Raw genomic sequence first — 68,139 nt, 5'->3', positions numbered from 1 at the left:
TCTCCTGCCTCAGCCACCCGAGTAGCTGGAATTACAGGCGCCCACCACCACGCCCTGCTAATTTTTGTTGGTCAGGTTGGTCTCAAACTTCTGACCTCAAATGATTCACCCACCTTGGACTCCCAAAGTGCTGGGATTACAGGCATGTACTACTGTGCCCGGCTTCTGTGATGCTCCTGCATGTCTAAAATAACAAGTGGGTATTGACCTACTATGTGTATTCATTATAACATTGCTAGCCATATCACTATCCCTCAGCATTTTAATTTTACTTTTATAGAGATGGGGTCTTGCTGTGTTGCCCAGGCTGGTCTCAAAACTGAGCTCAAGCAATCTCCCACCTCTGCCTCCTGAGTAGCTAGGACTACAGACGCATGCCACCATGTCCGGATACTTTTTAAAAGCATTTTAATACTTTTAAAAATTGTTATTTTCACTCTTTTTTTTTTTTTTTTTTTTGAGACGGAGTCTCGCTCTGTCACCCAGCCTGGAGTGCAGTGGCGCGATCTCCGCTGACTGCAAGCTCCACCTCCCGGGTTCACGCCATTCTCCTGCCTCAGCCTCCCGAGTAGCTGGGACTACAGGCGCCCGCCACCACGCCCGGCTAATTTTTTTTGTATTTTTAGTAGAGACGGGGTTTCACCATGTTAGCCAGGATGGTCTCGATCTCCTGACCTCGTGATCCGCCCGCCTCGGCCTCCCAAAGTGCTGGGATTACAGGCGTGAGCCACCGCGCCCGGCCTCTTTTCACCCTTTTGACAATTTTTAAATTTTTTAAAATAGAGACGGGGGTCTTGTTATGTTGCCCAGGCTGGTCTCAAACTCCTGGCCTCAAGCGATCCTCCCTTCTCGGTCTCCCAAATCGCTGGAATTACAGGAGAGAGCCACCGCGCCCGGCCAGCAAGTCAGCGCTCACCATCTCCAACCCCATTTTACACTAGAGAAAACGGAGGCTTGGGGAGGGCTGCAAGGCAGGAGCCCTCGGCGCCCGGCCAAAGTCAGAAATTTGTTGTTGCCATCCGAGGGGAAAACGTGCACGGGCTCTGCAAATTGTAACCGCCCGGGGTGGGAGAGTCCGTGCCTGGGGGCGTGGTGAGCCAGGGCCGGTGCTGGGGCGCAGAGCAGGGTGGCTCAGATTCCGGGAGGGGCGGGGAGATCGGGTTGCTGGGCGATCCTGGGGTGCTGGAGGCGGCGCGGCGCGGCTGGGGCGGGGAGGGGTGCGGCCAGCCCCCTCCCTGCCCCACCCCCAGCCCCGGCGCCGCGGCTCCTTTAAGAGCGGGAGGGGCGCCCCCTGGCGGCGGAGCGGTGCGTGCGGCCGGAGCCGGAGCGGATCCTGGAGCCGGAGCGGAGCGGAGCGGAGCGGAGCCGGGGCGGAGCGGGCCGAGCGGGCCGAGCCAGCAGCCGAGCTGGGGGCGCGGGCGGGCGGCATGTACCGGGCCCGGGCGGCGCGGGCGGGGCCGGAGCCCGGCAGCCCGGGGCGCTTTGGGATCCTCAGCACCGGGCAGCTCCGGGACCTGCTTCAGGATGAGCCCAAGCTGGACCGGATCGTGCGGCTCAGCAGGAAGGTAGCGCGGGGGGCTCGGGCGGGGGGCGCGGGGGACGGGCAGCGGCCTGCGGGACCTGCCGCCCGAGCGAAGGGCCGCGCGGGCCGGGCCGCGGGGCCGCCCGTGGGCGCGGAGCCTGGCACGTACGAGTGGGCCCCGCGGAGCCACCCCCGGGGGAGGGGGCGCTTGGAGCTGGCCTGGGGCGGGTGGGGCGCCGGGGACCCGAGGGGGGCGCCTGTGCACCCCCAGGATGGCCGCGAGGCGTGTCCTACAGCGGATGCTCCGGGGAGGTGTGTTCCGGGGGGCTGTGTTGTGGGGGGCCCTGGCTCGCACACCCACGTTCTGTAAGGGCCAGAAAGAGGAGGCGCCTTCCACTGGGAGAACTAGGGGCCTGTCTGACACCTGGAGGGGCCGTTGGGGGTTCACGCATTCTGGGGGCGCAAGAGGGGGCTTTGTGCCTGGCGTTGGGGAGGGGTGCTGGAAGCTGCCGTGTGTATTGCATAGGCCACCGTAAGAGAAAGTTGTATATTTCACGGGAGATAGGCCCGGGCTGGTTGTCTGTGGGGGGCAGAAAGGGAAAGTGTGTGTTGAAAGCAGGCAGGCGAGGAGGGGCTTGTGCATCCCACAAGGGACAGATGGAGGGGAGTGCGTTCTCCAGGGGCAGGGAGGGGAGGCTGGGCCCTGCTAGAGACAAGGAAAAAGCCTTCTCCAGGGCCGGGGCTGCTGTAAGCCCGGAGCAGGGAGGAAAAGGGGGTGTGTATTCCTTGGGGTGTGAGGATTCCACTGGAGGCAGAGGAAGGGGTGGGAAGGGAAGAGAGGGTGACCCGAGGGGGTGCTGTGAGGGGACGGGGTGCAGACACCCCTCTGGAGAGGATGAGCAGGGGGTGGGAGTGTTTTCGGTGCAAACACCTGAGGAGGAAACAGACAAAGGCCTAGAGTGAGAGGGAAGCTGTCCATGCATGGAAAATGGGGCAGAGGAGGGAGGGGCACTCCTCCGGGACCTGAGCAGACATATTAATTGAAAAATTAAAAATTAACTAACATTTGTAGAGGCCTTTATAGTTTTCCTCACTTAAGTCTCTCAACAACCCCGTAAGGTGGATGTTTTTAACTCGATTTGTAAAAGAGGAAACTGAGGCCAGAGAGGGAGCTCAGGGCAGAGCCAGGTCTGGTCCCGGCCTGTCGTCGTCCCTTCACCTGTTGGGTTCGCCACCCTGAAGGCTGGTGCCTGACAGGTGCCTTTGGCCTGGCCCTCAGGCACGGTCGCCCAGTAGGGTGGACGGGGCAGTAGGGTGGACAGGGCAGATCCCCTGAGCGGGCCTCTTAGCTCCTCTCTGCCCGCAGTTCCAGGGCCTGCAGCTTGAGCGTGAGGCCTGCCTGGCCTCCAACTACGCGCTGGCCAAGGAGAACCTGGCCCTGCGGCCCCGCCTGGAGATGGGCCGGGCTGCCCTGGCCATCAAATACCAGGAGCTTCGTGAGGTGGCCGAGAACTGCGCGGACAAGCTGCAGCGACTGGGTGAGGGCACGTCTGGGAGAACCCCCTGGGGCTGGTGGGGGCAGTTGGCCATCCATCCGGTGGGTTGGCCTTGGGAAGTGCCAGGCTCTGATGGATGGGAGTTGGGCGGACCTGCTCCTGGCTTGCTGGGCAGTAGAGTTGAGGAAGTGAGAGGAAGTGGGGAGGGTTGGGTGGGAGAAAGGGGACCCAATACGCAGGGTCCCCCTGAGATGCTGAGGGGGACAAAGCCTCCCCTGTCTCTTTTGTACTAGGACGAGGGGCAGAAACTTGGTAGGGGCCGGATCCACAAAGCGGTCACATGGGCACGGTACAGATGAGGAAACTGAGGCTCTAGACCAGGGGAAATGGAAATATAGAATCACATGGGGTCAGCGGGAGAGTGCAAGCCCGGGGCCCTGGCCTGTCTGTCACTCTGTCCCTCTGTGGCCCTCAGAGGAGAGCATGCATCGCTGGAGTCCCCACTGCGCGCTGGGCTGGCTGCAGGCTGAGCTAGAAGAGGCGGAGCAGGAGGCAGAGGTGAGGGGAGGGGTGGCTGGGGCTGGGGGCCAGGAGGGAGACCCATTCTCTGCCACCCCCTGGCTCATTCTTACACCTCAGGCTGGGGAGCCCCTCCTCTGGGAAGTCCACCCTGAATGCCTGGCGCATGCGAGAGCCTAGCATTGCTGTCCACCAGCACTGGACAGCCAGCAGGGCTCACTTTCCTACCTGTGAATTTTTTTCGGGCTCCCCTGTGACTGGGCCAGGGCAGCGTGGATCTGGGGCTACAGAGGAGCTGGGGCAGACTTTGTGCTGGGTTGGGAGTGCAGCGATCAGTGAGCTGAAGGTGGTGGGCTCCCGAAGGACATGTTAAGTCTATACTTCACATGTGTCCCTGCCTCTGCTCCTGCCTCATCTCTGATCCAGCAGGTCTGGTGATGGCATCCTTATTTTAGAAGTTAGGGCCGGGCACAGTGGCTCACGCCTTTAATCCCAGCACTTTGGGCGTCTGAGGCTGGTGGATCACCTGAGGTCAGGAGTTCGAGACCAGCCTGACCAACATGGTGAAACCCCGTCTCTACAAAATACAAAAAAAAATTAGCCGGGCGTGGTGGTGCATGTCTGTCATCTCAGCTACTTGGGAGGCTGAGGCAGGAGAATTGCTTGAACCTGGGAGGTGGAGGTTGCAGTGAGCCGAGATCGCGCCACTGCACTCCAGCCTGGGCCACAGTGAGACTCTGTCTCAGAAAAAAAAAAAAAAAAGTGGGAGGACATTTGTCTGCAGTTCACTTAGCAAGTAATCGGAGGCAGGCCCAGGCTGGAACACAGGTCCCCTGTCCCCCAGCTGAGGGGTGATCACCATGGGGAGGGCCTCAAGGTGGGAAGGAGTGAGGACCAGTCCCCAGTCTGTGGTCGTGCCCCTCCCAAGCCTTCCCTTCCCTCCCGGCCCAGGAGCAGATGGAGCAGCTGCTGCTCGGGGAGCAAAGCCTGGAGGCCTTCCTGCCTGCCTTCCAGCGTGGCCGCGCCCTGGCCCACCTGAGGCGGACGCAGGCAGAGAAGCTGCAGGAGCTGCTGCGGCGTCGGGAGCGTTCTGCCCAGCCGGCCCCGACCTCGGCTGCTGATCCCCCCAAATCCTTCCCGGCTGCAGCTGTCCTGCCCACTGGGGCCGCCCGGGGGCCACCAGCAGTGCCCCGGAGCCTGCCCCCCTTGGACTCCCGCCCAGTGCCCCCACTGAAGGGCTCCCCTGGGTGCCCCCTCGGCCCGGCCCCCCTGCTGAGCCCTCGGCCCTCGCAGCCAGAGCCCCCCCACCGGTAGGATCCACGGTGCGGCCCCCCAGTTGGGGGGCCTAGACAAACTTGATGCGTGGCTCCTCCTCCTCCCCCACTGTCTGGGTGGGGGGAGGGGCAGGCCCCTCCCCCTGGCCTCAGGCAGGCCCTGGCCCTGGAGGCTGAGCTGGGGAGGAGGGTCCCCTGGAAGAGGCCCGAGATGGGGCTGGGGGTGGGTGGGCAGGGCTTTATGCATCTGGCGCTGAAGACACCCTGCCTTTTTTGTTTCCGTGCCCCGGGGCCTCTAGGGTGATGGACCAGCCCCATTAAAGAACTTGACTCACCTACAGGGGCCTGGGAAGATGCCTGGGTCCCCTAGGGGCCTTGCCAAGGGGACCTGTCGCACCCCACCACTCCACTGGGCTCGCACAACGCCAAGGCCGCCAGGAGTGTTTTACATCATATCCTGAGCCTACCTTTCCCCCAAATTCTGGGGCCCACGGCCTAGGAGCCAGGTGATCAGGCCTCGGCTGTGGGGCCAGGGACACCATGGCCCTGGGGCTACTACGTGTCCACACATGCTCCAGACCCTGGGGCTACTACGTGTCCACACATGCTCCAGACCCTGGGGCAAGGTAGGCCAGGGGCTTCTGACCTGCGCAGGTGAGAGTGGGCCATCCCCAGGAAAGACCATTCTGTATTTTTCTGTCCCTGTCTCCTTAGAATGGAAGCTTTTTGAGGGCAGGTCCTTGTCTTTGTACGTTCTGTCCCCAGCCCCGCCTCTTAGGGGCCGTCAATAAATGTGATGATGAGGATGACGATGCTGCCCGACTCCTCTCTGCTGTTGCAGCCTCCACAGCTCAGCTCCTGTGCTTCCACTTCCTACTTTTGAGATGCTCTCCCCTCCTTTCTGCCCATGCAAAGCCCAGCTGTCCGGGTCCAACACCACCGCTGCCTCTTCCATGAAGCCTTCTCTGATTACCAACCCGTGAGAGCCTTTCCTAAATCTTAACTTCCCGGCACTTCCGGTCAGAAGCGCTCACTGCTCCATCTTGGTTCTCCAATTGCCTCACCTGTACACATCTTTTCCTGGGTTGCCCATAAGCCCAATCGGGATGGTACCTGGTCTTCTCTGGCCTGCCAAATGACGGTCCCCACGGAGTGATGGAGGGCATTTTGCAGGACTGATGGCATCTGTCCTCAGCCAGGGGGAACGCTAGATGCCAGTTTGGCTGATGATTGTGGAACAAGGAGGTGGGATATACCCTGGGTCAGCTTAGGTCAAGTCCAATGAGATGCAGTTTGGCAGGGAGGCGTGGAAGTTCTTGCAAACAAAAGGGGACAGTCACAGTGTTGTGGAAGCCTACAAAGCTAATATGGTGTTGGTCCATGTTAATAAGGACATAACTATCTGGAAAGAGGGAGGTGTTGGGGTAGCTTTGCTTTTCACTTAAGTTTTTTACTGGAAGAGGGGCCCCTCCCCCCACCCGCCCCAAATGGCACCTTTGGAGAAACAAGGATGAGAAAGAACAGTCAGTGAGGAACAGTTGAGGGATCTGTTTGAAATGTGTGTTTCTGTGTGATGTTGAGCCTTTGAATCTCTAAAGGGTTGGGTCACCTAGAACCAGAGGTTAAAGCCAAGACCAGTGGGTGGGAACCACAGGTCAAAGCTAAGACCAATCGGTGGAAACCGTAAGGGGCCGGATTTTGGCTCCGTTTGAGGCTCTTAAATTAGGGATGAGGCCAGGAGCGGTGGCTCATGCCTGTAATCCCAGCACTTTGGGAGGCCAAGGTGGGTGGATCACCTGAGGTCAGTAGTTCAAGACCAGCCTGGCCAACATGGCGAAAACTCATCTCTACTAAAAATACAAAAATTGGCCAGGCATGGTGGTAGGGACTTGTAATCCCAGCTACTCAGGAGGCTGAGGCAGGAGAATTGCTTGAACCCGGGAGGCAGAGGTTGCAGTGGGCCGAGATCACGCCACTGCACTCCAGCCTGGGCGACAAAAGTGAAACTCCGTCCCCCCATCCAAAAAAAAAGTTAGGGGTGTTCTGTGAGGTGGATGGTCCCCATCCCTGACGATGTGGGGGCAGCAACTGCTTGATGGGCTTTTTAGAGATGTCGGCTGTAGCTAGAGGGATTGGGCTGTGGGAGCTTTAGAGCCTCAGGCCTAGACAGTCAGAGTGCCCCCCTAGTACAGGCACAGTTTAAGCACTAAGAGTGCCCACTTTAGAACCTCCATCCCACCTTGGTCTTGGTTCTACTGTCTTCACTGCTGGCACTTCAGCTGCTGGAGGCCAAGGGACACCAGAACCGCTGAGTTCCTGCTGATATGACCAAAGACTGAGCAGCCTTGGAAGACCTCTCCCCCATGCTCTCCTTCTCAGCACAGTCTGGGGCAGGATGGGCCCCTCCTGCTCTGGCTTCCCGTTCCTGGTCCAAGCTTCCAGGGTGCAAAGCAGTCCATTCCCACGAAAAAGTACCTTTGTCCCATTTTTCTGAAAATGCATGGTTCCCTGCTGTTTTTTCTGTTTTTTTTTTTTTTTTTTTTTTGCTTTTTGTTTTTTTTTGAGATGGAGTTTCGCTCTTCTCACCCAGGCTGGAGTGCAATGGAGCGATCTCGGCTCACTGGAACCTCCGCCTCCCACGTTTAAGCCATTCTCCTGCCTCAGACTCCCGAGTAGCTGGTATTACAGGCATGTGTCACCAAGCCCGGCTAATTTTGTATTTTTAGTAGAGACGGGGTTTCTCCATGTTGGTCAGGCTGGTCTGAAACTCCTGACCTCAGGTGATCTGCCCGCCTTGGCCTCCCAAAGTGCTGGGATTACAGGCGTGAGCCACCGCACCTGGCTTTTTTTTTTTTTTTTTTTTTTGAGACGGAGTCTCGCTCTGTCGCCCAGGCTGGAGTACAGTGGCGCGATCTCGGCTCACTGCAAGCTCCGCCTCCCGGGTTCACGCCATTCTCCTGCCTCAGCCTCCCGAGTAGCTGGGACTACAGGCGCCCGCTACCACGCCCGGCTAATTTTTTGTATTTTTAGTAGAGACGGGGTTTCACCGTGTTAGCCAGGATGGTCTCGATCTCCTGACCTCGTGATCCGCCCGCCTCGGCCTCCCAAAGTGCTGGGATTACAGGCGTGAGCCACCGCGCCCGGCCCTTTTTTTTTTTTGAGACGGAGTCTCGCTGTTTCGCCCAGGCTGGAGTGCAGTGGCGCGATCTCGGCTCACTGCAGGCTCCACCTCCTGGGTCCATGCCATTCTCCTGCCTCAGCCTCCTGAGTAGCTGGGACTACAGGCGCCTGCCACCATGCCTGGCTAATTATAATTATTTTTGTATTTTTAGTAGAGACGGGGTTTCACCATGTTAGCCAGGATGGTCTCGATCTCCTGACCTCGTGATCCGCCCGCCTCAGCCTCCCAAAGTGCTGGGATCACAGGTGTAAGCCACAGTGCCCGGTCCCCACTTTTTTTTTTTTTTTTTTTTGGCTCTCCTTCATGATTGACTTGGTGTAGAGTTTGCAACCAAAAAGTAAAAAGGGGCAAAGGTTGGGCAGGTCTGGACCTTTCTCCACTATCATGAATTGGGGAGCAGCCTTTAGAAGGCAGCAGCTACCAGGTTGAGCCTCCCCTCCTCAGGGTAGGTAAGAAGCAGAGAAAGTTGAGACATGGACAAGAGAGGGACTAGGAAGAAGTGTTACCATGGGAACCAGATGGGGTCCTTCAGAAGGCCTCCCACACACCTTGTCTTGCACAGAGCTGATTCTGCTTTAGAGGGGCAGGGAGTGAGACCCCTCTGTGTTCAGCTCCAGCCTGAAAATGATCGGAGGCAGGTGAGGATGGACACCACCAGAGTGGAGTGGGCCCAGTTCTGGGTGGGCCATGGAAAGGCTTACAGTTGGATAGTTTGAAAAATCATTAACCCCTTTTGCTTGAAGGTACATGGAATGTTCAGGAAGGTTCTGGAATGTTCTGGAAGGTGCAGCACTCTGGGCCCTTCCTTTTGCCTAAAACCTTCTTGAACTTGCTGCTTCTAGATTCAGGGGGCCCCAGGAATGTTCCTGGCTGTGATCTGTGAGAGAAAACAAACTTGAGGGTCTGCATCAGGGGGCTCATGAGAAAGGTCCTACCTATTAGATACCATTTTGCTTTTACAAAACAAAACCAAAGAAGTCTCCAAATAAAACTCCCACCCCTTTTAATAAAAACAGAGCTCCCTGTTCCTCAAGAAAGTCTATTATGTACACCTCCTTGTTTGTGAATCACTAGCTTCTGCATTTTTCTAACCTTCCCCATCTTGGTTTCCAAATATGAAACATAGTAACATTAAATGTGCTTTTTCTTTTTTCTAACCAATCAAGGCTCACTGAGCTAAGCAGGCTCCAACCAGTGTGGGCTCAAACCTTCACCACTGAATCGTGTAGTCCCTGCAAAGCCATGGCTAAGAGCTTGCCCCTGACCTCCAAGGCTAGAGAATCGAATGGTTTCTAAGAGACCCAGTTGGACTTGCTGCAGGTTTATCCCAGTGTATACGGGGATTTTACACAAAAGACTGAGTGAAGGAACTGGTGTTACTGTACCAAAGGGCCTCTGGTTGTGTCTAAGCTTATCATTGCTGTAGACCTCTGGAGAGATTCCCCTTGTCCCACAATGAAAATAAGATTTCACTCAACCTCCCTACATAAAGTGCAGGCTCTTGCAGCAACATACAATATAAGAATTTGCAAACTCAAATGCCTACAGGGGCCAGGAAGGTGACACAGAGGTGCAAAGTAGTCCCTTTCCAGGAAGAAATTCTCCTGCCCCTATTTTTCTGAAAATGCATGGTACCTTTTTACTTTTTTGCTTTCCCTCTTGATGGACATGGGGTACAGAAATGTTTTTCTGCTATGGGAAAAACGGTGCAAGTGTGTAGATAAAAGGCCTTTTACACTTCACCCCTGTTGGTGGAAGTGCAGCAAATTGGGGAGTGATGTCTCATCTAAATGGACGAAAATTTTTTTTGTTGTCTTTTTCTGAGACAGGGTCTTGGTCTGTCACCTAGGCTGGAGTGCAGTTATGTGATCATAGCTTACTTGAAATCTCAACCTCCCAGGCTCAAGCCATCCTCCCACCTCAGCTTCCCAAGTAGCTGAGACTACAGGTGTGCGCCACCACGCTTGGCTAATTTTTGTATTTTTTGTAGAGATGGGGTTTTGCCATGCTGCCCAGGCTGGTCCCGAACTCCTGGGCTCAAGGGATCCGCCTACCTTGGCCTCCCAAAGTGCTGGGATTACAGGCGTGCACTACCGCACCTGGCCTCAAAGGGGAAATGCTACTGAGCTTCTCCCACAGCGCTAATGCAGGTACGTGAACTGAATGGTGGCAGATTTTCTTTTTTTTTTTTTTTTTCAAATGGAGTTTCACTCTTGTTGCCCAGGCTGGAGTGCAATGGCGCTATCTCGGCTCACTGTAACCTCTCCCTCCCGGCTTCAAGTGATTCTCCTGCCTCAGCCTCCTGAGTAGCTGGGATTACCGGCGTGCACCACCACATCCGGCTGATTTTTTTGTATTTTTAGTAGCGATGGGGTTTCTCCATGTTGGTCAGGCTAGGCTTGAACTCCTGATCTCAGGTGATCCACCCGCCTCGGCCTCCCAAAGTGCTGGGATTACAGGCATGAGCCACTGCGCCCGGCAGATTTTCTCATTTTTTGAGAGATTAGAAATCTGTTTTTATGGGGGCGGTGGCTCATGCCTATAATCTCAGCAGTTTCAGAGGCTGAGGAGGGTGGATCACTTGAGGTCAGGAGTTTGAGACCAGCCTGGCCAACACGGCGAAACCCTGTCTCTACTAAAAATACAAAAATTAACCAGGCGTAGTGGCATGTGCCTGTAATCCCAGCTACTTGGGAGGCTGAGGCAGGAGAATCACTTGAACCTAGGAGGTGGAGGTTGCAGTGAGCTGAGATTGCACCACTGCACTCCAGCCTGGGGGGACAGAGCAAGACTCTGCCTCAAAAAAAAAAATCGGTTTTTATGCCCAAATTTTGAATGTTGGGTAAAGTTGTTTTAGGACACTGTGCCAGCCAAATACTGTCTGCAAGGTGACTGTGGCCTGTGAACCCCAAATCCCAGTCTGCTCTTTATACTCCTCAAACAGGCCTTCCCCGCCATTTTTTTTTTTCTGAGATGGAGTCTCACTCTGTCACCCAGGCTGGAGTGCAGTGTCATGATCTTGGCTCACTGCAACCTCCGCCTCCTGGGTTCAAGCTATCCTCCCACCTTGGCCTCCTGAGTAGCTAGGATTACAGGTGTGCGCCACCATGCCTAGCTAATTTTTTTTTTTTTTGAGATGGAGTCTCGCTCTGTCACCAGGCTGGACTGCAGTGGCACAATCTCGGCTCACTGCAACCTCTGTCTCCTGGGTTCAAACGATTCTCCTGCCTCAGCCTCCCGAGTAGCTGGGACTACAGACGCGCGCCACCACGCCCAGCTAATTTTTTGTATTTTTAGTAGAGATGGGGTTTCACCATGTTGGCCAGGATGGTCTTGATCTCTTGACCTCGTGATCCGCACACCTCGGCCTCCCAAAGTGCTGGGATAACAGGCCTGAGCCACCGCGCCCAGCCAATGTTTTTTTTTTTTTTTGAGATGGAGTCTTGCTTTGTCGCCCAGGCTGGAGTGCAGTGGTGCGATCTTGGCTCACTACAACCTCCGCCTCCCAGGTTCAAGCGATTCTCCTGCCTCAGCTCCTGAGTAGCTGGGATTACAGGCACCCACCATCATGCCCGGCTAATTTTTATATTTTTGTAGAGACGGGGTTTCACCATGTTGGCCAGACTGGTCTTGAACTCCTGACCTCAAGTGATCCGCCCACTTCAGCCTCCCGAAGTGCTGAGATTACAGGTGCGAGCCACCACGCCTGGCCATTTTTGTGTGTGTGTGTTTATAGTAGAGACAGGGTTTCACTATGTTGGCCAAGCTGGTCTTGAACTTCTGACCTCAAGTGATCTGCCTGCCTCGGCCTCCGAAAGTGCTGGGATTACAGGCATGAGCCACTGCGCCCGGCAGATTTTCTCATTTTTTGAGAGATTAGAAATCTGTTTTTATGGGGGCGGTGGCTCATGCCTATAATCTCAGCAGTTTCAGAGGCTGAGGAGGGTGGATCACTTGAGGTCAGGAGTTTGAGACCAGCCTGGCCAACACGGCGAAACCCTGTCTCTACTAAAAATACAAAAATTAACCAGGCATAGTGGCATGTGCCTGTAATCCCAGCTACTTGGGAGGCTGAGGCAGGAGAATCACTTGAACCTAGGAGGTGGAGGTTGCAGTGAGCTGAGATTGCACCACTGCACTCCAGCCTGGGGGGACAGAGCAAGACTCTGCCTCAAAAAAAAAAAATTGGTTTTTATGCCCAAATTTTGAATGTTGGGTAAAGTTGTTTTAGGACACTGTGCCAGCCAAATACTGTCTGCAAGGTGACTGTGGCCTGTGAACCCCAAATCCCAGTCTGCTCTTTATACTCCTCAAACAGGCCTTCCCCGCCATTTTTTTTTTTTCTGAGATGGAGTCTCACTCTGTCACCCAGGCTGGAGTGCAGTGTCATGATCTTGGCTCACTGCAACCTCCGCCTCCTGGGTTCAAGCTATCCTCCCACCTTGGCCTCCTGAGTAGCTAGGATTACAGGTGTGCGCCACCATGCCTAGCTAATTTTTTTTTTTTTTGAGATGGAGTCTCGCTCTGTCACCAGGCTGGACTGCAGTGGCACAATCTCGGCTCACTGCAACCTCTGTCTCCTGGGTTCAAACGATTCTCCTGCCTCAGCCTCCCGAGTAGCTGGGACTACAGACGCGCGCCACCACGCCCAGCTAATTTTTTGTATTTTTAGTAGAGATGGGGTTTCACCATGTTGGCCAGGATGGTCTTGATCTCTTGACCTCGTGATCCGCACACCTCGGCCTCCCAAAGTGCTGGGATAACAGGCGTGAGCCACCGCGCCCAGCCAATGTTTTTTTTTTTTTTTTTTGAGATGGAGTCTTGCTTTGTCACCCAGGCTGGAGTGCAGTGGTGCGATCTTGGCTCACTACAACCTCCGCCTCCCAGGTTCAAGCGATTCTCCTGCCTCAGCTCCTGAGTAGCTGGGATTACAGGCACCCACCATCATGCCCGGCTAATTTTTATATTTTTGTAGAGACGGGGTTTCACCATGTTGGCCAGACTGGTCTTGAACTCCTGACCTCAAGTGATCCGCCCACCTCAGCCTCCCGAAGTGCTGAGATTACAGGTGCGAGCCACCACGCCTGGCCATTTTTGTGTGTGTGTGTTTATAGTAGAGACAGGGTTTCACTATGTTGGCCAAGCTGGTCTTGAACTTCTGACCTCAAGTGATCTGCCTGCCTCGGCCTCCGAAAGTGCTGGGATTACAGGCAAGAGCCACCGTGCCAGGCCCTGAAACATGCCTTCTTTTGTCTAAAGTGGCTGTCCCCTCTCAGGGCTGAGGATGTGAATTTTGAAGGGACAAGGGTAGGATGGGAGAGCCAACCAACCACAAGACTAGTGACAGGACCCTAGCCTTAAGAGACACTGGTGAGGTGGCTAGATCCATAGCGATGCTGTGACTTCAGGACAGATAGTGAGAGATAGCTCTCTGCATGCGTTGAGCATGTTTGGCCTTCGCAAGGTCTTGAGATCCAGGCTCAGCTCTCACCATGGTTTGCACACATTAACAGAGGGACACTCAGCTGCTTTGCACAAAACCACGACGGCTGCAAGCTGGACCTCGGAGCTGAGCTGCTGAGGGCAGGCTAAGGTAGGTCTTCTCCCATGATGTTGTTTTTCCTTTTTTTTTTTGAGACGGAGTTTCACTCTTTTTGCCCAGGCTGGAGTGCAACGGCGTGATCTCGGCTCACTGCAACCTCTGCTTCCCAGGTTCAAGTGATTCTCCTGCCTCAGCCTCCCAAGTAGCTGGGATTACAGGCATGCACCACCACACCCAGGTAATTTTGTATTTTTTAAAAGTAGAGACGGGGTTTCTGCATGTTCGTCAGGCTGGTCTCGAACTCCTGACCTCAGGTGATCCACCCGCCTTGGCCTCCCAAAGTGCTGGGATTACAGAGGTGAGCCACCGTGCCTGGCCTGTTTTTCTTTTCAGAGATGAGGTCTTGCTGTGTTGCCCAGCTGAAGTGCAGTAGCTATTCGTAGGCGAGATCTTTGTACACTAGTCTTGGACTCCTGGGCTCAAGCGATCCTCCTGCCTCAGCCTCCCAAGTAACTGGGACCACAGGTGTGTGCCATTGTGCTGGGCTTTCCCTCATGATCTTCCCCATGGGCAGGTGGCAGCGTGTGACTTCATCATGGCGCTGAGGAACTGAGAGTAGGCAAAGGCCAGGACAGGGCCCGCTTTTCTAGTGCACTGAATTCCAGAGTGTGGACTGAGGTAGCACCATCACTTATCAGCCGTCCCTCTCTCAGCCTGTTTGCACGGGGTCTGGCGACCTTCCAGGAAGCCCAACAGTTTGAAACACAGACCTCTTCCATTTCCAAAAAAGGGTGTGTTGGTGGCCACTCCAAGTCAATCGTGACCCAGTAGGACAGCTCTGTGGCCTAAGGTAAGCTATTCCTAATCAATTTGGCTCATACAGAGGTGCACTCAATGAATGAAATGCCAGAACCTCAGAAGGAAGAGGGAGAAAGCCTACCTCCTCAACACTGGGATCTGTAAAGGGTCATCTCACCCAGCAATAAATAAAGGGCAACAGAAGGGAAAAAGCAGTTTGGCTCAGGAGAAATAAAGTCCCATTCAAGCCCAAAGACACCACCACAATTACCTAGACCTGTGCGCCTTTGGTTCCTGTCTTGTGGCCTCTGTCTCCCCATTTAGGAACCATGCCTGCTGCTCACTCGGCCTCGTGCTATACCAGTAACCCCCTCCCCACCCCACTGAGCACAGCCTGGGCCAGGCTGGGCCCCTTTACCCTATTCTCCCATCCTAGGTCCAAACTTCTAGGGAGTTTTGTTTCAGTTTGTGAAAAAGAAAAAGGATTAAGGCTGGGCATGTCTGAGCCATCCTCCACAACCAGGAATTATGGAATAGCCCCTAGAAGGCAGGGGCTAAGGTCATGGCCGAGTTCAGCCTCCACTTGCCAGGTAGCAGCAGAGAAAGAAAAGACTCAAGCCAATCTGAGTGGGTGGGGGGAAAATGTGACCATGGGAACCTTTTGGGGGTCCTTCAAAAAGCCTCCCACACATTTTCCTTTCCATGAAGAGCACAGGCTCAGTTTCAGGGCAGGCAGGGAGTGGGGTCCCTCAGGCATTAGCTCTGGCCTACAAAACCCTGAGGCATAAAGGGATGACATTACGGAGTAGGCCTTGTGCTGAGTCAGGGGAGAGGCTTAGGATTGGATGATGGTTAGTAAACCTTATAGAATACTTTGCTTAGAGTTTCATGGAATGTCCCAGAAGTTTACCTTAGTCTGGACCCACCCCCAGTCTGAACCTTCTGGAATTTTCTATGTACCCCAGATTCCGGGGCTCACAGGGAACGTTCCTGGCTGGGATCTTGACTGAGAAAACAAACTTCAGAGGTCTATCTCAAGGAGCCCATGCTATTAGACCACTAGTGCTTTACAAACCCACATTGAAAGGAGGCCACCTGTTTCGCTAGAACAAAAAGCCCTTACCCCACTGTTTCTGTCGTGCCTGCTTTACTGGTTGAGAAGCACTAGTTTCAGAACATTTTGCTAAACTCCACTTCGTGCAGTTTGTTTTTCCAGAAAAAAGAAACTCCACTTCCTGCAGTTTTGTTTTTCCAGAAAAAAGTCTCTGTCCTGTTTTCTAAATATGAAACATAGTAACAATAAATGTTCTTTTAAAAAGTACATATCCCCTTCCCCCAAGTCCAGGCTCACTGAGCCAAACAGGTCTGAACCAGATTGGGCTCAAATCTTTTTTTTTCTTTTTCTTTTTCTTTTTTTTTTTGAGATAGGGTCTAGCTTTGTAGCCCAGGCTGGAATGCAGTGGCAGGATCGCAGCTCACTGCAACCACGACCTCTCAGGCTCAAGCGATTCTCCCACCTTAGCCTCCTGAGTAGCTGGAACTACAGGCACTTGCCACACCCGGCTAATTTTTGTGATTTTTGTAGAGATGGGGTTTTGCCGTGTTGCCCAGGCTGGTCTCCAACTCCCGAGGTCAAGTGATCCACCCGCCTTGGGTGGATCCCAAAGTGTTGTGCCAGGCCCCAGATCTTCATTACTGCATCATATGATCACTGCAAAGCCTTGAGTAGGGGCATACCCCCAACCTCCGAGGCAAGAGACAATCAATGGTTTCCCTTTTTTTTTTCCCCCCTTTTCAGGCTAGATTGGCACAATGATGGAATAGTTTTCAAGAGGCCAAGTAGGACCAGCTGTGGGTTTATCCCATTTTACCTAAGGATTTTACACAATACATTGAGTGCAGGAATGGCACGCAATGATTGCACTCAGTAATATACCAAACCACTCCTGGCTTTGTTTAGACCCTAGACTTGGGCCCTCATCCTTCTCGTAGACCTCTTGCGAGGATTTTCGCCTTTTACAGATTCACACTCAGTCCCGAACATAAACACTTGAGCACCTACAATCTCACAGCCAACTCCCTGCCGACGTCCAGTGACTCACAGTTAAGAGAGCTTCAGCAGCAGCTCTGACCAAAGTGATGACCAACTACTTAACATGAATTAGAAACAGAGCAGAAAAAACACGCCTTTAGCCTGCTCTGCGTAAAGAACCAAGTCCCCACCATGAACACCAAGCCACCAACTCCCCGTCCCTCAGTAGTCCTGTGTACTCCCAAAGCCCCAAAATTTACCCCAGCCTCAAGCAGCCTTGTTTAAAAAATTAAGGAAGGGCCTGTGATAAGCACTGTAAGTTAAACAGAAACAGGGGACTTAAGTGCAGAGTTTGTCACTCTATTTGTGGGAGGGGATGGGCTGCACAGTGTGCAATGGGGCTGGCTGGTAAAGGGAGGACCAGGTGACAGCCAGCCACACTGTCTCAAGGATGAACCTGGCCCTGCTAGCATTATGCTGTAATCCCTGTGGATTAGAACTATGGATAATAGGGCCGGGAGCAGTGGCTCATGCCTGCAATCCCAGCACTTTGGGAGGCTGGGCGGGCAGACAGCCTGAGGTCGGCAGTTCGAGACCTCAGTCTGGCCAGCACGGTGAAACCCCGTATCTACTAAAAATACAAAACACTAGCCAGGTGTGGTGGGAGCCTGTAATCCCAGTTACACAGGAGGCTGAGGCAGGAGAATCGCTTGAACCCGGGAGGTGGAGGTTGCAGTGAGCTAAGATCGCACCACTGCACTCCAGCCTGGGCAACAGAGCGCAAGACTCCATCTCAAAAACAAAACAAAACAAAAAACCCCCCAAAAACTATGGATAATAAAGCATGACAGACCTCAAGATGCCAAATGATTTTCTCCTCTGCTGTCATGCCTACAGAGTAACTTCTCCAAGGTCACACATTAAATATGGGCACAGGAACACTCATTCCTTATGCTCAATGACTTTTTCTCACTCCCACATGCTATCAACAGAAGGAGGAGTGCCCCAGGGGGCTGACCTTAGCGGGAGGAACGACAGGCTCTCCACCGATCCCATTCTTACCCTGGACCAGGTCTCACCTGCGGCTTGGGGAAGTCACAGAAAGACAAGTTTCGTACAACCCCAGACCTTTTCTTTTGGTAGTCAACAATTGGTCACATTGCACATTTCAAGGTTACAGAGGCCCACCGTACACATGCGGGGCAGGAGCAGATAAATCTTGCTTGGGGCTAAACAATAAAGCTACAGCGAGTGTTCCAGAAGTTGACCACATCTGGAAGCAAGAAGACAGACACTGGAAGAAGCACCCTAGAAACTCCAGAAACCCCCTTCACTCCTGGGCTTTCGGGACTCTACAGCGTGGGGCCTCTTTCTCAGACATCGAAAGGCCTCCTTTTCTGGACCACAGTGGAGCGATGTGCAGGTCATCGGCTAAGCTGGGCGGGTCGGGGAGGGCAGGGGGAGTACAGTTCCTTCGGATCCCAGCAAAGGTAGACTATCAATGGCCAAGGGTTCAGAGGCAGGAAAAAAGGCCGTTTCTGGGGGGTTGGCTGGGGACACTCCCCTTCCCTTCTCTCTCCGATTAAATATAAAAGCCGATGATGATGAAGATTGAAAAGATGAGGAAAATGGCAGCCGTGTCTCGGGTCTCCTCCCAGCGGAGGCCTTTCATGGACCGATACTCCTGCCGTTTGCGAAGGGCCTCCCGCCGGGCCCTCAGGCGCCGTTCCCGCTCCAGTTGTTCCCCGTAGTGGGCCTGGTAGAAGGCGTCAAAGTTGAACATCGTGCGGTTGGCGCCGGGGGAGGCCCGAGAACCGTCGTGGGTCCGAGAGGTGGGCGGCGGGGTACGCGGCGAGCCGGGGTCGGGTGCGGGCGTCCTGGAGGGCCGGACGCCAGGTCCGCGCAGGTCCTCGTCGCTGAGTAGGCCGCGATCATACTTGCGACGGAGGGTGGCACTGCCCAGCACCACGTAGGCCTGGGAGATGCGCGTGAAGCGCTCGGCGGCCTCCGCGCTCCCGGAGTTGCGGTCCGGGTGGTAGAGAAAGCACTGACGGTAGTAAGCCGCCTTGATTTGGGCCTGCGTGGCTGTGGAGGGGACGCCGAGCAGATCATACAGCGCCGTGCGCGAATACGAGCAGTCGCCCTGGGAATAAGTCCTCGCTCCTAGGCCCAGGCTGGGTGCAGAATTCTGTGGAAAGCCACGGGTCTGCAGCAACCTCCAAGGTAACAGCCGCTGCCACCATCGCCAGCGCATGGCTGCCATGTTGAATTGATTCGGCAGGCGGTGCAAGAGAAACCGGCCAATGAGAGGAGTCGGTTGGTCGCCCTGTGGCCAGTCACGTAAAGGGGGGACGGGGCGGTCGTGGGGGTGGAGCATGCGTATTACTAAGCGGTCGCCGGGCTGATGACATAAAAACCGGGTGCCGGCAGACGCCAGTCGCAGGTGTGCTGCTGAGGCGTGAGAATGGCGTCTCGCGGCCGGCGTCCGGAGCATGGCGGACCCCCAGAGCTGGTAAGTCCCGGGGCCCGCGGACACCCCTCTCCCCACTTCTGCGGCCACCGCGTCTGAATTATTCCTCTACATGCCATTTATTTTTCTCTTTTTCGCAGTTTTATGACGAGACAGAAGCCCGGAAATACGTTCGCAAGTGAGGGGAGCCTGAATACTGCGGGGCGTCCGGGGGTCGGGAAGCGGCAAGTTGCCCCTGTTGCCGGCGTTGCCCGGAAAGGCCGTAGAATTTGGGGGTGCGGGAAGGGAAGGACCCGGGTGGGTGCCGATTTCTGTCTCTGGTAAATCAACTTTAAGTTGCAGACCTCTCTGGGCCTCGGTACCTCAGCGTTGAGGTAGGGGTGATCGCGCTTGCTTTCCGTGGGTGGTTTTCAAAGTCGAATGTGACAATTTGTCCTAAGCATGTGGTAAAAGAGGCGCTGGGCGGTGGGTACGGGCGAGGGGTCAGTCCTGGTGGGGGGAAGGAAGTAATGGCCGTAGGATGCTTATCGTGGCGCCTTGTTGCCAATAAATCTCCAAGACAGCAGTTGGTGTGTTATTGTCTGAATTTCATAGAGGGTAGTTTGTATAACTACTGAGTTGTAGTCAGGTGGGGGTGGCTCACGCGTGTAATCTCAGCAATCGCAGCACTTTGGGAGGCTGAGGCGGGAGGATCGCTTGAGCTCAGGGGTTCGAGACCAGCCTGGGCAACGTAGCGAGCCCCCGTCTCCGCAAGTAATAAAAAAATTAGCCGGGTGTGGTGGCTCTCCTCTGCCTCTCCAGTAGCTGGGACCACAGGCGCGCGCCACTACGCCTGGCTTTTTAAAAAAAATTTTTGTAGCGATGGGGTCTCGCTGTGTTGCCCAAGGTGGCCCAAGCTCAGGGCTCAAGCGATCCTCCCGCCTTCGTCTCCCGAACTGTTGGGATTGCAGGCGTGAGCCAGCGCACCTCGAGTCGTTAAAAAAAAAAAAAGGGGGGGGGGATGGGGGCGGGGGGAAGCTGGCGCGGTGTCTCACGCCTGTAATCCCAACACTTTGGGAGGCCGAGGCAGGCGGATCACCTGAGGTCAGGAGTTCGAGACCAGCCTGGCCAACATGGCGAAACTCCAGCTCTACTAAAAATGGAAAAAATTAGCCGGGCGCGATGGCGGGTTTCTGTAACCCCAGCTACTCGGGAGGCTGAGTCAGGAGAATAGCTTGAACCCGGGAGGGGGAGGTTGCAGTGAGCCGACATCACGGCACTGCACTCCAGCCTGGGCGACAGAGCAAGACTTTGTTTCAAAAAAAAAAAAAAAAAAAAGATACTTTGTGGTTTTTCCATGCTCTCTCACTGAGAGACTAGCCCTATTTCAGTAAATGGTTACTGGCCGGGCGCTATGGCTCATGCCAGTAATCCCAGCCTTTTGGGAGGCGGAGGTGGACGGATCACCTGAGGTCAGGAATTCCGAGACCAACCTGGCCAGCATGGTGAAATCCCGTCTCTACTGAAAATACAGATATTAGCCGGGCCTACGGGAGGCTGAGGCAGGAGAATCACTTGAACCTGAGAGGCAGAGGTTGCAGTGAGCTGCGATCGCACCACTGCACTCCAGCCTTGGCGACAGAGTGAGACCCTGACTCAATAAATAAATAAATAGCTATTGGATACTGTTTCTTTTTTTTAGGGACAGAGTCTCTCTATTGCCCAGGCTGGAGTGCCATGGCATGATCCCTGCCGACTGCAGCCTCAAGCCATCCTCCCCAGCAGCCGGAACTAGAGGCACTCGCCACCACACCGGCTGAAATAGCTTGATAATTTTTTGTGCGTGTGAGACAGGCTCTCATTCTATCGCCCAGGCCGAAGTGCTGCAGTGGCTGCAACCTCGCCTCACGGGTAGTTGGAACTACAGGCGCGCCTCCTCGCGCCCGGCTAGTTTGTGTAATTTTTTTGTGGAGAGGGAGTTTTGCTATGTTGCCCAGGGATCTGGTAAGTTGCTCACGGGATCCACCCGCCTTGGCCTCCCAAAGTACTGGGATTATAGGCGTGAGCCACCAGGCCCGGTCCTTGCTGATGACTTTTTATGTCGATTATATGTTGAAGTGATATTTTGAACATATTGAGTTAATGGAAATACGTTATTAAATATATGGGGTTAAAAATATGACTCCAGAGGCCGGGCGCGGTGGCTCACGCCTGTAATCCCAGCACTTTGGGAGACCGAGGCTGGCGGATCACAAGGTCAGGAGATAGAGAAATCCTGGCTAACATGGTGAAACCCCGTCTCTACTAAAAATGCAAAAAAAAAATTAGCCGGGCGTGGCGGCGGGCGCCTGTAGTCCCAGCTGCTGGGGAAGCTGAGGCAGGAGAATGGCATTAACCCGGGAGGCGGAGCTTGCAGTGAGCCGAGATCGCGCCACTGCACTCCAGCCTGGGCGACAACAGAGCAAGACTCAGTCTCAAAAAAAAAAAATATATATATGACTCCAGTTTCTTTTACCTGTTTCTTTAAGTTTCTTCTTGACTGGCTATTGGGAAGCCATGCGTGGCTCACATTCTGTTTCTCACGGACAGTGCTGCTGTAGGTTTTTGTGCATTGTTGATCCTTCTAGATGAGAGAAACTATGGAGAATAATTTTTGGAGAAAATGTTTTCAACAAGTGCTAGAGCAGCCCAGCCTAATAGAGTTGCAGATCCCAGTGGTTGTTTATTACTAGCTAAGTGATTTGCTTTTACACATCTGCTTGGCAGCTGGTGCAGTGATAAGTTGTTACCACAAAATAACATGGTCCTGAATTACATGGAATTTTTGGGGTCACTTTCAAATGGTTGAATTTGTTGATCCGAACTTAGAAGGGGTCAGAAAAGAGTACCTCGGGATGATTGATCCGTTTTTTGTTTGTTTTTAACTTGGCTTTTTTTTGTTTTTTGTTTTTTGGTCTGGGGGAAGTATTCACCCAGAACTCCTTTACCATGTCCACTTGTGTTTCTGCCTTCCCAGCTCACGGATGATTGATATCCAGACCAGGATGGCTGGGCGAGCATTGGAGCTTCTTTGTCTGCCAGAGAATAAGCCCTGTTACCTGCTGGATATTGGGTGAGATTCTGGGGCCTGGTTCAGATTGTCTAAGGTGGTGAAGTGTCTTTGTAAACTGACCCTGAGTGTCTGGTCGTGTCTTCCAGCTGTGGCACTGGGCTGAGTGGAAGTTATCTGTCAGATGAAGGGCACTATTGGGTGGGCCTGGATATCAGCCCTGCCATGCTGGGTAAGTATGTCCTGTCTGGCACCAGGGTGGATTACCCTGATGGGTGTGGAGAAGCCACAGGTATTGTCTCTTTCTCTGACTGCCTTTTCTCTAATGTAGATGAGGCTGTGGACCGAGAGATAGAGGGAGACCTGCTGCTGGGGGATATGGGCCAGGGCATCCCATTCAAGCCAGGCACATTTGATGGTTGCATCAGGTGAGGGTCTTTAATTCCTGCTTTTATTTATTTAGAGACAGGGTCTCACTCTGTCACTTAGGCTCTAGTGCAGTGTCTGTGATTATGGCTCACACTGCAGCCTCCACCTCCTGGGTTCAGGTGATCTGCCCACCTCAGTCTCCTGAGTAGCTGGGACTACAGGCCCACACCACCGTACGTAGCTAATTTTTTGTTTTTTTGAGATGGAGTCTTGCTCTGTCACCAGGCTGGAGTGCAGTGGTGTGATCTTGGCTCACTGCAGCCTCTGCCTCCCAGGCTCAAACGATTCTCCTGCCTCAGCCTCCCAAGTAGCTGAGATTACAGGAGCACGCCACCACACCCAACTAATTTTTGTATTTTTAGTGGAGGTGAGGTTTCACCATGTTGGCCGGGATGGTTTCAATCTCTTGCGGGATGGTTTCAATCTCTTGACCTTGTGATCCACCCTCCTTGGCCTCCCAAAGTGCTGGGATTACAGGTGTGAGCCACCGTGCACAGCCTAACTTTTTTTGTATTTGTTGTAGAGATGGGTTTTTGCCATGTTGCTCAGGCGATCCACATACCTGGGCCTCCCAAAATGCTGGGATTACAGGTGTGAGCCACCCTGGCCTCTTTCTTCCTGCTTTTAGTCCTGCAGGCCAGTGCCTCCCAAACCTGGCTGTGCAGCAGACTCATGCAGATATTTACAAATACACATCCCATGGGATTTTCAGATTTACAAGGTTAGAGCAAGGCCCAAGAGTGTATTTTTTTGGATTCTAAAACTTTGCAGTCTGGCCAACACGGTGAAACCCAGCCTCTACTAAAAAGCCAGACGTGGTTTTTTTTTTTTTTTTTTTTTTTTTTTTGAGATGGAGGCTCTCTCTGTCGCCCAGGCTGGAGTGCAGTGGCGGGATCTCGGCTCACTGCAAGCTCCGCCTCCCGGGTTCAAGCCATTCACCTGCCTCAGCCTCCCAAGTACTTGGGACTGCAGGCGCCCACCACCACGCCCAGCTAATTTTTTTATATTTTTAGTAGAGACGGGGTTTCACCATGTTAGCCAGGATGGTCTCTATCTCCTGACCTCATGATCCGCCCTCTTTGGCCTCCCAAAGTGCTGGGATTACAGGCGTGAGCCACCGCGCCCAGCCTAAAAAGCTAGACATGGTGGTGGCCACCTGTAGTCCCAGCTAGCTACTCAGGAAGCTGAGGTAGGAGAATTGCTTGAACCCGAGAGGCGGAGGTTGCAGTGAGCCGAGTCCACGCCATTGCACTTCCAGCCTGGGTGACAGAGCAACACTTCATCTCAAAAATAAAACTTGTCTACTATTGCGATTATTTTGCATTGCCGGGTTCGGGCACCACTGGTACAGATTCTGTGTCAGCTTTGTGTGTCTGGTGGGGCAGAGGAGGTGGTCTTTTAGCCTCTAGCGGCCATTTTATGGGCCCCAGCCATCTTGTGGGCCCCAGCAGCCATCTTACTTTATTTGCCAACAGATAACTGGTAGAGAGCGTCTGGACTTGGCTCTGATCTCTTAAGTGCTTCACAGTCCTTTCTCTGTAATCAGAGTCGGGTTAAACATCCGCATAGCACTTCAATAACAGATCTTAGAACGTTAAAATTGATTAAGTTTTTCTTAGGCTGCTGTGATCAGTTCTGTTTAGTTTTTGGTGTGGTGTGGGAGTGAAGGTGAGAAAATAGGGGAGGAAGTTACAAATCATTACTTGCAGGGGAGACTTCCTTTGGTTACCCTAAGTTGAGTGGTGGGGATGTGAAGTGGGGAGCCAGGTGAGAGGTAAAAATTCAGATTAGAAGATTTTCCTTTTACATCTGGGAACAAGACCCAGGGGGGTTGGGGAATAATTTCAAGGGTAGCAGATGCTTTTTGGTAATGGTCAGATGAGGTGTTTTAAGCTGTGAAAAACCGAAGGCCAGCAGTATGGTCTGTATGTTTCGGAAGGGGATGGTCAGTTTTTGTTTGTCTTCGGGGAGAGGTGAGATGGTATAGCAAACTGTTTTTTTGGAGACGGAGTCTCACTGTATTGTCCAGACTGGAGTGCAGTGGCACGATCTCGGCTCACTGCAACCTCCGCCTCCTGGGTTCAAGCGATTCTCCTGCCTTAGCCTCCCGAGTAGCTGGGATTACAGGTGCTCACCACCATGCTTGGCTAATTTTTGTATTTTAGTAGAGATGGGGTTTCACCATGTTGGCCAGGCTGGTCTTGAACTCCTGACTTCGTGAACTGCCCGCCTCAGCCTTCCAAAGTGTTGGGATTACAGGCGTGAGCCACTGCACCCGGCCCAGACTTTTTTTTTTTTTTTTTTTTAAACATTTGCTACATGTAAGGCGTACAAGGTGCTGTGGAGTACAGGGAAATGAAACAGTTTCTGCGTGTAAGACTCTCCACGGTTTATTAGGTGCTTTAGGACATGGACCAGGCAACTGAATATAAGGGCATGAGTGGTGTGTGCCCTAGGGAGTCATGGGGCTGCCAGAGCACAGGAAAGCCTTGGGTGGAGGGGCTGCACCTTGAAGGCTGGAGGAATTTGGATAGTCAAGGAGAGGGTTTCTGAGTGAGGGAACAGTGGGCAGAGGCACAGATGCCGGTGGGAAAGGGGTCTGAGATGAGAGGGATGAACGAGAGATTCCACGGAAGATGGGGTTGAGTGTGGTTGCTTCCTAGAAGGCGCTTAAGTGTGTCCTAAGAAGTTTGGGCTTGATGGAGTAGATGATGGGGAGTTGGCAGGTGACGGGATCAGATGTGTGTTTAAGGAAGGTGATTTTCTGGTGGAAGAGGAGAGAGAGTTAGGTGGAAACATTTGAGCTGGTAGCACTGAGCATTGGTGGGGGGAAGTGAAAGTTGGGAGAGGCTGTGGGACAAGCCAGTGGGGTGGAGGTAGGGCTCTGTGTGTGTACAGCAGGGCGGAGGGGAAGGGCAGGAAGGAAGACATAGTGACTGGTTGAGGTTTTATTTATTTATTTTTTGAGATGGAGTCTTGCTCTGTTGTCCAGGCTGGAGTACAGTGGCACAAGGCTCACTGCAACCTCTGCCTCCCAGGTTCAAGTGATTCTTCTGCCTCAGCCACCTGAGCAGCTGGTATTAAAGGCACATGCCACCAAGCCCAGCTAATTTTTGTATTTTTAGTAGAGACAGGGTTTCACCGTGTTGGTCAGGCTGGTCTCGAACTCCTGACCTCAAGTTATCCACCCATCTCAGCCTCCCAAAATGCTGGGATTACGGGTATGAGCCAATGCACCTGGCTGCTTGAGGTTTTAAATCTGGGAGTTGTAAAGACACTTAACAGGTAGAGTGGAAGGGAGTGATTTAGGAGGAAGGGTGATGGGATGGCTGTGTGTATGTGAGTAGTCTAAAGCCTGTTTCCTTGGATTGGAGGAAGGGAACAAGGAGGGGTGTGTGGGCAGACAGCCTTGACACGGAGGACTTTTCAACTCAAGATGCAGATGGAAACAAGGTGGAGGAAAGGTTTCTTGGGACTAAGGGACATAAATGCTGTCCTTCTGTATGTCCTATTTTTCCAGTGTTGTAGAGTCATGACCTGCAGTGGACCTGCACTTTTTTTTGTCTTTAAATTTTTAAATTTAAAAATACTTTAAGTAGAGATGGGGTCTTGCTATGTTGTCCAGGCTGGTTTGAAGTCCTGGCCTCAGGCAATTCTGTCTTGGCCTCAGAAAGTGCTGGGATTACAGGGCGTTGAACCACTGTACGTGGCCTCAACCTGCACTTTCTAAGAAGAGAAGCTGTGGGAGGAGGGGTTTCTCTTGGAGAGCCAGGACGGATGATGTCAAGAGGCTTGAAGTGGTTGGGGGAACAACGTGGATTGCTCCGTTGCCTGACTAGGTCCCTTCCTTTTTAGCATTTCTGCTGTGCAGTGGCTCTGTAATGCTAACAAGAAGTCTGAAAACCCTGCCAAGCGCCTGTACTGCTTTTTTGCTTCTCTTTTTTCTGTTCTCGTGAGTATAAGATCTTCTCCCCATCTGGGTTAGCTGCCTGTCCCTCCCTAGCCCTGCAGGTAGAGTGAGGAAATTGAGGTGTCCCATGATGGGTAAGCTACTCATATGGGACCGCATGGGGTGGCAGGACCTTACTGTGGTTACTGCTGTCCAGGTCCTCAGCCTAAATGGAAGTTCAAACTCAGTGGACTGATATACTCTAATCAAACCCAGAAGTCACTGAAACCAAAATCGGAGACCAATTTATTAACTTGTAATAGGGCGTCCTTCTGTTGATTGGTATTCCTATGTCTATTGCGCTGAGTTTTAATCAGAAGTTGGTTTGGGGACATGGACTGAGCAGAGTGAGGACAGAGATGTCGTGTCCGGACCATCCAGAGGGGTACCTTCCAAAGTGCCCACATCCTTCTGACTCCTCACTTATCCCTCCTCCTAGTGCTGATCCTTTTCTTCGGATGAGGAACAGGATAGTTATTTACTGCAAAGAGAGCCTTTATTAGCTTTGTCTTCAAATTAATGATGTTAATTTCAGTTATTCACTAGGATTAGCTGATAGTCTGAGATTTTAAGTCCTAAAAATGAGTTCTTTTTAAATTTTGTTTTTTGAGACAGACTTTTGCTTTGTTGCCTGGGATGGAGTGCAATGGTGTGATCGTAGCTCACTGCGCCCTCGAACTCCTGGGCTCAAGTGATCCTCCTGCTTCAGCTTCTCAAGTAGTTTGGACTACAGGCACACACCACCATGCCAGGCTAATTTTTTACTTTTTTTTTTTTAAGAGATGGGGTCTACCTATGTTGCCCAGGCTGGTGTTAAACTCCTGGCTTCAAGCAATCGTCCTGCATCAGGCTCCCAAAGTGATGGGATTATAGGCGTAAGCCACTGTGCCCAGCTTAAAAATGAGTCCGTTTTGAAGGATCTGAATGGTTTTTGCCTCCTTAGCCTGGTCTAGCCCACCCCTAGTTTTCCTGGGGTGGACTGCACCTGCCGATCTGGCCACTGGTCTTTCTTGGGGTGAACTGCCCCTGCTGATGTGGCTGCTGGTCTTTCCTGGGGTGAACTGCCCCTGCTGATGTGGCCGCTGGCCTTTCCTGGGGTGGACTGCGCCTGCCTATCTGGCCGCTGGTCTTGTGTGTCACATGAGTTCTTCTCCTGGCACACTGGGTTAATATTTTAGTTCCGAGGTCCTTTGTGTTTCCTCTTCTCCCTGCTGGAAGGCTCTTCCCCTATACGTTTAAATAGCCAGCTCCTCACTCCATTCAAATCTCTGCTCAAGTATCCATCTGAAACAGGCCTTTTTGGAACCAAAAGTAAACTGAACTGAAAGGAAACTCTGTCACTTTGTCTAATTCCTCTTTTTGGAACAAAGAAAAAATTTGCTACTGTGAATTAGTTGCCTCCCCTACTAAAATGTGAGCTCCAAAGTTCAGGGTGATCTCTTTTGTTCATACTATCCCCAGCCCTAACAATGCCTCACACATAATGGAAATTCAGGAAATACTTGGTGAATGAAGGAAGAGAGGGGTGTCCAGGCCCTAAGCTCATGCAGTCATTTGTAAGACAGTGATGTTCCTGTTTCTTTCAGGTCCGGGGATCCCGAGCTGTCCTGCAGCTGTACCCTGAGAACTCAGAGCAGGTGAGTCCCTCGGCTACTGGGTGTGCAGGGGAGTTGGGGGACTCAACAGGTAAGCTGTCCTGGGAAAGCGACAAAGAATCTTATGCAGATTGGCGGGAAAAGGAGGAAACATGCACCCTAGTGTGGCCCCTGATGGCACATTTGACGACCTGATATCCTAAGGGGGTGGCATCTGCAGAGGTGGGGTGGGATGCCTTCTCTTGGCAGATGACATGGTATTACAGATAAGGTGATGCGACTGATTTCCATAACCAAATAAGTAAATGCCATTTAGGAAGGGTGAGAGGGCACCGACAGTTCTCCGTTGTGTGATGTATAAATTAAGGAATGGCGGAGTAGGATGTAGATGTTGAAAGATAAGTGAAGAGCTGTTCCTGACTAATAACATGAATGACTCTGGATTCCAATTGGTGGCCATCTCCCTAAACTTGAGTGGGGAGCTGGGTCCCTGCACTGGAAAGTGAGAATGAGGGGAGTTGCTTTGTTCTGTAATTCTCCTGAGGGAGGTGTGGGCCATGCCAGATTCTAGCCTGTACTTTTCTCTACGTGGCTTACAGCGACCTTAAGTTCTCCCAGGAAGGATTTGTCCTGGAGCAGACTGGCTTCTGAAGGAGGGGAGGGAGGTGAAGCTGTCTGCTCCTCTCAACCTCCGCTGCCTGACCCGCTGCCTTTCTTTCCTCAGTTGGAGCTGATCACAACCCAGGCCACAAAGGCGGGCTTCTCTGGTGGCATGGTGGTAGACTACCCTAACAGTGCCAAAGCAAAGAAGTGAGCGCTGGGGGCCGGTGTGCTGCCTGGGCTGCAGGAGGGAGGGTAGTGGCATAGCCCTTTCAGGCCACTCAGTGGTGCAGAGGAGTGCTGGGTATGGATCACCAGGATCCAGGCAGGCGGAGGGGGGTGCGGGTGGGGGAGCTGAGGGCTTGTCTCCCTGTGGGGCTTTCTCCACCCAACCCTCACTTTGCACTTTCTCCTTTCAGATTCTACCTCTGCTTGTTTTCTGGGCCTTCGACCTTTATACCAGAGGTGAGGGACACTGGGTTTGCAGGCAGGCCTGTGTCTTTTGACTTCCAGGCAGTGGGGCTCAGGCTGCAGAGCCTGCTGGGAGAACACTGGTGGGGAAGCAGGGCCCAGCCCCAGAGTGTAGACCCTGGAGTGCTCACATCCTCTGGAATCTGGAGGCAGAGACCTCTGCTCTTCAGGTCCCAGAAAGGCATGTCAGTTCCTTCTCGTGGGACTGGACCTCGTCCCTGTCGGAAGGGTCAGGCCTGGGTGCCTGGGCTTCTGGAGTGGGGCAGATGGTTTGAGAACTCTCCAGGGTGACCTGAGTGCACTTTGGTTCCTGCAGGGGCTGAGTGAAAATCAGGATGAAGTTGAACCCAGGGAGTCTGTGTTCACCAATGAGAGGTAAAGCAACTGCTGAAGCCTGCCCCGGCTGCAGCGGGGGCTGCCACATTTGTTAGACATGGACTTTCTCTCTGCCCTCACCCAAGCCTCTCAGGTCACATGCAGCAGGGACACCGAGGTGACGGTAGAAACATCAGGCCCCATTTGGACTGTGCCTGTTTGGGGCTAGGGGTTTGGGGTCCTGGATGTCTGGGTGCAGCCATGCAGCCTGGACTCCCTTTGTGAGCCCACACATGCCCCTTCCCCTTGCCACGCCTGGCAGGTTGTCTCCTTCTTTTCTGATGCTGCCCTCCACCTGCATCCGGGACCCTCTCCCTTGGGTGCTGTGGCTCTCCCTTCCTTCCTGCATCCTCATCTTGACTCTCCTGGGTCACTGCTGTCGGCACACAGACATGCTGCACAATTTCTCCTTTTCTAGAAAAGTTCCTTCCTTAACCCCATAACAACCACTAACCACCCCGTTGTTGCTTCCCTTCATAGCAGAACTCAGACCTGCCTCTTCTTCCCCTCCCACCATTCTCTCAATCCACTTCTCAGGCTGACAATTCTGTCTCATCACAAATTGTTCTTGTCAACTCCACCACCAATTTCCGTCAAGCCACATCTGGTCACTTGTGACTTTTTTTCATGTCCTTAATGTGCCTGCTCGGTAGGGTCAAAGACAGCAGTGCGCTCCCTCCTTGACGCTTCCTTCACTTGGCCTTCCACCCACCATCGTGGTTTCCTCAGCCTTCCTGGCTGCTCCTCACTCCACTGCTGCTTCCTCTTCGAGTGCTGGGCCCAGCCTGGATTGGATCCCTTCTCTACCTGTGGTGCTGTAAATGCCAGCCGGAAGGTCCTAATTCCCAAATGTGTATCTTCAGTCTCTTGCCACCTGGGGTTTCCCAATGCCTCCTCAGTGTCTATACCTGGAGTTTCCACGGGTAGTCTCTCTCTGTTACCCAGGCTAGAGTGCAGTGGTGGAATCTTAGCTCACTGCATCCTCGAACTCCTGGGCTCAAATGATCCTCCTGCCTCAGCCTCCCAAGTAGCTGAGACTACAGGTGCATGCCACCATACCTGGTTAATTTTTAAAGTTTTTGGTAGAGATGAGGTCTTGCCATGTTGTTCAGGCTGATCTTGAACTCCTGGCCTCAAGCAATCCCCCTGTCTCGGCCTCCCAAAGTTCTGGGATGACTGATGTGAGCCACCATGCCTGGCCATCCTCCATTCTTTTTTTTTTTTTGACATGGAGTCTCACTCTTTCCCCCCGGGCTGGAGTGCGGTGGCTTGATCTCGGCTCACTGCAACCTCTGCCTCCCAAGTTCCAGCGATTCTTTTGCCTCAGCCTCCTGAGTAGCTGGGATTGCAGGCGCCCGCCCAACTAATTTTTTGTGTTTTTAGTAGAGACAGGGTTTCACCATGTTGGCCAGGCTGTTCTCAAACTCCTGACCTCGTGATTCGCCCGCCTCGGCCTCCCAAAGTGCTGGGATTACAGGTGTGAGCCACTGCGCCCGGCCTCATCCTCCATTCTTTACCATTCTTGATCATTCCTGTCTTTCCCTACATTTCACATCTTGTCAGCCTGTCATTGAGCCCTGCTGTCCGTCCCTCAGTGTGTATCCCCGTGCTGACCCTCCCTGCTTCCAACGAGCCTAATCCAGCACTGCCCCTAGCCTGGATTGCTGAACAGCTGCCTGTGTTGTCTCCCTGCCTTTGCAGTCTTTGCCTCTTTCAGATTATTTTCTGCATAGCAGCAAGACTGGTCTTTTTCTTTTTTTCTAAAATGTAAGTTGTATCTTGTCATTGCTCTTTCAGTGTCTTCATTGCAGTTGCGCTCCCCGCTCATGTTGATTTTCCTTAACACCCTTCATTGCTCTAAGTCATACACATACCAGTTGACTTGGTTATTATTTGTATCTCCAGCTAGAGTGAAGACCTGGTGAGGACTGGTATTATATCCCTGACATTAAAAATAGTGTCTTGTTAGTAAAAAGTGCTCAGTATTTTTCTGAATGAATAATTGATTATAAGGTAGTGAAGAGGGAGGTTATATCTGAGTTCCAGTTGACATGAGGGAAAGGTCTTAAGACCTTTAAGACATTTAAGAGGAAAAATGAGCCCAAAATGCATGTGTTTGGAAGGCCCACAGCTGGGCACAGCCATGCATGTTCCTCACGTCCACCATAGGTTTATGCTGCCTGACCCCTTGGGTCTTTGCTCATTTCCCTTAGTTTCCCTAGTCCATTCCCCATGGGGAGCTGGGACCCTTCTGGATGACCTCTTCTCTGAGGCGCCCATCTCATGCTCCCAGGGAGCACTCCCATCTCCTCCCTCCCAGGGGAAGTACACATTGCCTTATCTCCATGTGTCTTAGGATCCTTCTTGTCCTTACACTGGTGTCTTCAAACGACATGTCCTAAAAGTAAATGTGGGTAAGTTGAATGACCTGAGCATCCATTCCTCAGCTATTTAAAAAGCAGGGGTAGTGCCACCTATCTTGGCAGTGTGTTGAGGGTGCCCAGCACGTACCTTGCCATCCCTCGTTCTGTAGGCTCTCACTTCCAGTTCCTCAGATGAGGTACAGGGCAGGGAGGAGCTTCTCCCGTTACTGTCATCTCAGTCTAACCACATTCAGGACACTTGTTTATTTTAAATAAACAGGTGAATTAAGAAAAAGTTTTTTAAGCCTTTACCTAATCAGTCTCCAGGCTCTCTTTTTGGCCTGTTCCTCCCTTCCTCCTGGCCGCCTCCCTCCCATGCCTCTCATGTGCCTCCTGCCGGGCTGGGCCCCCACTTCTCTTGGGACCTGTGCTTTGGGGCACTCCCCGTCTTCACCTCCTTCCTTTAGCTCCATTGATGACTTTCCCCCTTGCTGCTTCTCCCATGGCTCACCTCTTGCCCCCTGGTTCGCCACTCTGCCCTCACTTTGTACTCCTTGTAGAATCTTGAGATGACTCCTCCTGTGTCCCCAGCCCTGCTCTGCAGGTGCTCCTGCTTTGTGCTGGCTCATCAGGCTCAGGCATCCGAATGGCAGCTCCTTGGCTTGCCCTGTCTCTGGTTTCTACGGATGGTCACAGGGGTCTTCGGGGTTACCCTGCCCTCTTTCCTTCTTCCCTCATACCCCTCAGTCCTTCCTTTTCAGCCTCTCCTTTCCATCCCTGTCTTCCTGCCCCCAAGCTGTGGGACCCTAAGCTCCTGCTGTGAACTGTCGACTGTGCTCTTGAAGTCTAGGTGATGATGTGTCATTGCATTGGTAGAAAGCGGCCTGCTTACTGCTGCTTAGCTGCTTCCCGAAGAGGGAACAGACTGCTCGCTGGTGTTTAGGTCTCCATGCCCGGCCCAGCTCTCTCCTCCTCTGCCCACCCAACAACCTCTGTGGCCCGGGTGGATGTTATCAGGAAGGAGGGTGTCCAGAGTGGGGACTTGTGTTATAGGGAAGGTGGAGCATTTGAGAGAAGGGGCATCCAAGGCCACCAGACTCGGAGGTAAGCTTGCCATGGATTCACATGGGGGCCAGTCGGGCAGCCCCATCCATCAGCTGTCCATCAGCTCATAGCTGTGTCTCCGCCACAGGTTCCCATTAAGGATGTCGAGGCGGGGAATGGTGAGGAAGAGTCGGGCATGGGTGCTGGAGAAGAAGGAGCGGCACAGGCGCCAGGGCAGGTGAGTGCCAGCCTGGGAGCTGGCAGGGTGGGTGGGGGGTGGATGACTATTGCCATGAAGAGCTTCCCTTCATTTGAAGGGTCCAGGGCTGCTTTGATCTTTTTTTCTGAGACTGTCCTATTCCTTTTCTGCACAGGGAAGTCAGACCTGACACCCAGTACACCGGCCGCAAGCGCAAGCCCCGCTTCTAAGTCACCACGCGGTTCTGGAAAGGCACTTGCCTCTGCACTTTTCTATATTGTTCAGCTGACAAAGTAGTATTTTAGAAAAGTTCTAAAGTTATAAAAATGTTTTCTGCAGTAAAAAAAAAAGTTCTCTGGGCCAGGCGTGGTGGCTCACACCTGTAATCCCAGCACCTTGGGAGGCTGAGGTGGGAGGATCATTTGAGGCCAGGAGTTTGAGACCTGCCTGGGCAACATAATGAAACTTCCTTTCCAGGGAGAAAAAAAAAAAAAAAAAAAAAGCTCTGAGAGCATCTTATTTTGTTTAAAGGCAAGAAATAAAATTTCCTTTTGTGGAGCTCTGGCATCTCCCAGCTCTGTGATTCTCACCAAACTCCAGTTCCTCCTGGTGGGCTACTGCTCGACTCCCCAGGCAGGAATCAGATTTAAAAACACTTAGATGAAAGCATTCTTTCCATTTGCAAGGAACACAGAGTCCTTTAATTTAGGGCTTATATATAATTGTATCATAATCACACCAAGCAAAGTTGGGAAGAGGGCCCACATGAAATGTGTTCGTGGTGCCTGCTGGCCAGTCCGTTTTCCCTTCCTGTGAAGGCCTTGCCAGTCCAGCGGCCCCAGCCTGAACTGTGGCACTGAGCTGCACGGTCAGCTGCCCACCAGCCCAGTGCTTGGATGTCTTGGGCTGATCTCTTGTCCTGTCACTAGTGGTTGGAAAGGGAAGGTCCTGCTCTGGGGTAGTGTGGGACTGTCCAGCTGGCTGTGATAGGAGAGGAGGTGTAATGGTTGCTTGAGCCTTTTGGTCCATGTGGGAAGAGGGGCAAGATCCTGGGCATTGCAGTACAGAGCTGGATTAGGTGTTCAGCAGCTTAAGACATTAGGGAATGGGTGCCGGGGCCCGAGGGGCTGGGTGTCTGGGAGTGGGGTGAGGCTTGGGGCCTGAGGATCTAAGCCCTGCAGTGGGGTTTCCTGCAGGTGTCAGATTCCAGGCCTTGAGAGTGGCCTCTGGGCCTGTTCTCAGGGAATAAGGCCTGGATGTTTTCCACTGCACGGCCAGAGACAGGTCTGAGGAAGTTGAAGGCCCAGGGTGGGGTTGAGGCTGAGTTGGGATCCTCGCCTCTGAGCCCTTCCTCTTAGTGCCACATTCATTCATCCTCAGGTTCTAAGACTGTGACACTGCAGATGGCAAGAAGTCTAGAGCAGCCAGGCCAGGCACAACCTGTGGTCCCAGCTCTGTGGGAGGCTGAGGTGGGAGGCCAGCTTGGGCAATAGTGAGAACCCTCCTAAGGTTTTCCCCCAGGAGACCTGGGGAGGAAATCTACAACAGAGGCCTGGTACAGATACAAATGTTTATTCTACATAAAAATTTCACAAAATGGGCAGCTGGTTGTACCAAGACCTTTGGTGAAGGGGTTGGGGGGAATCGCTGTTCAAGAAGGCAACACGGACAGTGGTCACAGTCACTGGGCAGGAGTAAAGCCGAGGGAGGGTGGGGCACACGGACACGGCCCCATCCCCTGCTGCATGCACTCGCATGCATCTCCCTGCCTGTCCACGAGGGAGAGGGTCCTGGGGCGGGGGCACATTTCCCATGAGAAGCCCCAAGGTGGTGAGGAGGAGGAGGTAGCCCTCCCCGGCTGGCTGCCGAATACTGCATCTGGGACACCTGACACCCACGTGGCACATCGATGGGAGGATGGCAAGGGCAGGATGAGACTGCAGGCCTGAAATGACATCTGACTTCCCAGAGCGCAAGACAACAGGAGCCACCATCCCAAACATGCAACGCTGGCTCGAGGGACTGACTGCAGCCTGCTTTGCCTCCCTAGCTGCTGGGGTGGCTGGAAATAGGGCACCAGCCAGCCCCTTCCAGAGGGACACCTGGGGTCAGACCTAGCCCAAGGGGTTGCTCCTGGGGCTGGAGGAATGTGGGAAGGGAAGCTGAGGCCCAGGACCCGATGGACTTTGCCCCTAGGCAGGGGAGGGAGCCTGGAGCCATGGCAGCCTGAGCCTCCCTGGCAGTGATCAGCGACTGAGACTCAGAGCTGGGCTGTCCCTCAGGGCCACCTCTCCCCTAACCTGAAAAGCAGCACCATGTGGCCAGCTGGTCCCCACCCCTCAGGGCTCTGCTTGTGGGGACAGCTGGAGAGGCCAGAGGACAGGGCAGGTCAGCTGGAGGCGAGGTTAGGGTCCCCAGGGAAGAGCAGAAACCGGGCCCACCGAGTTACTGAAGGCAAGGAAGGGTGGCCTGTGTCACCCTGGCGGCCCTGCCTGGGTCTGCTCCTCGCTGTGCACACTGCATCACGCCCCGCTGGCTGCCTCCCTCTGCCTCTTCCCGTACAGACGCACACTCACAGAGATCATGCACACGACACGGGGCGGGGACGGAGGGCCCATGGCAGAGAAGGGAGCATGGGGGCCGGGAGGGAGGGTGCTCTGAGCCAGAGGCGGGGGTTGGGAGGGCAGCCCAGCCAGGTGGCAGCAGCCAGGGCCTCCTTGGAGTGGCCCACCTGGAGTGGAGTGGCAGTTTGGGTGGCTTCTAGGCGAAGATGCCTCCAACAGTGGAGGCGATGACGATGCCCAGGATCACACAGCAGATGATGATCATGATTTTCTTCTGCATGGGAAGCGGGCAGGAGAGGCCTCAGACAGTGGTGGCGGCAGGTGGGGTGGGACTATGGCAAAGGCTGAGGACTGGACAGTCGGGGGGGATCCAAGCAGGGGAAGGTGACGGCCTGGGAGGGGGCTGTCATGGGGAGCTCCTGAGAGAAGGGAGAGAGGTGGGATGGGGAGGGATGTGGGATGGTTGGGGGTCCCTAATGGGTGCTGGGGCATGGCCTTGGGCAGGGCTGGGCTACTGACCCGGCGCGCCTTGCTCTGGTACTTGACGGCCTTCTTGGTGTCAGACACGGCCCTCTCCACATAGTCTACCGCGTGTTCCACATTGTACTCGATCCTGTCAATCATCTCTCCCTGCGGGGCCGGGGGCACCCGAGCTCCAGAGGGCCCCCTCCTCAGGGTTGGGTTGGGGCTCGGGGCAGGACTTCAGGAAAGCACCCTGAGGCTAGAGACAAAAAGGGGGCGTGAGGAGGTTAGAGTACAGCTTCTCACCTGGGCCAGGTACCCTGGGTGGGGTGTAGAGGGCCAGGCAGGCTCCCCAAGGCAGCTCCCACATTTCCCTGCAGAGCAGCAATCCTGGGGGTGGAGCTGGCCATGCAGTCTCAGCTGAGGGTTGGGGACCATGCAGAGAACACTGTCAGAGACGTGGCAGTGCCAGGCAGAGGAAGGTGGGAGCAGGAGTGGGTATGCTGGAGTCTGGTCCTGCCCTGGCCATAGCTCCTGAGGTGGCCACAGGTGAGCCTGCCCACACCCCCATCCTCAGGCATGACAGCTCCATCCAGCTCTGTCTGCTGTCTGGGGTCTTCAGTCTTTAAGAACTTGAAGTCAGGAGTTCGAGACCATCCTGGCCAACATGGTGAAACCCCATCTCTACTAAAAATACAAAAATTAGCTGGGCGTGGTGGCGAGCACCTGTAGTCTCAGCTACTCAGGAGGCTGAGGCAGGAGAACTGGTTGAACCTGGGAGGCAGAGGTTGCAGTGAACTGAAATCCTGCCACTGCACTCCAGCCTGGTGACAGAGTGAGACTCCGTCTCAAAAAAAGAAAAAGAAAAAAAAATAGAACCCCCTGCCCAGCCCACAGCCCTTTTGAGCCCTGTGATCTGGTCCCATGCTGCCCCCAGAGGCCAATCTGACCATGACACTGCCCCACAAGACTCCTAGGGCGTGTCTCCCTCTCCAAGTCCATCGGTTGCCTTCACTGGCGTCCACGTCACCATGGTCTGTTTCTCACCAGATGGCGGCAGCGGCAGCCTCCTGACGGCCTCCGTACTTCCTAACCAAGGCCACATCACTCCCATACTTAACACATTCCAACCTGGCTGGGTGCTGTGGCTCACATCTATGATCCCAGCACTTTGGGAGGCTGAGGTGAGAGGATCACTTGAGCCCAGGAGTTCCGAGACCAGCCTGGGCAACACAGCAAGATCCCATCTTTTGCTAAAACAAAACAAACAACCCAAACCCCCTCCAATCTAGAAGAGACCGCAAATTCCCCAGCACACTGCCTGCCAAGGCCCCGTCCACCTCATCTCCAGCTTCATCTCAGCTCCGACCACTCCTTGTGCCCCAGCAGCAAGGACCTCCTTTTTCTGTTCCTGAAATAAGTCTGGGTCTTGCTGGGCTTGGGACCTTAGTGTTGCTGGGGCCAGCTCTTCATCTCCGCTGCGAAGTCTTCACAGCTGGCTCCTTTTCCCCCTTTTTTGGCATCAGCTCAAATGCCCCCTCCTGAGAGGCCTTCCTTGACCACTCACTCCAACAAAGGCAGCCGCCCCATCGTGGTCACGGTGTTACTCTGTGTAACTTTGGAACCACAGTGGTGGTGGCACCACCTTTGAGCTTGTCAGAGAGGCACCTTCCTGGACCTTCACCTCAGCTGCCAGTCTCTGGGACGGGGACCTGGAAACTTACAAGTCCTCCAGGTGACTCATTCAAGTTTGAGCCCCACTGGAGAACCTTCGATTTGTTCTTAGGCAACTCTTTTGCCCAACAGCCATTCACTCCAGGAAGCAGGTCCCTGAGCTGTCCTGGTCACTGCTATGCCTTCAGTCTCTGGCGAAATGCGTGGCCCACAGTGGCCCCATGAGGAAACAGTAGTAGGGGAATGAGAGACGGCGGGGTATAGGGGGTGGGGCCATGCAGGGCCTGGGGTCCTTGAAGCTCAAGCAGAGCCATGCAGAGGACAGGGACCTTCGGGTGGGCAGGGCCCTGGCGGCAGTTTCAACAGCGGGTGATTGGTTACCTGAGAACTTGGTCCCTCCCCGGCAGGGCAGCGTGTCGGGCAGAAAGGGCGAGGTTAGTGCAGCCCTGGGTGCTGGTGTGGGCTGGAGTGGAGGGCAGGGGGGCCCGGCACTCACCTGGCTCTCCACGAGCATGGCCATGTCCATGAACATGTCGTGTAGCTCACGGATGCTGTTCTCCAGCTTGATGATCTCACTGTGCCGCGTCTCAATCTCGCTCAGAGCCTGCTTCGAGATGCTGGAGTCCATGATGATCTGGGGGTGGGAGCAGGGGGCTGGGACCCAGAGGCTTGCTGAGGGGCAGGGCAGAGGGCCGAGGGGGAGGGCGTTTGGGGTGGGCAGAGCTGCTCCGGAAGGGGGCCCGAGGCTTCCTCCCAAGCCGCAGCCTTCCCCGCCTTGCTACCTGGCTCTGCCACATGCTAGCTGTTACCTAATTTCTCTGCAAGCCAATCTCCTACCTGTAACCTGGGGCTAGTGACACTTTCCACCTGTGCTGGCCACAGAGCGAGTGCTCAGTGACAGTCCTTATCACCAGCATTTTGCAGAGCCGAAGTTGACTGCCCCGTGGACCCAAGCCTGGAACTGCCTTTCTCCCGTCCCTTCCCCCACATTGAATGTGACTGCTCCTCCCCTCTCTCCTGGAACTCACAGCCCCAAGCCTGCCTCGAACACCTGTGTGCCACGTCCTTCAGGGAGCACCCCTGCCCGGCTTCACGTGAACACAGAAATGGCCAAATGTCCTCCAGGAGAGGAAAAGGGCCCACGGATAAGAGGAGGAGCCGCTGGCCGCCGGCGAAAGTGGGTCCAACTGGGAGGCATCAGGAGACAGGGGTCTTGAGTCCACCTTTGCCGCTGACATTTATGTGACCTCAGCCTGGTGTTTTCCCCTCTCTGGGACTCTTCCTTCCCTAAAACCTGCCTTACAAGGGGTCTGTGTCCAAATACTGTCCAGACCCAGCACTAGGGGTCATGGACGTGGGGAACATGGTGAGGGGGTCATGGCAGGAGGGATGAGGCCTACACTCACCCCAGAGGCAAAGATGGCGGGGTTCCCACTCTCCAGCATGTCCTCCAGCTCCTCACTGGTTGTGGTCCTGCCGGCTGCAAGCGAGTGGGGTCACACTGAGCCCAGCCCTCTCCGGGGAGTTCAGCAGCAGCATTGGGCCCCGCCCCCTCCAGTCCCAGGCCCGGGCTCCCCCCAGCCCCGAGCTCAGCGGCAGCCTCAGGCCCCGCCCCCCCGGCCCTTAACACAGCAGCTGCCTCAGGCCCCCGCCCCTCCAGCCCCTAACTCAGCAGCTGCCTCGGGCCACCCGCCTCCGGCCCCTAACTAAGCAGCAGCCTCGAGCCACGCACTCAGCAGCAGCCTCGGGCCCCGCCCCTCCAGGCTCCAGGCCCCGCCCCCCGCCCCAGGCCCCACCCCCAGCTCACTGATCTCCAGCTGCCTCTGGATGCGGCCTTTGCAGCGCTCGCGGTAGTCGGACTGCGTGGCGTTGTACTCCGACATGACCTCCACAAACTTTCTGGACAGCGTGGAGTGCTGGGGGCCCGAGATGGAGGTGCAGGGGTCAGGCCCTGCGGGGACCGACCCAGAGACTCAGGTGCCCGCCCATCCTAGACTCCGTGGCCGCACCTGTGTCTTCCGGATCCTCAGGTCAGCGGAGGAGCGGTTCAGGCCTTCCTCTTGCTCGATGGACTGCTCGATGCCTGGGGGCACAGGTGGCTGCTGAGTCATAACCAGGCCCCTTCAACCCCGTCCCCTACCCGCACACCCAGCATCTATCCACCTCCCCACATCCCCTAGGGTATGTGTGTGGCCTGTGGCTGGTGGGATCAGTGCCAGGCACCGATGGAGGAGGGGCCTACAGAGGCCCTTCCAGCTGTGACGCTGTGTGGTGTGTGCACGTGTGTAAATGCACACCCACTCCAAGCTCTGCGTGTGTGTGAGGTCTGGTAGCTCCGGCCACCCTATGCCTGGGTACCACTCCTTTTCTGCTCAGAAAGGCTGTGTACGAGGGACCATGCCCACAGCGGGGAGAGCCAGGTGGCCCCTCCTGCAGGGCATGTGGCCCCGAGGCCTTGGCACTCATGGGGTGCACGTGTCTGTTCACCCAGAATACCGGGCTTCTGCACGAGACCAGGAAGTACTGGCCACTTCTTCAACCCTCTTTAGCAGAGGTGAGGGGCAGTGCCCATCCAGAGTGGAGCCCTCCCTCGCCAAAGCCTTGGGTGGGTGTGTCCCTGGGCCCAGCCTAGAGTCTGGCACCAACGGGCCTTGCCAAGTAGCTGTTGAGTGAATGGGCACATGACGCCACCCTCAGAAAGGAAAGCAAGATCCGGCGCACCCCCTCAGGGCGAGCAAAACCCCATGGGCTCCGCAGAGGAAGCAGGCCTAGAATGCCCCCCACCCACCCCCAGACAAGCCTGACTCACTCTTTAACTTGGAACGAACTTTGTTTGCTGTCTTCTTTATGTCGGACATGAGTTCTTCCAGCTCCTCCTTCGTCTCTGGGGAGGTAGAAAGGGTGGGGGTAGGCCTCCTAGGCTCCGGGGACTGACGTGCAGGCTCAGCCTCCAGCCCAGGGGGCCCAGTGGGAGGCTCTGGGAAGATCCCGGTTCTCCGCTGTTCCCCTGGCTAAGGCTCTGCCTGCCCGCCCCCCTCCCCCAATTCTGGGCCAGGGCTGCACCAGCTGCAGCTTCACCCCCTCTTGTTCTGTCTTCGGAGGAGCCTCCCTTCCTCCTTTGCTGGCGCCCCCACCCCCTGGAGATAACAGATGGGTCTAAATTTAAGGCAGAAGTAATTGTGGAGCAGCTGGCGATGCTGGAGTTGGCGCCGGGAACAGTGACTTGATGCTTGCTGGAGTTGAAGGGGTGGGGGGGCGGTGTGGGCTCACCTGGTGTTACCTGGTGGCTCAGGAGGGTACGCAGCCAGCCAGGGGGTTGACAGGGGACCACCCCACACTCCCTGAGTCATATGCGCAAACACTCTGGGTGGGGCAGACCTTGCTGTTCCCACAAAGCTACGCCTCCCTGGGTGCTAAGTACCTGGCGGGCGGAAGGGGGCAAGGGGTGGATGGCCTGGGTGGGCGCTGATGTGGGCCCTCAGGTCCAAAGAGGTGGGCACAGTTGGCCCTGGCCGTGGCAGGTAGCTGGGGCCCTGGTGAAATTGGACGAGGGTGGTGACATAGTGTTTTGTGGCCCTTGTTTCAACTAGAACCATCTCCCTAAAGCTGGCAGAGGCCATGGGGGTGCCCAGCTTGCCCCCCTGCCTGAGAGGAGCTGGATGGAAAAGTGGGACAAGACAGCTGCCTCCCCTGGGGGTGCTCCTGGCAACACCCCAGTCTCAGGACACCCCCAGGACTCTGCCCCGAGAGAAGCCGGGACTGAGCTCTGGCTATCACCTTCCCACCCGCCCCTCTGCTTGCCCCTGGGGCTGGGGTTTGTCCTGGAGGGGTGTTGAGAGTGGTCTATCAGGAAGGCCCCGGATGGGGTCACCTCCCAAGTGGAATGCAGTGAGGTGGAGCGGGGAAGGGGGGGTTCCGAGGCGCGGAGGAGGGCGCCTCATCCGTAGGAACAAAGGAAAAGTCGGTTACCAGCTGCTCTGACGTCTCAGCCTCTTTTGCTCAGACCCAAAATAGCCCAGGCCGGATGGCAGCCCCCAGAGGAGGCAGAGCCTGCCTTGCCCGGGAGAGCCCCCCACTCATTGCCATCTTTCCTTGAGACTTCTCCTTAACTCTGTGCCGCCTGTGCCCTAGAACCCCCAACATGAGCCCCCTCCTCTTAGCGAGAGCCTGGGACTCCGCCAGGTCTCAACTGCTCAGCTCACGGGTGGTGACTCAGAACCGGTCCCTATGACTGTGCATGACACCGCAGCAGGAGACGGTGCAGGAGGTGGCCTGCAGGAGCCCAAGGTGTGGAGCAGACAGCTCTGCTGCCCCATGCCCGCCCCACCTGCCAGCAGTGAGAGACCCACTCCCCTGCTCTTTAGAGCCCTCCGTCCCCACCCCACAATCAGCCACCTCCTGACCCTGAGCAGGAACAGCCCACAGAGGGACACACAGTGACCCAGATACCTCTGGGCGCACAGACATCCGTCTCATGCTGCCATCCAACAAATCTCTCAGGCAAGGAGCACAGCGTGGTGAGCCCTGGACGTCCCTCTCTCCCTCCTGCCCTTCCTGAGGCAGTCCACCCTGCTCCCACCTGACCCATTTTGCCTTCTGAGGGCGGGGCACTGGCTTAGTTGGTGTGGCACTGACCTGGGTTCATGCACACTTTGGGGCTGTGAAAAGATTTACTCTGGGTTCTTGAAGATGCCAGTGGGCTTGGGGGTGAGGGGTCATAGACCAGGAGGCCGTGCTGGAGGTGAGAAGAAAATCTGACCCCGGGCACCTGGGTGGCCAGCGCTTGCCTCCCTCAAACACCTGATGGCTGCATCCCTGGGGCTCACGGTGAGCCCCCCTCCAGGGAAGGGCACCTATGCCATCAGCCTGGCATCTCTCAGTGTAGTAACCAACATCTCAACAGGAACGTGAGGACCGGGTCAGGGGGACCTGTCTGGGGACAGAGTGCGAGCCTGACACACAGGCTCCCAGTGTGGAGGGAGAGGGGTGACTTCCTGGAGCCCTGAGAATGCCCGCCCCGGGGTGCCACATGGCCAGGTGCCAGGGCTGCCAGCTCCTTCCGGAAGCTCTGCCTGCTTGGCCAGCTTGCCCTCCCACAGCGCTGACGACTTAGAGCTGCCATCTGCTCCCCTGGGAGGCGAGGGGAGGGGCGGGGCTGGACCGAGAGGCCTTCCTATTGATCACAGACAGCTTCCTCCTTCCCTCCTTCCTTCCCTCGCTCCCAGAAGCCCAGGGCTGCAGCCAGCCCAGTTGCCTTAGAAAAAAGCCAGTTCGAAATGAAAAAAAACACCTTCTTGGTGCTGGGCGTGGGGGCTCATGCCTGTAATCCCAGCACTTTGGGAGGCCGAGGCGGGCGGATCACCTGAGGTCGGGAGTTCGAGACCAGCCTGACCAATATGGAGAAACCCCATCTTTACTAAAAATACCAAAAATTAGCCGGGCATGGTGGCGCATGCCTGTAATCCCAGCTACTCGGGAGGCTGACGTAGGAGAATTGCTTGAACCTGGGAGGCGGAGGTTGCAGTGAGCCGAGATGGCACCACTGCACTCCAGCCTGGGTGACAGAGCAAGACTCCGTCTTGAAAAAAAGAAAAAAGAAAAAAGAAAAGAAAAAAGGAAAAAAGCCAGTTTGGCCGGGCGCGGTGGCTCATGCCTGTAATCCCAGCACTTTGGGAGGCTGAAGCAGGTGGATCACGAGGTCAGGAGATCAAGACCGTCTTGGCCAACATGGTGAAACCCCATCTCTACTAAAATACAAAAAATTAGCCGGGCATGGTGGCGCGTGCCTGTAATCCCAGCTACTTGGGAGGCTGAGGCAGGGGAATCGCTTGAACCCGGAAGGCAGAGGTGGCAGTGAGCTGAGATTGTGCCACTGCACTCCAGCCTGGCGACAGAGCAAGACTCCATCTCAAAAAAAGAAAAAAAGAAAAAAAAGGCCAGTTCACCTGGGAAGGGCGGGGCCGATCGCCTCTCCCATCACCCAAGTCTTTCATGGAGACCTGGTCTGGCCGGCCTGGGATGCTCGGTACTGACCCCCCAGTTCCAAGCCGGGGACAGCTGCATTTCCCAAGGCTTCTCGTGAAACCCTCCTGACCCTGGCCCGCCCAGATACTCCTAAGCCCACCAGCCATGAAGGCTGCAGAGGTCCCGTGAGGCCTCCCTGGCAGCAGCCCCTTCCCGAGGCTTGTGGGGCCTGAAACCCGTCCCCCGCCCCACACACTCACTCTCATCGGGGTTGGGGGATGCCAGGATGGCACTGTGCTTCCGCTTCACCTCCTCCACGTTCTCTGCGATCTTGTCAATGAAGCCTCGAATCTCCTCCACCTGCGGACCAAGGCCAGGTGGTCAGGAGAAGGAAATCAGGGGAGGAGGCTTCTGGGGCCCAGAGATGGCCCAGAGTAGGGCTGCGGTCAGGGCTCAGGGGGAGGACGGGCCAGGCTCCGGGTGCTGGGGTGCAGTGGGGGTGCGTCCTTCCAGACCCAGATGGGGAGGAGTGTGATCCCAGATTTAGCTCCACTCTGAGCTTCCATCTATTCACCCTCAAAATGGTTCATTCGTTGGCGCCCCGGAGCTGCTGAGCCAGGTGCAGGTATGAAAGAGCACTGAACCTGGCTCAGAGGCGAGAGTGGCCCCCCAAGTTCTGCCAGTGTGCGGGAAGGGTGGGGTGTGCTGGCTCCCACCTGCTCAAAGAACTCATCCATGAAGCGGTCTCGGTCCACGGTGACAGCGACATCATCATCATCATCGCTGTCCTTGGCCTGTGCGGGGTTGTGCACACATGAGCGGACGTATGTTCAGGACCCACCTGTACACACGCAGGTGCCCAGGGTACAGCGCCAGGGCCCCGCCCCTCCCCCTCTCCCTGGGGGCCTCTGGGCAGGGACAAGAACAGGCCTGGCTGTTCTGCTCCCAGCCACAGTAAGATCTGGAGGACCACTGGGGGCCTGGCACAGAGAGAGGAACCTTGCCTGATACACTGGTGTCAAGGCCAAGTCTCAGCCTCTGGGCCAGGGACTTCCTCCCTCACCTATCTGCCTGCCCCCTCCCTGTGGCTGGGGAGGCAAGCGAGCCTGGGGCTGGCCGCTCTGTCTGGGCCCTCTGGGTCCCCTAGGCCCCTAGGACAGCTGCCTGGAAAGTGCATTCTCTACTCTCCTGGCCCTGTGGTTTACACACACAAACACATACACACATTTGTAGAGTTGAGGTCTTGCTGTGTCACCCAGGCTGGAGTGCAGGGGTGCAATCACAGCTCACTGCAGCCTTGAACACCTGGGCTCAAGCGATCCTCCCAACTCAGCATCCCGAGTAGCTGGAATTATAGGTTTCCACAACCATGCCTGGCTCCAGTGGTTTTAATTCAGGTGGAGCCCAGAGGTCCCAAGCTCCCTTTCCAGAGTGGGCCCTATAAGGGGAGACCTGCCTACTGTGTCCCAGGCCTGGGCACCACTAAACCCCAGTCCCGAGGTGGCACGGATCAGATCTCTTAGGAATCTCCTGTGAGTCTCTTTTTAAAACAGTTTTTAAATTTAATTTTTATTTTTGTAGAGACGGGGGTCTCACTGTGTTACCCAGGCTGGTCTTGAACTCCTGGCCTCAAGCGATCCTCCTGCCTCAGCCTTCCAAAGCACTGGGATTGTAGGTGTGAGCCACTGCACTTGGCCTCCCTGTCGGTCTTGCCATTGGACCTCGGTCTGCCTCCTTCCAGTCCCCAGACCTGGGCCCAGCAGGCACAAGGGGACAGTCATGTTGCCACTTGGCTTGGGTCCTGCCTTAGGCCTCAGCCACAGTTACAAGCCCCACTCCACTGTCCCAGGACCAGCTGTACAAAAGCCACCCCCATCGTGGGGCAGGGGTAATTATACTTCTGACTTCCCGGCATGCTGCGCACAATTATTACTGTCTGCCTCATACCGCCAGTAGGCCAGGGTCAGCCCACGCTGCTGGCAAGGCCAGGTCTCTCTCTGCAGCCAAGGCAAGGATATCCGGGGTGGCCACCCTGGGGCAGGGACTGAGGTCTCTCAGCCTGGGGCTCAGGGCTTGTTCCCACCTCTTTTATTTTTATTTTTTAATTTTTTGAGAGAGTCTCGCACTGTCACCTAGGCTGGAGTGCAGTGGTGTGATCTTGGCTCACTGCAACCTCCACCTCCTGGGTTCAAGCAATTCTCCTGCCTCAGCCTCCTGAGTAGCTGGGATTACAGGTGCATGCCACCATGCCCAGCTAATTTTTGTATTTTTAGTAGAGACGGGTTTCACTATGTTGGCCAGGCTGGTCTCGAACTCCTGACCTCAGGTGATCCGCCCGCCTTGGCCTCCCAAAGTACTGGGATTACAGGCGTGAACCACCACATCTGATCTTGTTCCCACCTCATTTCTGAGTGCCTCACGGGAGTGGCCACTGACTGGCTCAGCACTGACCCCACCTCGGTGCTCTCTGGTCAGGACGGAGGCAGGTGGAGGTTGAGGGGCTGAGAGAACTGATGGGACTCATCAGGCTGGGCCTTAACCCCTCTGGCTCTGTTTACTCTTCTGTGAAATGGGGACAGTGACACCTGGCTGCATGGAGGGAGGGCTGAGAAAAAGTGGGGAAGCAGGGCAGGTATGTTTGTTTGATTGATGGATGGACCGATTGATTGATTGAGACAGGGTCTCGCTCTGTCACCCAGGCTGGAGTGCAGTGGCACAATCATAACTCCCTGTAGCCTCAACCTCCCGGGCTCAAGCCATCCTTTCACTTCAGCCTCCCAAGCAGCTGGGACTACAGATGCATCAGATGCATGCCACCACACCCAGCTACTTTTTGATTTTTTTTTTTTTTGTAGCGACAGGGTCAAACTATGTTGCCCAGTCTGGTCTCAAACTCTTGGGCTCAAGTGATCTTCCCACCTTGGCTTCCCAAAGTGCTGGGAGTATAGGTGTGAGCCGCCACCATGCCCGGCCTGAGCATGTTCTGTGAGGGGCTCACATCACTCCATCAAAGTGGGGACTCATGGGGAGAGGGGGTAGTTAGGAGCTTTGATAGAGGCGGCTCAGAGGGGCCTCCTCTCTTTAAGATATCATACCACCTCCCCAGCAGCTAAAATAAATCCTCGTTCCCACTCCCCACCGAGTACCTGGGGCTGTCACCAGGTGGTACCCCCTCCCCCACCAAGCTCCCCACAGACACAGAAAATCCAGGAGCCGTTTTCACGCTTTTAGACCGTGACAGGCCTAGGAGTTGAGTCAGAGGAGCCCTCCCTAGGGAAACTGAGGCAGAGCACTGCCAGGAGGAGCCCAGTTCCTCCTCCTGGGCAGGCTGCCAGGTTGGGAAGTGGCCCCAGGAGCTCCTGCCATTCAGTGTCCTGCCCTCTCTGCCCTGGTGCTCAGAGGATCAGGGTAGATGACAAAGGGTGGATGGAGAATTATCCAGCTCCTTTTCCGTGGCCAGAGACGAGCGTCACTGCCAGCCCCACCGAACCCCTGTCCTGCCCTCAGAGACCCCTGGCACCTGTCTGGTGCCTCTCTTGACCTCAGCTTGCCCATCTGTGTAATGAGGGCAGATCTTCTCCAGGCATCCGGCCAGCTCTGACCTGCTACCTTCCCAGAAGGCTGAAGGCTGGACCAGGAAGCTTCTCTAACAGAAGGGCTGGGAGGAGAGATGCCCGCATCCTCCTCTGGACCCTCCGTCTATGAGGGTAGGGCTGGGGAAAGGGAGATCAGGGCCAGGGTAGATGGGGGCACGCAGGTCAAGTCTACCCTGGAGGTGGCATTGAGATTGGCCCCAAAGCCAGTCGGGGGGCTGAGGGCCTGACCTCTGAGGCATGGTCAAACCAGCCACAGCTCCAAGCAAAACCTAGAGGGGATGGGCGAAGTGGGCCTTTCCTCCCCACGTCCTTCTACTTCTTCGTTCTTGGGAATTTTCACCCCCAGCTCTGCTCTTTATCCTGCTGCCCTCCCCTGGGATCAGACCCCACTCCCCCACACCTACAACTGGTTCCTGGCCCTACAATCCACCCTCTGCCCCCAACTTCCCCCAGGCACATCCCTTTGCCCGGGATGCTGATTCCATGAAGGTGACATTCCCTTCTTCCTCGATGCCACCTCCTTCCAGAAGCCTCCCTGCCCCCCCAAATCAGTATCTCGCACCTTGTTCTTCCACACACCATTCACATTCCTATTGGAGCCATGGCTGAAAACTCTCAGGCCCTAAGGGACCTGAAAAGTCCCCCTGGCTTCAGCTGCCAGCCTCAGCTTGCATACCTCCTGTGACAGTGAGCTCACTAGCTTCCCCAGACAGCTCTGCCCATCTCGGGCAGCCCCAACTGTTAGAGTCCTTCTCTTCCCTGTGGTTTGGTTCCAGGCCATAAAGAACCTGTGGGTTCCCTCTCCCTGGGGTACCCCTGCTATAGATCTGAAGGCGGCATCCACATCCTCCCTAGATTTTTCTTTTTAAGTATTCCTTCCCTTTCAGATCCTTCCCAGGGACCCCAAATTACAGCCCCTGCCCAAGAGTTGTTCCACTGTGCCTCTGTCTCCTGTCATACAGCACACAAACTGAATCTGCTGCTGACTGTGGTCTGGGCAATGCCAAAGATCTGGCCCATCCCCTCCCTCTTTCTATATGATCTACCTCTAGTAATACAGCCAGGAATCAGATAAGTGATCATGTAGCATTTCCTGTCAAGAAAAGCCCCAAGCCCTTCCCAACCACTGTCTGTGGAGTGGATTTGGGGTTCGAGTGAAGGACCTTCTTCCTGTTTCATTTCTTCATTTGTTCTGATGCTTATTTCAGTTTGTGGGATTCTGATGGCTCCTGGCTCTGTCGCCCCTGCACCCTCATCCACATCCAAGCTAGAGCCTGGTGGCAGCATTCTAGAGATGTCCTCCAGATTCACTCAGACACAGAATCAGTTCTCATTGGACACGGAATAAACTGATAAGGACGCGGGATGGCAGAGCCCCACTGCTACCCTCACCTCCTCTGTTTCCCAGCCCAGACACACTCTTGACCAAAATGTAACTAGGTGATGTGGCTACCCTGGCATGCTGTCTTCCTGGTGTCTTGGGCTGGCCAGGGCGGGCACTGTATACATAAAGTGGCCAGGCATGATGGCTCACGCCGGTAATCTCAGCACTTTGGGAGGCCAAGGTGGGAGGATTACTTGAGTCCAGGAGTTTGAGACCAGCCAGGGCAACATAGCAAGACCCCATCTCTATCAAAAGCTACAAAAATTAGCTGGGCGTGGTGCCATGCATCTGTAATCGCAGCTACTCAGGAGGCTGAGGTGGGAGGATTGCTTGAGCCCTGGAGGTCGAGGCTGCAGTGAGCTATGATCGTGCCATTGCACTCCAGCTTAGGTGACAGAGCAAGATCCTGTCTCAAAAAGACAAAAGTGGACACACAGATTTCTGTGGAATAATTAGGGCCCAGCTCCCTTGGGGATCTACCAATGCTTTCTGAGTGGCATTCACAGCTCTGGAGAGGGGGCTGGATTGGAGTTGGGGACTTGGAACCCTTCGCTGTGCAGGTGGCAGCTGGAACTGTGGGGCACAAACTCAAAGGCCCAAGTGTCTTACGGACGGATGTGCCCAGATATCATACGGGCACCTTGCCTGCCTCCTGGCCAAAACCAGGCCCCACCTGTTTTGCCAGAGCCCCCTCCTCTGAACTGCCTAGCGCAGAACCCCAAGCCGGAAACCTAGGACATCTGCCATCTTCCTCCTCTTCTCCCATCCAACCAACATCCAATTTGTCCTGGCACTTTTTTTTTTTTTTTTGAGGCAGAGTCTCGCTCTGTTGCCCAGGCTGGAGCGCAGTGGCGCAATCTCGGCTCACCACAATCTCCGCCTCCCAGGTTCAAGCGATTCTCCTGCCTCAGCCTCCCAAGTAGCTGGGATTACAGGCACCCGCACCACACCTGGCTAGTTTTTGTATTTTTAGTAGAGACGGGGTTTCACCATGTTGGCCAGGCTGGTCTTGAATTCCTGACCTCAGGTGATCCGCCCGCCTCGGTCTCCCAAAGTGCTAGGATTACAGGCATAAGCCACCGCGCCCAGCTCTTTTTTTTTTTGAAACAGAATCTCGCTTTGTTGTCCAGACTGGAGTGTAGTGGCAAGATCATAGCTCACTGCAGCCTTGATCTCCCAGGCTCAAGCAATCCTCCAGCCTCAGCCTCCAGAGTAGCTGGGACTACAGGCGCCTGCCACCACACCTGGCTAATTTTAAATTTGTGTAGAGATGGTGGTCTCACTATGTTGCTCAGGCTGGTCTCAAACTCCTGAGCTCAAGCAGTCTTCCCGCCTCAGCCTCCCAAGTAGTTGGTACTGCAGGTGTGAGCCCCCAAGCCCAGCTAACATCCTGGTGTTTTTTTGTTCTGCATTCAGCGGTTCTCAAAGCTGGGCGAGCACCAGAATCCTCTGGGGGGGTTAAAAACAAAACAAAACAAAAAAAACAGCTTCCAGGGATCCACCCCAAAGAGACTGAATCAGAATTTATAGGGGTAGCCGGGTGCAGTGGCTCATGCCTTAATCCCAGCACTTCGGGAGGCCAAGGTGGGTGGATCACCTGAGGTTAGCAGTTCAAGACAAGCCTGGTCAACATGGCAAAACCCCATCTCTACTAAAAATACAAAAATTAGCCGGGTGTGGTGGTGCATGCCTGTAATCCCAGCTACTCGGTAGGGTGAGGCAGGAGAATCACTTGAACCTGGGAGGTGGAGGTTGCAGTGAGCCGAGATTGTGCCACTGCACTCCAGCCTGGATGACAGAACGAGACTCCGTCTAAAAAAAAAAAAAATTGGCTGGGTGTGGTGGCTTACACCTGTAATCCCAGCACTTTGGGAGGCCGAGGCGGGCAGATCACGAGGTCAAGAGATCGAGGCCACCCTGCCCAACATGGTGAAACCCCGTTGCTACTAAAAATACAAAAATTAGCCGGGCGTGGTGATGCACACCTGTAGTCTCAGCTACTCAGGAGGCTGAGGAAGGAGAATCACTTGAACCCAGGAGGTGAAGGCTGCAATGAGCTGAGATGGCACCATTGCACTCCAGCCTGGAGACAGTGCGAGACTCCGTCTAAAAAAAAAAAAAAAAAACCCAACAAAAAACACCACCTCCAACCAGGAAGGCTGGGAGGGAGTGCTCCTTACCTCCCTAGCATGGAGACTGCTAGGAAGAACAGACCCTGCTGGAACCACGGGGAGCTGGATGCCCTGAGCTTCACCTGGCAGAGGTGGGGCAGCCCTGGTGGTCTCTCCTAGCAGAGACTCCAGGATTCCAGGACACCTTCCTGGATGTAATAGTCTGACTCCTCCAAGAGGTGCAGAGGCCAGGCAGCCTCCAGGCCTGTCCCAGGGGAAGCCATCAGGCTGGCAAGGTTGATTCATCACTGCTGAGCACAGTGGCTGTTGTCTGCCTCGAGGGCTATTTTTTTCCCTTCTTCTTTTAAATGACTAATCAAAGTCAATATCACTAGTGCAGAGAGGCCCGGAGCTGAGTCAGGGGTGTGCGAGAGGCCAAGCTGGGTCTCCAGGAAAGACGGCTATGCAATCTGAGCCTCCTCACCCTGTCTCCAGCCTCCAGCTGTGTGTACACCAGGTCCCTGCCCTGCAGAGCCTGCCCCTTCACAGGGCCCCAGAGCGGCTCAGGGAGGCAGCTTCAGGCCGTGGAAGGGGCCAGGCTCTGTCCCCACAGGCTGCGTGACCTCAGATAAACACCTGGCCCTTTCTGGACCTGTTTTCTGATCTGTAAGATAGGAGGTTGAACTAGATGGTCCCGGGAGGCCGTTCCACCTGCACCCCAGATGAAAATGTACCCAAATGCATGGTTCATGCTGGGAAACCTCTGGGACGTAATGGGAGGAAGGATCGGGCGAGCCCTGTCCGGCTCCTGTTCTTACACTCTCGTGCCTGCCACTCTGCAAAGCAGGTAACACTGGCTCCATTCTGCAGATGAGGAAATGAGCAGAGGGAGATTAAGGATGAACCTGCCCAGTGTTGCCACCCAACCGCCAGACTCTTCCCAGCAACGAAAGAGAAGGGGAAACTGGTGGGCAAAGCAGGGCCCTGGGCCTTCCCATCCAGGCCTGCCTGGGCTGCTGCAGTGAGTTGGGCCCTAGTCTAGACCTCAAGGCACTTCAGGGGGCCCCAGACACCAGCTGTCAGGACCACCTGCTATTCTCTCCTGGTTGAGCATTCCAATCTCTCTGCCTTCACTAACCTGTCCCCTCCTTTGGATCACCTTCTTTCCTCCTATTCAAATCCAGCTCCTGCTCCTGGGCTATCCCAGGGTCTCTTCTTCCAGGAAGCCTTCCAGGATTGTGCTGCTCCAACTCTCCCTACTTGCTACGTCTTCAGCCTCCTGCAACAGGTCCCATGTGTCTGTCCCACATGACCTGGCACATAGACAAACACACGTTCTGGGCCCAGGGAGAAAGGTCAGCTCTGCAAAGTCCCCAGGAAGAAAATGAGGGAGTCTCTGAGTTGAGGGGAGGAGGCAGCTACAGCCTGAGTGGGGCTCCCTGGGGATGCTCTAACCTAAAAGTCTTTCCCTGGCTGTGTGACCCTGGCCCTGTCTTCGGTCTCTCTTTGTTACCTGTAACCTGCAAGTGGCCTTTCTGATCTCTGAGGGACTGCGATAGCATTGAGGCCCCCTGGCTAGTCTCCAGTGACCCCCTTCACTCCCCATCTGCAGAGGGAGAGTTGGGAGCTGGAGAAGGCTGGAGAAGGCTGGAGAAGGCTGGAGGGCTGGGCCGGGCCTGCAGAGTGAGGAAACGCGCCAGCTCCTTTCCCAAGTGTGACTTTTATAAATAAGCTCTCTTCGCCTCCTTCCAAATGTGGTGGCGTTGGGTGGGGGAGAAGGAGAAAGAAGAGGGAGGAGGAGGAGGAAGAGGGAGGGAGGGAGGGCTGGGAGCGGTGCACAGCCGCTGTCCCCAGCACCATCTCTGTTCAGCCCAGCCCAGCCCAGCCCGCCCCAGTCCAGCCCAGTCTAGCCCAGTCCAGCTCAGCCAGTGCTGGCCTCTTCCTTCCTGGGGATTCTGGGCTGAAAATTCTGACTCCTGGGGCTTCAGGCCTCCTACAAATGTGGAGCTGGAGTCAGGAGACCTGTAGCCCTGCTTCTCGTCCCGAGAAACTGAATTCTAGGCTTTCCCATCCCCACTTCACAGATGGGAACCCTAGGTCCAGAGGGAAAGCAGCCTGTGGGAACAGTGGCCCCACCAAGACTGACTGTCTCACCCCACCCCGGGTGGGCTCCTGCCTGCCAGCCGTCCACCTGTCTGCTAGAAAGCCCTCCCTGGGCAGGGCCACCCAGCAATGGGTACAGCCTCCCTGGGCTCTGAATGCCTTGTGTGGGGAGGGTGGGGGTGTCTGGAGCGGAAGCCTCAGACCATTCAAAGCAAAGCCTGGCTTCACCATCTAATCAGGGGGCGAGGAGGTAGTAACAGAGACAGACATCAGAGCAAAAAGATCTGGGTTCAAACGCTTCACAACCCCAGCTCCACTGGCTATCCCCCAGTGTCAGCCAGGCCTGAGTCTGACTATCTTCAGGGATGAGGCAAAGCCCTTTTCTACCACCCCTCCCTCTAGCAGGCAAGCCGTGTTTCTTTTCTGTCTCAGTTTCCCCTTCAGCTAGGGGGATGAAGGCTGACATGCCAGAGGCTATTATCCTATGTAAGGGCCCATGGTTCCCCTGACCACTTGGTTCCCACACACACCCTCAGGTAACCTACCACGCGCCTAAACATCAGCACATTACACCACACAGCCATCCCTCACCAGGAAAACACTCATTCTGACTCAACGGAGCTCAGGAAACTTGAGGGCAACCACAGGGGCCGCGGGGGAAGTGTTTAGGCCCATATGCGACTTGAGGGACCATCTTCTTCCTTTGAAACCTCATGGGGTTTACACCAGGGGCTGGGCGCTCGGCCAGGAATAACAGGTCTGGAGGCAAAGTGGAGGCCGTGGTGCCAGAGCAAGTGGGGGAGATGAAGGCAGCGGAGCCCAGGTCCCGGCTCCAGGATGCCCAGGAGGCAACCATGACATAATGGGGCAGACAGGCTCCAACTCAGGGAGCCTCTGGGTGGAGAAGACAAGCCGTGGGGTCAAATGCCCAAAGGACACTTGACATTTTCCATAGGAGGGGACCTTAGGGTTCTAGTTCCTAGCCGAGGGAGCGGGGTGGGGGGTGCTCCCAGGGATCAGCAGCCAGGGCTGCCAGCCAGGTGGCCAGCCAGGGGACCAGATGACCAGATGAGACTCAATCTAGTCTTGAGCCTTGATCCACCCCCCCTCCCCGACACACCCAGGGAGGCTTCATTTCCGTCGCTGTCTTCCACTCCCGGTCACCATCCTCCTGGGCTCCTCATCCCTAAGGGCAGAGGCCAGGGGAAGGGGACCCACGAAGGCTGCAGGGGTCTCTGGGCTGGGAAGACAGGGTGGGCTCTGACTCAGAACGTTTGTGCATCCTCCTACTCCCCCCAAACCCCGCCCCAGGAGCCACACCCCAGGGGTTTCCCAGATACAGGTAGAAAAATAGATCCAAGTCACAAGGAACCCTGAAGGGTCTGGAAACGCCAGCCAGGGCTGCCCGGAAGCCCGAAGGTGGATAGGTGGACTGGGGGCGGGTGTGACGCCCCCCCCTTATACCTGGGGCGGCCAGTGGATCCCTACTGCGACCGAGCAGAGGGGGAGCCACAGGTGATGGGAGCCACAGGTGACCAGGGTGGCCCGAGGAGGCCGCCACCACCCGACGACCAGGTTTCCGCAGCGCGCCCCGCAGCGGGGCCCCGCGCAGGGGACCGGCACCGGCCCACCGCGGTCCCCTCGTCTGTCTACACCAAGGAGGTTCCCACCGCGGTCCCCTCGTCTGTCTACACCGAGGGGGCACGGGAGGTCAGAGATGAGGGGCAGTGAGGGGGCCAGAGACAGGGCCTGCTCTGCGGGAGGGGGAAGAGGTCCCGCCACCGAAACCCCATCATACCCTCCGAACCCCCCAAATCAAGAGGGCCCTGAAAAGTTTATCCAGGATCCCGGACTCCAGCCGACCGTCCACGTGTCAGCGCGGCCGAGCTCACGCGAGCCTGTGACCCCGAGTGGGTCCGAGGGGCGGAACCCGGAGGGGGGTCGAGGTCCCTGGCTCGCCCCGCTCCCTTCAGCCCTGGCTGGGGGCGCAGGAGCGGCCGCCCTCCTGGCCGCGGGAGCCGGGCGGGAAGTGTCCGGCGCGTTGGCGCTGGCGGCGGGCGGCGGGCGGCCGCGCGCTGGGGCCGGACTCACCGTGCGGAGCTCCTGGGTTCGGTCCTTCATGCTCCCGGGAGTGGCAGCGGCGCCGGCTGCAGCCGTGTGAGCCCCGCATGCGCGACGGCCGCCCCGCGGCTGCGCAGCGCCAGCCCGGCCCCGCCCCGGCCCCCGGGACCCCGGCCCCGCCCCACCCCGCCCGGGCCCCGCCCAGACCCCGCCCCATCCCGCACGAGCAGCCCCGTGGGGATCGAAGCCCTGGGGTCTCGTCCTGGACGTTCCGCACGCGTGATCGCTCCCGGGGATGGGTCCCCAGAGACCCTGCTGCCTCCTCTGCCCCAGCCCTGTCTCGTTTTTTATTTATTATTTTTGGAGACAGGGTCTCGCTCTGTCGCCCAGGCTGGAGTGCTGTGGTGCAATCATAGCTCACTGCAGCCTTGAGCTCCTGAGCTCAGGCAATCCTCCCGCCTGTCTCCTGGGTGGCTGGGACTACAGTTGCTCGCCACTACTCCTGAATAATTTTCAAATATTTTGTAGAGACAGGGTCTTGCTATGTTACTCAGGCTGGTCTCGAACTCCTGTCCTCAAGCGATCCTCCCTCCTCCCAAAGCTCTGCGATTACAGGCGTGAGCCACCGTGCCTGGCTTCCAGCCTCTTCCCGACTTAGCAGCTCAGCATCCCTGTCCCAGAATCCGGTCCTCATCCTCAGATCCCTTCACTTCCCCAGAATTTGCTGGAGGTTGTAACTCCCTCCTTCATTTCATTACCTTGGGACCTCCTGCTCTCCCTTCTGTTCCCCAGCCAAAAAACTCCCAGAGAGTTCCGGTCTGGGAGCCTCCACCCTTCCCCCTTGCTCCCATCATCCAGTAGGGACTCAGGCACTGGCCTCTGCTTTCCCTAGGATTTCTCAGTTCACAGCTCTGATGCTGCGTGACCCACCCCTTTTTCCTGCAGGATGAAGGAACTCCTCTATCTTTTTATGTTTGTTTGTTTGTTTATTTATTTATGAGATGGAGTTTCACTCTTGTCGCCCAGGCTGGAGTGCAGTGGCGCTATCTCAGCTCCGCCTTCTGGGTTCAAGCGATTCTCCTGCCTCATCCTCCCAAGTAGCTGGGATTACAGGTGCCCACCACCACGCCCGGCTAATTTTTTGTATTTTTTAGTAGAGACAGGGTTTTGCCATGTTGAGCAGGCTGGTCTCAAACTCTTGACCTCTTGATTCTCCCGCCTTGGCCTCCCAAAGTGCTGGGATTATAGGCGTGAGCCACCGCGCCCGGCCTATTTTTTTTTTTTTTTTGAGACGGAGTCTCACTCTGTTGCCCAGTCTGGAGTGCAGTAGCATGATCTTGGCTCACTGCAACCTCCACCTCCCGAGTTCAAGCAATTCTCCTGCCTCAGCCTCCCAAGTAGCTGAGATTACAGGCACCCACAACCACGCCTGGCTAATTTTTTTGTATTTTTAGTAGAGACGGGGTTTCACCATGTTGGCCAGGCTGGTTTCGAACTCCTGACCTCAAGTGATCTGCCTGCCTCAGCCTCCCAAAGTGCTGGGATTACAGGTGTGAGCCACTGCACCCAGCCAGGAACTACTCTATCTTTGGGAAAGAGATTTGAGTTATGGCCCCCCTCTCCTCCTTTCCCTGCATCCCCAATCCTGAACTCTGGCTCTAGGCCTGAGGTTCTATTTTCTCTTTTTTTGTTTTTGTAAAGATGGGGTCTCCTCATGTTGCCCAGGCTGGTCTCGAAGTCCTAGCCTCAAGCGATCCTCCTGGCTTGGCCTTCCAAAGCACTGGGATTACGCTTGGCCAATGTAGGTTCTATTTTCTATCTAGAAGCCTGGGGCCTGGCTTCCTCTAGGACTCATGGGAAAACCTGTGGAGGAGTGGGAGTGGGGAGGCCAGTCAACAGCAGATGTTCTTTTGAAGGTCCCTGCCAGCATCTTGTTGCAACAGTGGTCTCGCACACACCCCCATAAGCCCGCTGTGCCCTCCACCACCCCCAGCTGTCGCTTCTGTGGCCCACACCCTCTTGACCTGAAGCCAAGCACATCCCTTCCCTTCCCCAGGACTGCCAAAGCATTGGAGCTCTGGAGCCAATCCAGCCCCCTGCTGCCCAGTGTGTCTGGGCCTGGCACCTCTCCCAGACTATGGGCACAGGTTAGCTGGCTGCCAGGCAAGCTAGGGACACTGTTCCAGCTTTCCCTTCTTCCCTGGAAAATCTGGCCCAAGACGGTCCAATGTGGCCTGGCAGAGGGAACAGCCACACCCTGTTCCAGTTGTCCCGGCTTCAACTTTGGGTGCCCTGCAGAATGGGCATTGATGGCGCCCCACTTCACAGAGGAAAAGTAAGGAGGTAAGTGCTAGAGGAACTTGCCCAGAGATGACAAGTGACAGGGGAGTCTGCCTGACTCCTGGTCTAGCCTGCAGGGTGAGTCAGTGGGGTGGGTCACGGGTATGCCCCCAGAGCCCAGTGTCTGGCCCCGCAGGAAAGGGAGGCTCAGCTCCTGCCCTCTGAGAGCCCTGGTGTCACGCCAAGCATCACTCATTGAGACGCATATTAAATAGTAGCATGAAAAATGAATAAAGAAATAAATGTGGCCAGGCACAGTGGCTCATGCCTGTAATCCAGCACTTTGGGAGGCCCAGGAGGGAGGATTGCTTGAGGCCAGGAATTTAAGACCAGCCTGGACTCCATCTCTTAAAAAAAAAAAAAAAAGAACGTGTGCCTTTCACTTCTTTTTGTTGTTGTTGTTGTTGTTTTTGAGGCTGAGTCTCTTTCTGTCACCCAGGCTGCAGTGCAGTGGTGCAATCCAGGCTCACTACAACCTCCACCTCCCGTGTTCAAGTGATTTTCCTGCCTCAGCTTCTTGAACAGCTGGGATTACAGGCACCCGCCACCATGCCCAGCTAATTTTTGTATTTGTAGTAGAGATGGGGCATCACCATGTTGGCCAGGCTGGTCTTGAACTCCTGACCTCAAATGATCTACCCGCCTTGGCCTCCCAAAGTGCTGGGATTACAGGTGTGAGCCACTGTACCCGGCTTTTATTATTATTATTTTGAGATGGGATCTCACTCTGTTGTCCAGGCTGGATTCCAGTGGCACAAATCTCAGCTCGCTGCAACCTCTGCCTCCCGGGTTCAAGTGATCCTCCCTCCTCAGCTACCTGAGTAGCTGGGACTACAGGCATGAGCCACCACTCCTGGCTAATTTCTGTATTTTGGTAGAGATGGGGTTTTGTCATGTTGCCCAGGCTGGTCTCGAACTCCTGGACTCAAGCGATCTACCCGCCTCCCGATGTGCTGGGATTACAGGCATGAGCCACTGCACCCGGGCTTGCCCTTCACTTTAAACTCTGTTTTTCTGCTAAGTCTTTTCCTCATTTAATCATTCATTCATTCATCAAACATTAAATGGGAAACCATGCTCTGGGGCCACTGTTCTGCAGTCAAGATGTTCCCACTGCAGTGGGGGAGACAGACATGGTTTTAGTAGGTGAGGGAACCAGGGTGGCTTCCCAGAGGTGGTGACATTCGAACAGGGTGTTGCAGTGGGATTGCAGCAGGGAGTGGACAAAGGAAGGATGCTGGGGCAGGTGTGGGGGTGGGGAGCTCTCTAAAATGGAGCACTCTACTGGGAGCACCTCAGGAGCCTGCTGTGGCACTTGGGTGGGCATGAGTGGACATAGGTGGGGGATGAGCCCAAGGAGGGGGGAGGCCTTGGATGCTAAACTATTTCGCAGACAAGGGAAGCCCATCGAGGGCCAGATTATCATTCCTTTATTTATTTAGAGACTGAGTTTCACTCTTGTCGCCCAGGCTGGAGTAAAATGGCACAATCTTGGCTCACTGCAACTTCCACCTCCCGGGTTCAAGCAATTCTCCTGCCTCAGCCTCCCAGATAGCTGAGATTACAGGCATGTGCCACCACACCCGGCTAATTTTTTGTATTTTTAGTAGAGATGGAGTTTCTCCACCTTGGCCAGGCTGGTCTCGAATTCCTAACCTCAGGTGATCCACCCACCTCGGCCTCCCAAATTTCTGGGATTGCAGGCATGAGCTACCATACCCAGCCTTCATTCCTTCATTTAAAAAGTATTGGCCGGGCATGGTGGCTTATGCCTGTAATCCCAGCACTTTGGGAGGCTGAGGTGGGCGGATCACGAGGTCAGGAGATCGAGACCATCCTGGCTAACATGGTGAAACCCTGTCTCTACCAAAAATACAAAAAAAAAAAAAGAAAAAAAAAATTAGCCAGGCATGGTGGTGGGCGCCTGTAGTCCCAGATACTTGGGAGGCTGAGGCAGGAGAATGGCGTGAACCTGGGAGGCAGAGCTTGCAGTGAGCGGAGATCGCACCACTGCACTCCAGCCTGGGCGAAAGAGCGAGATTCCGTCTCAAAAAAAAAAAAAAAAGAATTTATTAGGCTGAGTGTGGTGGTGGCTCACACCAGTAATCCCAGCACTTTGGGAGGCCGAGGCAGGAGGATCGCTTGTGGCCAGAAGTTCAAGATCAATCTGGGCAACAGACGGAGACCCTGTCTCCAAAGAAAAATATTTTTCTAAAAATTAGCTGAGCATTGTGGTGCACACCTGTACTCCCAGCTACTTAGGAGGCTGAGGTGGGAGGACTGCTTGAGCCCAGGAGTTTGAGCCTTCAGTGAGCCATGATTGTGCCACTCTACTCCAGCCTGGGCAACAGAGTGAGACCCTATCCAAAAATATATACAAATAAAAAAGTATTTATTGAGCATCTACTATGTGCCCGCTATTCTAGATGTTGGGAATATGGCAGAAAAAAAGATGGACAAGCCCTTGCCCCCATGGAGTCTGGTCTAGTAAAGATGCCAAACACACAAATAAATAACATATATAATGGTGATGATATGCTACAAGGAAAGATGGGGTAGGAACTACTTACTGGGTTTGAGTGAGGAATTCCAGTTTTATTGGTACAGTTCAAGGTTTTTTTTCTTCTTTTTTTTTCTTTTTTCTTCTTTTTTTTTTTTTTTTGAGACAGAGTTTTGCTCTTGTTGCCCAGGCTGGAGTGCAATGGCACGATCTCAGCTCACTGCAACCTCCGCCTCCAGGGTTCAAGCGATTCTCCTGCCTCAGCCTCCCTAGTAGCTGGGATTACAGGCATATGCCACCATGCCCGGCTGATTTTTTATTTTTAGTAGAGATGGGGTTTTTCCATGTTGGTCAGGCTGGTCTCGAATTCCCGACCTCAGGTGATCCGCCCGCCTTGGCCTCCCGAAGTGCTGGAATGAGCCACTGCGCCCAGCCTTTTTCTTCTTTTTTTTTAAAAGACAGGGTCTTGCTATGTTGCCCAGCCTGGAGTGCAGTGGCATGATCATGGCTCACTGCAGCCTGAAACTCCTGGGCTCAAGTGATCCTCTTGCCTCAGCCTCCCAAGTAGCTGGGACTACAGGTGCACACTACCACACCTGGCTAATTTTTGTTATTTTTTGCAGAGACAGGGTCTTGATATGTTCCCAGGCTGGTCTTGAATGCCTGGGCTCAAGTGATCCGTCTGCCTTAGCCCCCTGAGTAGTTGAGACTCCAGGCAAGCGCCGCTGCGCCCAGCTTCAATTCTAGATGATTTGGTCAGGGAGGTCCTTGATGAGAAGGTGGTATTTGAGTATATCTCTGAAGGAGGTAAGGGAGTGAGCCATGTAGGTATCTGGGGAAAAGCATTCTGGGTAGAGGGAACAGCAAGTGCAACAACCATGAGGAGGGAGCCTGCCTGGCGTGAATGACAAAACAGCAAGGAGGCGAGGAGGCCTGGAGTAGAGGAGGTAAGAGAATGCGCTCGAAGGAAGTGAGGCCAGGCCGGGCACAGTGGCTCACACCTATAATCCCAGCACTTTGGGAGGCCCCAGTGGACAGATCACTTGAGGCCAGGAGTTCGAGTTCCAGACCGGCAACATGGCAAAACTCTGTCTCTACTAAAAATACAAAAATTAGCCAGGCGTGGTGGCGTGTGCCTGTAATCCCAGCTACTTGGGAGGCTGAGGTAGGAGAATCGCTTGAACCCGGGAGGCGGAGGTTGCAGTGAGCCGAGATCCTGCCACTGCACTCCAGCCTGGTGACAGAACAAGACTCTGTCTCAAAAAAAAAAAAAAAAAAAAAAAAAAAAAAGGCTGGGGAGATGGCTTACACCTGTAATCCCAGCACTTTGGGAGGCTGAGGTGGGCGGATCACTTGAGGTCAGGAGTTTGAAATCAGCCTGGCCAACATGGTGAAACCCCATCTCTATTAAAAATACAAAAAACTAGCCGGGTGTGGTGGCAGGTTCCTGTAGTCCCAGCTACTTGGGAGGCTGAGGCAGGAGAATCGCTTGAACCGGGAGGCGGAGGTTGCACTGAGCCAGAATCGCGACACTGCACTACAGCTTGGGAGACACAGCAAGCCTCTGTCTCAAAACAAACAAGCAAACAAACAAGCAAGCAAGCAAGCAAGCAAGCACAGGGCAAAGGCTGGGCATTTGGGAACTCCCAGAGCTCCCGGGCACAGTTTGGTGTTTCCATCCCATAGGCTGGGAGGATTGGGGTGAGCCCAGGCCCACTGCATCCCTGATGTTGAGCGCTGCTGCCACCTTCTGGGCAGGGCCGGTATTGCCTTGCCTTGCCTTGTACCTGTGTGGATGGTTGGCACGAAGACAGTCACAACCTGTCCTCCAGAACCTCTGGGGCTGGTAGGAAAGGCGCAGTGACAGTGACAGGACAACGATGAGGAGGCCCAGGGGCTGCTGGGGTCTGGAGGAGGAAGAGGAGGAAGCTTTTGTAGGATTCAGGAACAGACTTGTTCCTGGAGCATGGTTGTGGGGGCTGGGGAATGGGAAGGGCGGCTGACCTAGGCTGCATGGCTGTGTGTGTATGTGTATGTGTGTGTATCTGTGTGTCTGTGAATCTGTGTGTGTGTCTGTGAATCTGTGTGTGTGTCTGTGTATCTGTATGTCTGTGTATCTGTGTATGTCTGTGTGTGTGTATGTGTGTGTGTCTGTGTATCTGTGTGTCTGTGTTCTGTTTGTGTATCTGTGTGTGTCTGTGCGTGTCTGTGCATCTGTGTGTGTGTGTCTGTGTATCTGTGTGTGTGTCTGTGTGTCTCTATGTGTGTGTAGTTGAGATTCTCTTGTTGTTGCTTTCTCAGGTCTGGCAGGCTTATTCCCTTTTTATCCTCTCCTGGGAAGCCTGGCCCTGGTCCATTTTTTTTTCTTTTTGTAATTTAATTTTTAAAAATTGCAGGTTCCAAAAAAAAAGAAAGAAAAAAAATTACAGGGTCTCGCTATGTTGCCCAGGCTTGTGTTGAACTCCTGGGCTCAAGCCATCCTCCTGCCTCAGCCTCCCAAAGGGCTGGGATTACTACGTTTGGTGCCCTGGCCTGTGCTTTATACAAAGCACTGGCCACCGAGTGAGTTGCCTGCCTCCTTTAACCCTTACTGTGACTCTGTCAGGGAGGCCCTCTACTAGCTGCATTTCACAGATGAGGACATTGAGGCTCCTAGAGGTGCATAAAAAGTCATAAGCCTTGGGTGGCAGTGCTTAAATTGCCAGCCCTGCCAATCCCTGGTGTTGTGATCATCATGCCCAGCCCCGCAGCCCACCTGGTAGCTCTCTCTCCCCATCCCAGTTCACCATTAGCTGGGAACCGTCTCCTGGCTCAACCCCAGGCCTGGGCTCAGCCATCCTGGGGGAGCAGGAGAGGAGGAGGATGTGGGCGGCCAGGCAAGGAGTCCTGGTACTTAGTGTGTGACATTTGCATAGTGCTTTGGGATGAAATTCACTATATACCTGAATGTAAATTTCTTTCCTCTTTTTCTGAATGAGATTTAAAAAAAATTTGTCCCAAATTCTAATTTAAACTTTTAGAGATACAGATGAATAATCAACTCCCTACTTATAATATTTAGTTAAATATTTAAAATTTAGACTTCAAAAATCCCATATTTTATTTAATTTTTATTTATTTATTTTTTTGAGATGGAGTCTTGCTCTTGTCACCCAGGCTGGAGTCCAATGGCACAATCTCGGCTCACTGCAACCTCTGCCTCCCGGGTTCAAGCGATTCTCCTGCCTCAGCCTCCTGAGTAGTCGGGATTACAGGCATGCGCCACCACGCCAGGCTAATTTTGTATTTTTTTTAGTAGAGACAGGGTTTCTCCATGTTGGTCAGGCTGGTCTTGAACTCCTGACCTCAGGTGATTTGCCCGCCTTGGCCTCCCAAAGTGCTGGGATTACAGGCGTGAGCCACCGCAACCAGTGTTATTTTAATTTTTTTTTTTTTTTGAGATGGAGTCTCGCTCTGTCTCCCAGGCTGGAGTGAAGTGGCACGATCTTGGCTCACTGCAACCTCCGCCTCCCGGGTTCAAATGACCCTCTCACCTCAGCCTCCAGAGTACCTGGGATTACAGGCGTGCACCACTGCACCCGGCTAATTTTTTGTATTTTTAGTAGAGACGGGGTTTCACCATGTTGGTCAGGCAGATCTCAAACTCCTGACCTCAAGTGATCTGCCCACCTCAGCCTCCCAAAGTGCTGGGATTACAGGCGTGAGCCATTGCGCCTGGCCTAAAATCTTATATTTTAAAGAATAGTTTTATTTAGAAACATTGCTTTTCCACTCTTGTGGTTTGTGAAAGTTTATGCAAACTCTTTATTCGCATTTCTGCCTCCCATGGTCATTGTCATTGTTACGTGTCATCCCCTAGTGCCTCTTTCAAGTTCCCTAGTTTTCTCAAACACATCATCTTCGCTTTTGCTTGGAAACACAGCACTTTTTTATTTTTCTATTTTTTTTGTTTTGCTAACTCCTACTTGTGTGACACAGCACTTTTTGAGCTCATTAATGATGCTGTCACTGAAAATATCACTCCAAGTCATGAGAGTGATTAGGTTGGTTGTTTTTCATCTAAATGGTAGGTGAATATTTGTCATCTCCTTAGGGTAACCACAGAATTATGTAAAATAGCAATTGGGCTGGGTGCAGTGGCTCACACCTATAATCCCAGAACTTTGGGAGGCCAAGGCGGGCGGATCACTTGGGGTCAGGAGTTCAAGACCAGCCTGGCCAACGTGGTGAAACCATGCCTCACCAAAAATGCAAAAAATTAGTCAGGTATGCTGGCAGGCGCCTGTAGTCCCAGTTACTTCAGAGGCTGAGGGGAGAATCGCTTGAACCTGGGAGGTGGAGGTTGCAGTGAGCCCAGATCGAACCACTGCACACCAGCCTGGGAAACAGAGTAAGACTCTGTCTCTAACATAAAATAAAATAAAACAGCAATCACCTGTTCCTTCCTCATTTCCTCTCCCTGCTTAATTCTTCTCCACAGTACTTCTTACCATCTGATACGCTTGTTAATTTGTTTATGGTCTATGTCCCCTCCCTGGAATGTGAGCTCCATGAGCTCAAGGAACTTTGTCTGTCTTGATTTACGTCTGCCACTTGGAAACATACTTTGAACACAGTAGGTGCTCAGCAAATATTTGTGGGCTGAACGAATGACTGTAAAGCTCTTAGAAAGATGTGCTAGTCTGACTGGGAGCCATGGTGCACGCCTGTCATCCCAGCACTTTGGGAGGCCAAGGTAGCAGATTACCTGAGCTCAGGAGTTCGTGACCAACCTGGACAACATGGTGAAACGTTGTCTCTACTAAAAATACAAAAATTAGCTGGGCGTGGTGGTGCCCGCCTGTAATCCCAGCTACTTGGGAGGCTAAGGGGTTAGAATCGCTTGAACCTGGGAGGCGGAGGTTGCAGTGAGTTGAGATTGTGCCACTGCACTCCTGCCTGGGCAACAGAGCAAGACACTGTCTTGAAAAAAAAAAAAAAGGAAAGGGACCTGGGCACGGTGGCTTTCACCTGTAATCCCAGCACTTTGGGAGGCGAAGGCAGGAGGATCGCTTGAGCTCAGGAGTTTGAGACCACCCTGGACACTATAGCAAGACCCTGTCTCTAAAAAAAAAAAAAAAAATTAGGTCAGGCTTGGTGGCTCATGCCTGTAATCTTAAAACACTTTTGGAGACCGAGGTGGGCAGATCACTTGAGGTTGGGAGTTCAAGACCAGCCTGGCCAACATGGCAAAATCCCATCTCTACTAAAAATACAAAAATTAGCCAGGCGTGGTGGTGCGTGCCTGTAATCCCAGCTACTCGGGAGGCTGAGGCATGAGAATCACTTGAACCTGGAGGCAGAGGTTGCAGTGAGCTGAGATCTTGCCACTGATCTGGCCTGGGTGACAGAGTAAGATTCTGTCTCAAAAAAAAAAGAAAAAAAAATTGGTATGGTGGCGAGTGCCTGTAGTCCCAGCTACTCAGGAGGCTGAGGTGGGAGGATGGCTGGAGTCCAGGAGATTGAGGCTGCAGTGAGCCATGATTATACCACTGCACTCCAGCCTGGGAAACAGAGTGAGACCCTGTCTTAAAAATATATATATATATATAGTCCGGGTGCGGTGGCTCACGCCTGTAATCCCAGCACTTTGGGAGGCCAAGATGGGTGGATCACGAGGTCAGGAGGTCGAGACCATCCTGGCTAACAAAGTGAAACCCCATCTCTATTAAAAATACAAAAATTAGCTGGGCGTGGTGGTGGGCGCCTGTAGTCCCAGCTACTCGGGGGCTGAGGCAGGAGAATGGCGTGAACCCGGGAGGTGGAGCTTGCAGTGAGCCAAGACTGTGCCACTGCACTCCAGCCTGGGCAACAGAGTGAGACTCCATCTCAAAAAAAAAACAAAAGAAAAAAATATATATATAGTATATGGGGTCGGGAGTTTCAGACCAGCCTGACCAACATGGTGAAACCCCATCTCTACTAAAAGTACAAAAATTAGCTGGGTGTGGTGGTGCACGCCTGTAATCCCAGCTACTCAGGAGGCTGAGGCAGGAGAATCGCTTGAACCCAGGAGTCGGAGGTTGCAGTGAGCTGAGATTGCACCATTGCACTCCAGTCTGGGCAAAATAGCAAGACATCATCACAAAAAAAAAAAAAAAAAAAAAAAAAAAAAAGGCAAGGATGAAACTTGTGCTTTTAGACTGGAATTTAAGGTGTAAATATAAACTATTTTTCCCCAGTTTATGTAGACAGATAAAATAAACAGATGTAAATATGTATGTTTATGTGTGTGTATAAATGTGTGTCCACTGAGTGGACCCTGGTGTAGAATGACCCTAATTGCATTGAATGTGCCTACCATGGAGATCCTGGTTTCTAAATACCATTCCTCCTTACAAAGAAACCAAGTATTCTTGAAGAAATGGAGAATTCAGGGCCGGGACAGGGAGAAACAAGATAAGCCTGAAATATCTTGCTGAGCCAGATTAAAGAATGACAGGTCTTGTCAAAATGACAAGAGGTCAGCAAGGGGCATCCACTGATCAAATCTGGGACAATTTGAGCATCAAAATAAATGACAGGAAAAAGCCGGTCATGGTGGCTCATGACTGTAGTCCCAGTTACTTGGGATGCTGAGGAGGGAGGATCGCTTGAGCCTGGGAGGTCAAGGTTGCTGTGAGCTATGATTGTGCCACTGCACTCCAGCCTGGGTGACACAGTGAGACCCTGTCTCAAAAAAAGAAAAAAAAAAAAAGCATGGTTTGGTCTTGCTTTCTTTTTTTTGTTTTTGTTTTTTTGTTTTTTGAGCTAGAGTCTCTCTCTGTCGCCCAGGCTGGAGTGCAGTGGTGCAATCTTGGCTCACTGCAACCTCCGCCTCCTGGGTTCAAGCGATTCTCCTGCCTCGGCCTCCTGAGTAGCTGGGATTACAGGCACCTGCCACCATGCCCGACTAATTTTTTGTATTTATCTTTTTTTTTTTTTTTTTTTTTTGAGACAGTCTCACTCTCTTGCCCAGGCTGGAGTGCAGTGGTGGCGCGATCTCTGCTCACTGCAACCTCTGCCTCCCGGGTTCAAGCGATTTTCTTGCCTCAGGCACCCGAGTAGCTGGGATTACAGGCACGCGCCACCATGCCCGGCTACTTTTTTAAATTTGTAGTAGAGATGGGGTTTTACTGTGTTGGCCAGGCTGGTCTCGGACTCTTGGCCTCAAGTGATCTGCCCATCTTGGCCTCCCAAAGCGCTGGGGTTACAGGTGTGAGCCACTGCGCCAGGCCAATTTTTTGTATTTTTAGTAGAGATGGGGTTTCACTATGTTGGCCAGGCTGGTCTCGAACTCCTGACCTCGTGATCTGCCTGCCTCGGCCTCCCATAGTGTTGGGATTACAGGCGTGAACCACCGCACCTGGCCAAAAAAAGCATCTTAATGAAGTGATGGACGTTGGTACTACCACTCATGGCTCCAATGGACATTTGGCTACAGTGAGAGCATAGCATCATTTTTGTGGTATTTCTGTCCAGAATGTGTCACGGTGGTCTCATCGTCAGGAAGGAGTGGACAAACCGAAATGGAAGGACAGTCTACAAAATAACTTCCCTGTAATCTCCGAAAATATCAAGGTCGTGAAACTCAAAGGCTGCAAATTGTTCTAGATTGAGGGAGAATAGAGATGTCACAACTAGGTACAGGGTTTCACAACTTACCAGTTTTTTTTTTTTTTTTTTTTTTTTTTGAGATGGAGTCTTGCTCTGTCACCCAGGCTGGAATGCAGTGGTGCAATCTCAGCTCACTGCAACCTCCGCCTCCTGGGTCCTGGGTTCAAGCGATTCTCCTGCCTCAGCCTACTGTGTAGCTGGGATTACAGACCCACACCATCACGCCCAGCTAATTTTTGTATTTTTAGTAGAGACGGGGTTTCACTATGTTGGCCATAGTCTTGAACTCCTGACCTCGTGATCTGCCCACTGTGGCCTCCCAAAGTGCTGGGATTACAGGTGTGAGCCACAGCGCCCGGACAGTTTTTTTTTTTTTTTTTTTCACCTTAAAGGTTAAACTTTTTGGACATTGGAGAGCTGATTTAAATTTGTTTTTGTTGTTGTTGTTTTGAGACAGAGTCTTGCTCTGCCACCTAGGCTGGAGTGCAGTGGCATGATCTCAGCTCACTGCAACCTCCATCTCCCGGGTTCAAGTGATTCTTCTGCCTCAGCTTCCTCAGTAGCTGGGATTGCAGGCACCCACCACCATGCCTGGCTAATTTTTTTGTATTTTTAGTAGAGACAGGTTTCACTATGTTGGCCAGGCTGGTCTGAAACTCCTGACCTCATGATTGCCCACCTCGGCCTCCCAAAAGTGCTAGGATTACAAGCATGAGTCACTGTGCCCTGCCTATTTATGTATTTTAGAGATAGCGTCTCGCTATGTTGCCCAGGCTGAAGTGCAGTGGCTATTCACAGGCAAGATCCCACTACTGATCAGCAAAGGAGTTTTGACCCCTCTGTTTCTGAGCTGGGCTG

At 54.2% G+C, this 68,139-nt stretch overlaps 3 protein-coding genes across 6 annotated transcripts; 2 read left to right on the top strand and 1 right to left on the bottom strand.

Moving 5' to 3' along the window:
* Positions 1-1,298: 1,298 nt before the first annotated feature.
* Positions 1,299-4,968, top strand: VPS37D (VPS37D subunit of ESCRT-I). The gene is made up of 4 exons (XM_016945292.3): positions 1,299-1,565; positions 2,889-3,060; positions 3,494-3,576; positions 4,489-4,968. Exons 1-4 carry the CDS (start codon positions 1,428-1,430, stop codon positions 4,849-4,851), a joined length of 756 nt encoding a protein of 251 aa, XP_016800781.1. The 5' UTR covers positions 1,299-1,427; the 3' UTR covers positions 4,852-4,968.
* A 13,776-nt stretch (positions 4,969-18,744) lies between these two features.
* Positions 18,745-33,445, top strand: BUD23 (BUD23 rRNA methyltransferase and ribosome maturation factor). Of its 3 annotated transcripts, none has more exons than XM_016945267.4 (12): positions 18,745-18,876; positions 18,975-19,012; positions 21,830-21,925; positions 22,012-22,094; positions 22,194-22,290; positions 26,147-26,243; positions 27,827-27,877; positions 28,560-28,645; positions 28,855-28,900; positions 29,223-29,281; positions 32,837-32,926; positions 33,063-33,445. In XM_016945267.4, exons 1-12 carry the CDS (start codon positions 18,829-18,831, stop codon positions 33,115-33,117), a joined length of 846 nt encoding a protein of 281 aa, XP_016800756.1. In that variant the 5' UTR covers positions 18,745-18,828; the 3' UTR covers positions 33,118-33,445. The 3 variants fall into 3 exon arrangements, with proteins under 3 accessions (XP_016800756.1, XP_016800755.1, XP_016800758.1); XM_016945266.4 differs by having other exon boundaries at positions 18,975-19,109; XM_016945269.4 differs by having other exon boundaries at positions 18,771-18,876; positions 18,975-19,208.
* A 998-nt stretch (positions 33,446-34,443) lies between these two features.
* Positions 34,444-54,944, bottom strand: STX1A (syntaxin 1A). 2 transcript variants are annotated; one of them, XM_016945270.3, is made up of 10 exons: positions 54,837-54,944; positions 44,268-44,345; positions 43,812-43,911; positions 40,397-40,471; positions 39,597-39,670; positions 39,395-39,503; positions 38,994-39,067; positions 38,084-38,221; positions 35,971-36,081; positions 34,444-35,725 (listed from the first exon to the last, which is right to left on the bottom strand). In XM_016945270.3, the coding sequence occupies exons 1-10, from the start codon at positions 54,864-54,866 to the stop codon at positions 35,648-35,650; spliced, it is 867 nt and encodes a 288-aa protein (XP_016800759.1). In that variant the 5' UTR covers positions 54,867-54,944; the 3' UTR covers positions 34,444-35,647. The 2 variants fall into 2 exon arrangements, with proteins under 2 accessions (XP_016800759.1, XP_054511768.1); XM_054655793.1 differs by lacking the exon at positions 34,444-35,725 and having other exon boundaries at positions 35,971-36,172.
* Positions 54,945-68,139: the final 13,195 nt, after the last annotated feature.

Source organism: Pan troglodytes, chromosome 6 (genome assembly GCF_028858775.2).
Source record: "Pan troglodytes isolate AG18354 chromosome 6, NHGRI_mPanTro3-v2.0_pri, whole genome shotgun sequence".
NCBI lineage: Eukaryota > Metazoa > Chordata > Mammalia > Primates > Hominidae > Pan > Pan troglodytes.
This window is presented reverse-complemented; position numbering and strand designations above follow the sequence as displayed.

What these genes read in the sequence shown, in the direction of transcription:
- VPS37D (XM_016945292.3), top strand. Translation starts at nt 1,428, where the DNA reads ATGTACCGGGCCCGGGCGGCGCGGGCGGGGCCGGAGCCCGGCAGCCCG. An exon ending in TCGTGCGGCTCAGCAGGAAG is followed by an intron (nt 1,566 to 2,888) that starts GTAGCGCGGGGG and finishes CTCTGCCCGCAG; the next exon opens with TTCCAGGGCCTGCAGCTTGA. An exon ending in GGACAAGCTGCAGCGACTGG is followed by an intron (nt 3,061 to 3,493) that starts GTGAGGGCACGT and finishes TGTGGCCCTCAG; the next exon opens with AGGAGAGCATGCATCGCTGG.
- BUD23 (XM_016945266.4), top strand. Translation starts at nt 18,857, where the DNA reads ATGGCGGACCCCCAGAGCTG. An exon ending in TGTTACCTGCTGGATATTGG is followed by an intron (nt 21,926 to 22,011) that starts GTGAGATTCTGG and finishes CGTGTCTTCCAG; the next exon opens with CTGTGGCACTGGGCTGAGTG. An exon ending in ACCCTGAGAACTCAGAGCAG is followed by an intron (nt 27,878 to 28,559) that starts GTGAGTCCCTCG and finishes TTCTTTCCTCAG; the next exon opens with TTGGAGCTGATCACAACCCA.
- STX1A (XM_016945270.3), bottom strand. Translation starts at nt 54,866, where the DNA reads ATGAAGGACCGAACCCAGGAGCTCCGCACG. An exon ending in TGGATGAGTTCTTTGAGCAG is followed by an intron (nt 43,912 to 44,267) that starts GTGGGAGCCAGC and finishes CTTGGTCCGCAG; the next exon opens with GTGGAGGAGATTCGAGGCTT. An exon ending in ACCAGAGCAAGGCGCGCCGG is followed by an intron (nt 35,726 to 35,970) that starts GTCAGTAGCCCA and finishes CTTCCCATGCAG; the next exon opens with AAGAAAATCATGATCATCAT.